The sequence below is a fragment of the Diceros bicornis genome, chromosome 14, assembly GCF_020826845.1.
Source record: "Diceros bicornis minor isolate mBicDic1 chromosome 14, mDicBic1.mat.cur, whole genome shotgun sequence".
Taxonomy (NCBI): domain Eukaryota; kingdom Metazoa; phylum Chordata; class Mammalia; order Perissodactyla; family Rhinocerotidae; genus Diceros; species Diceros bicornis.
Genome location: NC_080753.1, coordinates 21,980,516 through 22,050,824, shown reverse-complemented (window position 1 = coordinate 22,050,824; position 70,309 = coordinate 21,980,516). Strand labels below are relative to the sequence as shown.

At 53.5% G+C, this 70,309-nt stretch overlaps 1 protein-coding gene across 1 annotated transcript; it reads left to right on the top strand.

Moving 5' to 3' along the window:
* Positions 1-12,568: 12,568 nt before the first annotated feature.
* Positions 12,569-28,484, top strand: VEGFA (vascular endothelial growth factor A; the record flags this gene model as incomplete). The annotated part of the gene is made up of 8 exons (XM_058555464.1): positions 12,569-13,456; positions 16,465-16,513; positions 19,666-19,862; positions 20,662-20,738; positions 21,087-21,116; positions 23,010-23,081; positions 24,191-24,322; positions 26,562-28,484. Coding segments are annotated over 8 exons (1,467 nt in total), but the record flags the coding sequence as incomplete, so codon positions are not given.
* Between the last annotated feature and the right edge of the window lie 41,825 nt (positions 28,485-70,309).

Genomic DNA, 70,309 nt, shown 5'->3' with positions numbered 1-70,309 from the left:
AACGTAGGGCACAGGGCAGGAATGCAATCAAAGGCAGCATTTACCATTATTATCACCACCATTCACAGAGTCAACATGTGGATTTCTATACCTGCAGCCTGGGCTGGTCCTTAGGCTGGGGTGGAGGGGATACAGTTCACTGAAAATACAGTCCCTGCTATGGAAGTGTGCTTGGAGAGATCTCTCTCTCTCTCTCTCTCTGACACACACACACACACACACACACACACACACACACACACATACACACACAGCCTCACAAAGTTAAATGCATTGAATAGCAATTTGAGGCTGACATGAGAAGTATAGACAACTCATGCTGTAGGAGTTTTGGGGAGACCACTGAGCAGAAATGGTCCTGGAAGTCTTCTTGTTATAAGAAGTACATCTTCGTGGCTGTTGGGGCATAGGCCAGGATGAAGATATAAGCAATGTGTGTGTTCGGGGCTGTCGGAAGACCTGTCTGGCTGGAGTGGGATGTATGTGTAGGGAAGCAGTGAGAAACAAGGCTGCAGAACAAGCTGGGGCCACACACAATAATAATATTATTAACAATGGGAATAGCAGTCACCATTTATTCAGCTCTACCGTGTGCAGGCCAGGTGCTTATGCTACACCCTTTCTAGATATTCTTTCTTTCAATCCTCTCTAAAACCCTATGGTGGAGGCATTATTATCACAAGTTTTCAAGGAAACTGAGGCTCAGAGAGATTGGGTAACTTGCGCAAGGACACAGAGCTAGAAATTGGCAGACTTACAATTTTGACGCACAAATACACACACAGACACTGACACAGACAGACACACACAGGGTGTGTGACAGAGAGTTGTCTCAGGTGACAGAGAGTTGTCTCTCTCTTCATCCTTTGCTCCCATCCCCTCTAGCTGAGTTAGGGGCTGGTTCTTTCCTTTGAGGGGTCCAGTGGGAAAGAGGGACCCCTCTGCTCACCCACCCCACCTCGGCCTCAAACCTTCCTGTGGCCTCAGTCCCCGGGACAGGCAGCCCAGAGCGCAGGGCTGGAGCTAAGCTGAGGGGAGTGAGGGTTTGGGGTGCAGTATTTAAGGAGGCGCTGACTCTCAGGAACAACCCGGCACTTGAGAGTGGGTGCCTCCTTAAATTTTGTGCCCTAGCTGCCCCACTGGCCTCACCCTAGTTCTGACCCTGCATGGAGGTGGGAGGGCTTTGCAGCTTTGCTGTGTGGGTCAAGAAGCCCCTCCTTCTTCCAAGGTCCGACAGAAATTCCCAAGGCCCAGGCCACTGTTCTCCTTTCTGTCCCCAAATGAACGGTAGGATAATCTCTGATTGCTCTCAGATCATCTTTCTACTGTTCAAACCCACCACCCTTCTTCAGTGTCCTCCACAGCCCAAGTTGTTCCTGCATCCTCCAAGCAGCCCCCTCCCAGGCCTGGCCCATCTCTCCTGCCCCTAGAGCGGTGAGTCTGGCTGCACAGCCTCCAGCATGGTGCTTGGTCTCCCAGGGGCAGGAGCTGGGGGCAGCTGGTTGGTCCCAGGGGCCTGTGCAGAGAGCCACCTGCGTATGCCCCAGGGGCTGGGAAGTCCAGCGCTGCTCTCCCGCGCCCTCTAGAGGCCTGGGGTGGCACTGGGCGAGGCACCCAGGAGGGGTCCTGATTGAGGAGGGGGCACTGGGCTTCCAAAAATGTTCAGAGGGGTCCACAGTCAGACATCAGCTTCATCTGAAGCCCACTGCTGGAAAGTGCCCAGCAAGGTTGTGCTATTGGCTCAGGCAGAAGCGGGTTCAAGGCCCCCCACCTCTGTCTGGGTGTGGAGGGTCCTTCCTCCTGTGGGCCAGAGAAGGAGCTCCCTAGACTGCACCCAGCCAGTCTAGCAGGACAGCCCCTGTCCATGTCTCACCTTCCCCTTGGGCAGCTTTCAAGGAGGCTACAGGCTGCCCCTGCCAGCTATGGGGGGTGTGGGGACAACTGTGGCCCTGATTCCAGCCAGGAATCCCCAGAGGAGCTTTAGGCCAGGACAGGAGGAGGAGTGAGGAGTGTGTCCCAAGGTGACTTTGTGAGGACAGAACCTGGGAAGATGGTGGAGAAATCTTCAATTCCTGGTTGGGTAGGATGAACAGAGAGGGGGGAAAAGGTTGACATGGAGAGAGCCTGGGAGAATGGGGGCAGAGTGGGCAGAGGAGTGGAATGACTTAATAAATCTTTTCAGGCTGGAAGATTGAGTGCCGGGGACCTGGGATTCCAGAGGGCACTGGCAGGCCAACCCAGCTTCCTTGTAATACACATGCATAAATCATTTGCATATCACATCTGCTCACCTGGCCCCCACCAAGGTACCCCCGCCTTACCTCAAATGGTCCATTATTTGGCTGAGGTAGTGGGGGGCTTGGCCTCACTCTCTTGCTCATCCTTCTCCTTACCTGGTCCTCACCGCAGCCAAAAGAGAGGTGGGTAGAGGGAAAAAGGGATTTCCTTCCTGCGTGGTTTTTTAGCCTCAGTTCCCTTAGGAGACCTGGGTTTGGGACAGAGGAGAAGAGGAGACTACGGAATGAGTTACAGAATTGTCCCAGCTGTCCGAGTGCCAGGCCAGGAGTAGAGCAAAGGCAGACCCTCTCAGGCCTTTCCAGCTACCCCCAGGTGACCGGGGCAGGGGTGTGTGTGTGGAGAAAAAGCAGGACCCACCTGAGTGTCCTGGCAGTCTTAGGGGAAGGAAGGCCCCTTGTGCTCACAGTCTGCCCTGCAAATACCCCCAGCCCTCCCCTCCCCAGTGCCTGGGCCCAGGCTAGGTAGGTGTCATCTTTACTTCTCAAACAGTGGCTCCCCTGCCCAAGCTGATGTCACAGGGGAGGCGCAGGCCTTGCCCCAACAAGGTTGTGCCTGGAGTGGGGTTGGGGGTGCCCAGGGCAGGGAGCCCTGGCCTGAGGCTCCCTCTCGTCCCCTCCCACCAGGGAAGGGTCTTTCTCTCCATTTCCCACAAATACTTGCTTCACCACTTGACAGCCTTCTCATTCCATTCCCCCTGCTGCCCTGCTCTCGGCTCCACCACACCCCTGACAAATTCCTTCCCCCACTTCAGCTCCCTGATCCGAGGCCCAGGCACCGCACCCACCTCCTCTCTCAAAGGGGGGGGGGCTGGGAGCTGACACCCTGTCTTGCCCTCTCGTCCTTTCTCTCCCCTTCTCTCCCACTCCCTGACGTTTCATCCAAGCCAGGAATGGGCCTAGAAGTCTCTAGATAAACATCCCACTGCTATCATCCCATAAATACCCCAGAGAAGATGAGCATGGTAGGCCTCTACTTATCTAACTTAAACCCTTCTTGCTGCAATCCCAGCTGTTCTGGTTGATGGCAATAGGCAAACTCAGGCTGTTGGTCAGACAGGGACTGAAGAGTATGCTCAAGTAGCATACACCCTCGCCCACCTATACTTCAGTAATCTTTATAGCATCTCTGAAAAGTGGTCCCAGAGGGGTGTTCCCTGGTCCTTCCTCCATCTCTCAGTCTGCCAGGCCACAGACCAGAGTGTCCACAGCTCTTGTCTGTACTGCTTCCTCCTCATCCCCTATAGCCATGGACTAAGAGCCCTACCAGGGCTTTAGAAATCGGTCCACCCCTTCATTCTGTAGAGGGAACACTGAGGCCAGACATGGGCCGTGCCTTGCTCCAGGTCACACAGCAAGGCAGTGACAGTTCCTGGTTTTGAACTCAGGCGTTGTGACCTCCAGCCACGGCCCCATACGTGGACATCTGAGGAGCTGTGCAGGACACAGCAGTGCTTGCAGGCAGGGCTTTAGAGATGCTCTTGGTATGAGGGGCTTTCGAGGTAACTCCTGTGGTGGTATTGGGGGGGTTGCTTAGCAGACGCCCAGCCTCTCCGCAGCCCCGGTGGGGAGGGCACTGTGACCCAGGTCGGCTTGCCTGGAACAGCTGGATTTCTGGGAACGCTCTTCTCTGTGGGGCCCTGTCACGGGTGGCGGTGGCGGTGGTGGGGTGTGTGTGTGTGTGTGGTTTATTAGCCCCTGTGGCCTTCAGCCCGGAGACCTGCGGAGCGATGGGGAGGAGGAGATCTGTGGTGAGTGTGTGTGTGGAGGGGTCATGTGGTGGGCGGGGAGCAACTCTCCCTGGTGATGGCCAGCGGCTGGTGAAGGGCAGACTCGCTGTGCCTCCCTCTGTCCTCTTTAAAGCCTCAGGTCATGACAGGGGCTTGGGGAGGGGGTTTGGGACCCCTCACTGTACTTGTTGCCACCCCAATACCCCTGGCACCCGGGTGGACAGAATGGTGTCCCATCTCCTCAGAAATCTCCTTTCTGCAGCTTCTCCCTTAGTCCCCGGAGGGCCAAAGGGAATTGCGGAGATGTGAAGACCATCTTTTCCCCAGCTTGTTCCCCACTGCCCAGCCTGCCCCCCAACAGTGAATGTGGAGTGGGGAGCAGTTACCCCCCTGGGGGCTCTGAGAAGCTGAGGCTTCTGACTGGCACAGAGGAGCACTCAGCCCACAGGACTGGCCAGGTGGTCCCCCAGGACAACAGGGGCAGGCAGAAAGGAGGAAGAGAGAAGGAGGTGAGGAGGGATGGAGATACCCAAGGACAGAGAGAGGAGGGAAAGGAAAATGCTCTGATTACTCATAGCTGTCCGAGATCGGGGCACCTGGGGTTGGAATTCCAGCCCAGAGCTGGGGCTGGCCGTGCCCGCCATCTTTTCAACAGTGGCTGGAACTCATGAGCGGTGAGGTCCCTGCTATATTGGGTGTGGGCTACACATAGGTATGGAGAGTTGGGGAGTCCTGGCCTGGTCTTCCCAGAAATGGGGGAGATATGGAGGCATGTAGACCAGGGCCCCACATTGGCCTCATTCTCGGCTGGGAACTGCACATTCCAGCCTGGAGTTGAGAGTGGACTGGGGCAGGGCAGACATTCAGCTGGTACAGCCCGGCACGGCTACCTGATTGGTAAGTAGCTGCTGTTCCAGCCCCTGAGTCCCTGTATTCCTCTCTGGCCACCCCAGTCCCTTCCTGGGTCCCCTGGACCTCCCCACAATCCAGAAACTGAGGGGTTTATGCCTGGCTCAGCATATGCCCCCAGCTCTGTGTGAACTGTGCCTGAGCCATAAGGGGTGTTAAATATTTTGGCCATCATCCTCAGCTGGGGGGTCTTGTGCCCATAGCTAGAGCTGACCAGGGCCAGGTCTTGGGACTTGGGGAAGCTGGCAGCAGTCACGGCAGGCAGTGTGCCCTACCTCACTTCTCCGGATGCTTCCACCTGTGTGCTGATGGGTCTGAGTGAGCTAGCCTGTAGGGAGATGTAGGTAGGACCATCTCTCCAGGGATCCCATGGGGCATAAGCTGTGCCTCTGCAGGGCACTGCCTGGAATGAGGGAGTGCTGAGCCCTGCTACATGGGAAGGAGGGGCAAACAGTGGGGCCCTGGGCCCAGCAGCTGACCTGCTCCAGATGCACATGGCCCCTGGTGCAGCACCCTCCCCTGGCACTGTCTGGCTCCCCAGCTAGCTAGTCAGCCTTTAATGGCAGAAGTGCTATGTATCCTATGGTGCCTGACTCTGTGCTGGGCCCTGATGAAGTGGCCCGTGGAGAAGCAGCAATGGCACCACGCTGTGAGTCAGGAGATCTGGTCTAGGTCTTGCCTCTATGTGCTGGATGCTTCGGACAACTCTGGGCCTCATTCTGCTCATCTGGCCAGTGAAGGGATTTTCAAATTTCTTCAGCAGTGGAGCCTTTTCTTCAGATGAAATCCCCAGTGAAACTGCAATCAATGAGGCAGATAAGACCAGTGTGCCATGCCTGCCCACTCCCACACCCTCCCCCACCTGCCCCACGTCTGAGGACCCCCAAGGTGCCCAGGAACACGGTCTGATGCTCTCCTGACATGGACACCCCTTGACTAATTGCCTTATCTCAAGGATATTAGGCCAGGCTGCTCCTGGAAGCTGAGGGGAGGTCTCCCCGACTCCCCGAGGCCCACCCTGTACTTCTGGGTCTGGGAAGGCAGGCAGGAGGGTGGGAGCGACTCCTCTCAGGCGGCCAATCATTAACTGGCTTTATCTCTGTGAACTGTCCCGGGGGGCCTGGGTCAGGGGCCAGGCTTCCGGCCTAGGCCCAGGGGGTCCCTAGGGGAGGAGACAAGGACACTTCTTGCTAGGAGGTGGGGGCACTTTGGGTCCCTGCCTCTTTTTCTTCCTAGGATTTTCGTGAAGGAACTTACGTTGCAGCCAACTCAGTGATAACCTGGGGTCACAGTTGCTCTGAAGAAAGGCTAAAGCAGGAACCATGCCAGCATATCCTCACCCCTAGTCATCTTCGGCATGCACTGTGTGATTTCTTTCTTTTTTTTTTTTACAGGGGAATGGGATAAGCCCATTTCCCTATTCCTTTCTGTTTAACTTTAGCCAAATGATAGTGAGTTTGCATTCTCTGAGAGTTTGCTCACTTTTGGGGGTAGGGACAGGAGAAAGGGACGAGAAGTACCATTATGTGACACCGACTCCAGGCCAGGAGCTCTGCCTGTATTCGCTGTCTCCATGTATCTCCCTACAGCCCTGGGAGGCAAGCACCACGACTCCCATTTTTACAGATGAGGAAACCGGGGCTCAGACAGATGAAGTGACTTGTTCTAAGTCTCAGGCTTGGACGTGGGGAACAGTGATTGAGCCCAGCCGGTCTGGCTTTTTCTATTCCGCGCTGTGGATGAGGCAGTGGAGCTGATGGGGGCTTTTTCCCCTTGGAGATGTTCACCAAGCAGGTGTCTGCTCAAAAAGGACAGAGGTTCTGGCCTCCCAGGTAAGAGAGGATGCAGTTCCCTGCCTGCTGGCACTCCAGGGGTTCTTGGGAACCATATCTCCCCTCCACCACTTGGTGCTGCACCCCAGACTTCATCATTCACGGTGGATTTCTTTGAGTTAAGCATTGCCCTCTCCAGGAGCCTTTAAAAATACACAGACTGCTGGAAGATGTGACATTTTGTATCAGTGATCACAGTTGGAGTGTTTGATGGAGCTGTTACGGAGCCTTAAACCTTAGGGAGTGTAACCTCATGCTTTTACCTAGAAGGAGCCTGAGGTCCAGAAGTGGGGACTAACTTGGCCAAGGTTACACGACATGCAGCGGACTCGACTTTTTTTTGCTCAGTGCTGTTTCCAGGTCTCCACGTGTCTGTGGCAGGTAGACAGGAGGGCTCTGGGCACCCACCTGGTGGGAATAGGGAGGCGGCAAAGCTGGAGAAAAGTCTTTCCGCTTTGTGCCTAGCGCCAGCTGAGTGGCCTCGTGCTGGTCATAGGCTGGTGTCCCCTGTCCTCCTCTCACCCCTGGGCAAACAACAGCAGTGCTCGGTGTGCAAGCTGGACCTACCTCTAGTGTCTGCTTGTTTGTTTAAATTCTCTGGCAGAGACATGCTGTCCAGGAGGGCGGGGAAACCAGTGTGGGGCTCACCCCCTGAGGGAGCGTCATTATCCCCGTGGGCTTTAGCTGGGAATGTTTCTGAAGAAGCCCTAATCCCCTGCCCTGCCCAGCCTCAAAGTCTCTATCACTCAGAAGAGGAGAGGAGGGCTGTGGGAGCCAACAGAATCCTCCAGACCTTACTGCCCCAGCCTGTTCTCCATGCCCGCTCCACTCAGCTGGCTAAACTCCTGCTCTTCCCTCAAGACTCAAGTATCACCTCCTCCAGGAAGCCTTCCCATACTCCCAGCAATTATGTGCCCCTCGGGGAGAGTTTCTGTTTTCAGTTTACACTGGTTCATCTCCACAGGAAGCTCATTCCACGTTGTTGTAGCCACAGGGCCCAGCCCCAAACAGGGCTCATGAGCTGTTTAACACTTGCTTGCGGAATAAATGTCCCGTGCTACCTCCTGCAGAAAGCCATTCATGGTGCCCGATCTAGCCACTTGGACTGCTCAGCCTCAGTGACTTCATGACACTGTGCGTCTCTCAGGGCCTCTTTCCCGTCTTACCTTCTGGGATAGCTGGGTGCACAACTGTCTGTGTGCAGCAACACTCCAAGGCAGGTATTTTTGCTCCTGTTTTACAGATGAGGGGAATTGTAGGTCAGAGAGGTGGAGGAACTTGCCTAAGGTCACACAGTTAAAGAGTGGTGGAGCCAGGAGTGCCACTTGGGTCCATTTGAGTCCAAAGCCCCTGCACTTTCCACCGCACTACTGAGGTGTCCCTGTGTCTCCTATAACATCAGCACAGTGCCTGGTGCCTGGTAGGCCTTGGAAAAGATCCACAAATTGGAATGAAGCTCGGCTCCTAGGCAGAGCCCAGGTTGGGAGGGAGAATGCAGCTTTAGGATCTTAGCTGCCACCTCATGCCACCATCTTCTTCCCAGCGGAAGGACTCCCTCCAAGACTGGGCGGGGCTGCGGAAAAGGGCAGCAATGGGCAGGATGGGGGTCAGACTTTGAGGGGTAGCAAAGACTGGGGTGTCAGGACATGGACATGCCTGGGGCTGTCGGGGAGAAGCAATGCAGGGAGACAGCCTGGTGTTAGGGGATTACACCGAGGCCCATGAAGGAGAGCAGAGACTTGGCTGACGGGGCCTGGGGGTGGCATGGGTAGGTACGCTCCCCAGACAGTGACCCTGCCCTGCCCCTTCTGCCCGCTCTCCTGCTTGCTCCTCACCCCTCTTCCCTCCCCCTTTCCTAACTGGCTCCTCTGGGGAAGGGAACCTCTCGGGCTTCCTCTGCTCCAGTTTTGTTACCATTCGGCATCATTCCCTAGCATTACCCCATGTCAAACCTCCAGATCCAGATGGCAATGGGAGGCTGGCACTGGAAAGAGAGGCCCTTCTTCCTTGCTTTCACCTTGTCTTTCTACTGCTTTGTTGCAAAGACCTGGTGATAGAGAGAGGAGAGAGAGAGGAGAGAGAGAAAGAAGGAGAGAGAGAGAGGGATCAACCCACAGCCAGACAGAGAATTGAGGGCTTTCTGCAGATTAGATCTGTATCCTGCTAGGCCCCTATGGTTCAGGGGATGGAGCGAGGGAGAAGACCTTCCTTCCTTCACGGAGAAACCACTTGGAGAAACGTTTAGACAACAGCAAGACCCAGCAACTCTCTCCTCACCCTCTTTTCCCACTTCGGAGGGGCTCTGTCTCTTCATCCACGGGCTTGGAGGCTAACTGCCCACCCCCACACAGGCGAGAGCTTCCCTGAACATCAGAGGTGACAGGACGTCAGGACAAAGGACAACTATGTGCCTTGGGCCCATCACTACTTCCTTTGTCTAGGGCCATTGCTGGCTCCTGGCCACCTTTCACGCTCTTCTCCACCCACCCCTGCCCCTCTCTCCCCTTCCCCCTCACCTGAAACACCTTCCCCTTCCTCCTTGGCTCCTTCTGAACTGCTTCAGGGCCACAGGTCGAGGCCGCTTGGCCCTGAGGTGGGGCCCTCTGAGTGGGGCTGAAGTTGCCCCTCAAGGGGACTCAGCATGACCTCTGTCTGGGCTGCTCTCTGCTCCATCCCCCCACCATGTTGCTGGGTGACCTTGGGTCCCTCTGTGCCCTTGGGATTCTCTGGGGGGATAGTCTGCCCTGATAGTCCCTTCCCTGAAGCGACCTGTGGAGGGAGGATAAGTGGAATCAAGTTTGTTCAAGAGGGATTAAGCCTGCGGGAAGAGAAGGTGCTGTAAAGACACGATGTGGTCATATGAGTGTTGATTTGTGCTCCTTCTTCTGTGTGTTTCTTGTTCCCGTTTTTGAAGACCCAGGTGCACTGGGCTCTCAATTCGATGATAATGTGGGCATTGGCTGGGTCCATGATAGTGTACTGTTGTGAAAGCTGGTGACACCACCTTGGCGGACGGGATGCAGTGTGAAACCCCCTTCTCCGAGTCACCACCAGGTTGTGTCTCTAAAATGAAGAGTGGAGATGGGAGGCCCCTCCTCGCCCTAGTGAAGGGTGCTCAAAACCCCTCAGGCCAGGCTGCAGTTCTGCTCCCCTCATCCCCCTGGTTCCCTGGGCAGGGTCACAGAGGAAACCTCAAATAGGTCATTGTAATACACCTTGCTGAATACCACTATGAGGGATGGTTGGCTCAGGTGGGAGAGAGCCCTGGGGCTATTAAGTGACAATTGATGGCCACCCCTCCTTAGAACCCCTCCATCCTCCTCCCAACTCTAGGGTCCTTTACTAAGACCTCCTCTTCAAGCCTCTCCAGGGGCTGAGGATGGCTGAGATGGGAAGGATGCAGAGAAGGGGGCCAGAGTGAGCCCCTCATGGTGCCACCGGGAGCCTCTATCCTGGGTTCTGCCGGCCCCAGGGTAGGGATGAGGGAGGGGGACTCTGCCAAGGCGCCCACATCTTGTGCTCCGGGGGTGCTAGAGGCAGACCAGGTTGGGCTAGGAGGAAGTTTAGTGGCTTTCCTTCCATATCCCACACAGCAGCTTGGAGCATGGAGCCTAGGTGAGCAGGCCTGCCTGGGAGGGGGGCCCTGAGCCAGCAAATAAACATTTACTAACTGTAAAAAGACCTTGTGCCTGCTGCTGGGGAGCCTGCCAGGTGGTGGAGACAGGACTGGAGGCATGAATGATGGAAAGGGTAGAATGAGGTCGGGGGGAGCCAGCCTCTCTGCTCATAGGGGCCTCAGGACACCATTCCTGTGGAATTGGGGTCCTAAAGGGGTAACCTAGCACTCCCACCAAACTAGAGCACTACAAGCAGAGGCAGGGGGCTGGCTGAGTAACCTCCCTGGATCATTTTGGTCAACTTAGGGGAAGCTGCTGTGTTCCCATTCTCAGCCCAGGCCTACAGGGAGGCTGCATCAGCCCCAGGCCAGGTCCTGGCCAGATCTGGATGAATAATGAGACCGGTTGGTCCCTCTCTTCCCACAGGTATCAGAGGTCCCGCTTTGTTCCCTGGGGGAGCCTGGGAGCTGCTGGGTGAAAGCCCAACCAGGAATTTTCCCAGGTTGGTTCCTATATGCAAGGGTGGGGTGGGGGGCCTTGGGGAGCACTTAGGGAAGATATGGGGAGTTGCGGGAGAGGGAGGCTTTGAAGGAAGGGAAGGGACTGGGAGAAAGAGAGGAGAGAGGCTGCCAGCTGGGAGAAGTAGGCAAGGGATCCTGGGGGTCTGGGGGGTGCTGAGGAGAATGCCCCCCATTTTGTTCAGAAGATGAGCTGTGAGCCTGGCTGGGGCTGATAGAAGCCTTGGCCCCCAGCCTGGTGGGAGCTCTGGGCAGCTGGCCTACAGACGTTCCTTAGTGCTGGTGAGTAGGTTTGAATCATCACTCGGGGCCTGGCCTTCAGCCGCCCCCACCAGCCCCCTGGCCTCAGTTCCTTGGCAACATCTGGGGTGGGGGGGAAGCAGGAACAAGGGCCTCTGTCTGCCCAGCTGCCTCTCCCTTTGGGCTCTGCCAGACTCCACAGTGCATACGTGGGCTCCAACAGGTCCTCTTGCCTGTGGGCCACTGACTAACCCCAGAACCACACAGCTTCCCGTTCTCAGCCCCACAAACTCAGTGCCAAATACTTCTTCCCAAGGAAGCCTCCCTGGACACTTCCCAAAGGACCCCAGTCACCCCAGCCTGTTGGCTGCAGTTCGCTCTGATGTCAGCAGGCCAGATGAGGGCTCCAGACGGGCACGTTGTCCAGATGGATACATCGTGCCTCCTGTGCCCAGCACTGGGCTCTCTGCACATGGGGCCACTCAAGTCCCAAATATGCTGCTGTTTGGGAGGTCAGAAATGGGGGCATCAGGGGTAATCTGCCTCCACCCTCTTCCTGAGGCCCATTCCCTCTTCAGCCAGAGCTGGGGTGTGCAGACAGTGGTCACTAGGGGGCGCTCGGCCACCACAGGGAAGCTGGGTGAACTTGGGAGAGCAGTGTCTGCGTGAGAGTGAGGACGCGTGTATGTCAGTGTGAGTGTGTGTATGTGTATGTGCGTGTGTGTGTGTGTGGCTGGGAGTGTTGGAAGGAGAGAAGGCCAGGGGTCACCCCAGGATTCCAATAGATCTGTGTGTCCCCCTCCCCTCCCCACCCCTTCCAATATTCCCAGCAAAGAGGGAATAGCTCTGGAGCCCTGTCCGCACATAACCTCACTTTCCTGTTTCCTGCCCCCAAACCGCGCGGGCGTGTGTGTCTCCAGGCAAAGGGGGGGTGGATGGGTAATTTTTAGGGTGTGAACCTTGGTGGGGGTCGAACTTTCCCTTCACTGGGGTGAGTTAGGGGGTGGGGGCAGGCTTCGCTGGGCGTCCCCAGGGGAACGCAGCGCCAAGGACTCGAGCCGCGCGCCGAGAGGTTGGAGAGGAGGGGCTGAGGCTGGGCCTGTCCCCGCCCCCGGGGCGTGCAGGGGCGGGGTCCGGGCGGGGCGGGGCGGGGCCAGGCCTTTTTCTAGTCGGCTGGTAGCGGTGAGGAGCGCAGAGGCTTGGGGCAGCCGGGCTGCGACGAGGCCGCGGCTCACCGAGCGAGTGGAGCCGGCGGCGGCGGCGGCGGCGGCGGCGCTAAGTCGGCAGACGCAGCGGCGAGGTGGACGAACCGGCGGGGTCACCAGCCAGGGGACTCCGCACTGGAATTTGATATTCATTTATCCAGGGTTTACCCTGTTTCTTTTTTCTTAAACATTTTTAAAACCGTATTCTTTCCCATTTTAATTTATTTTTGCTTCCCATTCCCCGCTTAAATCGGGCCGACCGTTTGGGGAGATTGCTCCTTTACTCTCCCAAATCACTTCGGATTTTGCAAACCAGCAGAGAGAAGAAAGAGGTGGCAAGAGCTCCAGAGTGAAGTCGAGGAAGAGAGAGACGGGGTCAGAGAGCGCGCGCGGGCGAGCGAGCAACGAAAGGGACAGGGGCAAAGTGAGTGACCTGCTTTTGGGGGTGACCGCCAGAGTGCGGCGTGAGCCCTCCATCTCGGGATCCCGCATCGGACCAGCAGCGCTGACGGACAGACAGACAGACACCGCCCCCCGCCCCAGCGCCCACCTCCTCTCCGGCCAGCGACCGACGGTGGACGCGGCGGCGAGCCGCGGGCAGGAGCCGGAGCCCGCGCCCGGAGGCGGGGTGGAGGGGATCGGGGCTCGCGGCATTGCAGTGAAACTTTTCGTCCAACTTCTGGGCTGTTCTCGCTCCGGAGGAGCCGTGGTCCGCGCCGGGGCAGCCGAGCAGAGCGGAACCGGGAGAAGTGCTACCTCGGGCCGGGAGGAGCCGCAGTCCGAGCAGGCGGAGGAGGAAGAAGAGAAGGAAGAGGAGAGGGGGCCGCGGTGGCGACTCGGCGCTCGGAAGCCGGGCTCATGGACGGGTGAGGCGGCTGTGTGCGCAGACAGTGCTCCAGCCGCGCGCGCACCCCAGGCCCTGGCCCGGGCCTCGGCTCCGGGAGGAAGAGGAGCCCGCCTAGGCGCCGAGGAGAGCGGGCCGCCCCGCACCCTGAGTCGCAGAGGGAGCGCGAGCCGCGCCGGTCCCGGCCGGGCCTCCGAAACCATGAACTTTCTGCTCTCTTGGGTGCATTGGAGCCTTGCCTTGCTGCTCTACCTCCACCATGCCAAGGTAAGCGGCCGTGCCCGCCTGGCGCCGCGGGCCGCTGCGAGCGTCTCTCCCGGCTGGGGACGTGCGTGCGAGCGCGCGCGTGGGGCTCCACGCGGGTCCTTGGGCACCGGGCGCGCGTCTTCCCTCTCTATCCGTGTAGGGGGAGGGGGCGCGCGCTAGGTGGGAGGGCACCAGCATAGAGTCTCACCGCCCACGCGGGCCCTGCCCACCCACCACAGTCGCCGCACGTACGATCTGGGCCGACCAGCGGAGGGCGGGAGCCGGAGGAGGAGGCTGAGGGGGCTGGGCTTGCGCTGCCGCTGGCGGCTGAAGTTTGCTCCCGGCCGCGGGTCCCCGACGAACTGGAAGTCCAGGCAGCGGGGGCGGGAGCCGGAGCCCAGTGGGCAGGGGGGTGCTCGGACCTTGGACCGAGGGAGGGCAGAAAGCGTGGAGGGGGCAGGGCGCAGGCGCGAGAGGGAGCTTGCTGTCACTGCAGTTCGGTCTCTTCGGCTCTCCCCGCGAGTTTCGGAAAAGTTTTGGGGTAGATTGCTGCGGGGACCCCCCTCTTAGCCGGGCCACCTGCGCCGCGCTACCCCCGCCCGTCCCCGCTCGCGTCCCGCTCGGTGCCCGCCCTCCCCCGCCCGGCCGGGCGCGCGCGGCGCGGAGCCGATTACATCAGCCCGGGCCTGGCCGGCCGCGTGTTCCCGGAGCCGCGGCGGCCCGAGCCGGGAGACCCGGGCGGCGAGCGGCGCCCCTCCCCCCGCCGGCCCTCCGCGGGAAGGTGACCTCTCGAGGTAGCCCCAGCTGGAGGACCCGGCTAACCAGCCCTATCCCTTCCCGCCGTCCCCAGCCCCTAACCCCCTCGTGTGCTAGGAGGAATTTCCTGACGCCCCTTCCCCGTTTCCTCCCTAGTATGGAGAGAAGCCTTTGCCACCTCTTTTTTACTCCCTTCTGCTGAGAAGACCCATCTAACCCCTTTCTGGCCCCAGAGTCCAGAGAAAGGATGATCAGTGTCAGAGGTCAGGGTGCCGGGGGCCACCCGTGTGCTTTGTCGAGACTCTACCTAAAGTCCCGACTTGGTGACAGTCAGTTTGCCTCCCCTCCCCCACACTTCCGAGTGGGCTGCGCTTTAGCTTTTATGGGGGTGGACCAAGGGAGGTTTTAAAGAGTGTCATTACCCCACCAAACACTTTTAGGAGAAATGGTTTGAAATTTGCTGTGACATGGGCAGGGTGGGACTAGCCGTCCCCGAACCTTTGGAAGGAACTCCTGCCAGCCTTGCAAACAAACTGTGTCCTGGGGAAATGGGGCGTTGGAGCAGGAGCAGGTGGTTTTTTGGAACTGGAAACTTGCCCACCCAACTTGCTTCTCAAAGTCGCCTAAGAGGTCCATTGCCACCCTCCCTTACACCTTCCCCCACCACAGAGTCCCCTTGGAGAGAGGCACAAGGAAGGAAGTGGGCTGGGGTCCCTGCTGCCACCCTGAGTTCCTTAGACCCTGGCACAAAGGCCTTGGCTCCAGGCCTCGAGGGAGGGGGGAGGGGGAGGAGTGGCTGCCTGGCCACAGTGTGACCTTCAGAGGCCCCCAGAGAAGGGCACCTGGCCCCTCCCCGCCCAGAACCGCCCCTCCCAGTGCCCCCTGGCCTTGGAGGGGGTATGAAGTTTCTGTCCCCTTTCGTTATTGGGGCCCAGAAGCAGTGGAAGGCATAGGGAGAATGTTGGCAGAGGGAAGCTGGGGGTCTCCTGAGGATGGGTGAAGGGCTCAGGTGGAGACTCCTGAGGGAGCTGCAGTGGGAGGGCTATCCCTAGAAACTGTTATCTGACCTTGGCCCTGGGGGCAAGGCTGGGGTATCTGGGGTGTGCTGGGGGTGTGTGGGGAGGAGAGAGAGACACGGACAGACTAGGAGCTTCCCTCTCAGTGAGGTCTGCAGCTCTGTGGGTTAGAGTGCAGCTCTGCTGCTCAGGATCTGCCCTGCAAGAGGGCAGGTGGGGTGGCAGTGGGTAAGAACTGGAGACCCTCTGGAAGGGCTGGGAGAAGCTTTTGCCTGCCCGGTGCTGTCAAGTCCACATGGTTGGGCTTGTTGACCTTCACAGCTTCTGGGGAGGGGAGGAATGATCTGGTGGGGGTGGGGAGGGATGGAGGACGCCTCCACCTAGGTAGTGCAGGGGGCCCCCTAGAGGCTGGGCAGTGCTAAGGCATAAAAAGCTTCCCTGGTTGCATTTGAGGAAGGTGCTCAGGTGAGAGGGACTTGGAAGCCCCTCAGTCTGGAGAGAGAAGAAACCAGGGACCCAGGTGGGAGTGGGAGGCTCGAGGCTTTGGAAATACATTCAGGCTCTGGGGAGATTTGTGCAGGGGGAAAAATGGGGCTCTCCCCTCCCCCAGAGTTTCCTCCCAGGTTTTATGCTTTAGGCAACCTGTGGGTTTGCTGAATATTCCTGAGGACTGGAGAGTTTGAATGGGGGAGGGTGGTTGGTGCCCTTCGGTCCTCTGCACCTCCCCCGTCCCCAACACCAGCTCACCCTGGTATTTGTCATGTCAGCAGGAGAAGGTCACCATGTTGTTTTTCTTGCCCCCAGTCCTTCCTTCTTGCTCCAGTCCAAATTTGTCCTCCTATTTGACCTTAATGCTTACCCGTGGCTTTGGACCAGGGAGTCAGGGGGGCTGAGAAGATTCACTTCTCTTAGCTCAGCAGTGGGCCAGTGAGAGCAGGGAAGGGAAGGGAAATGTGGGAAGGGGTGAGGACCTGGACAGTGCAGCATTCTGGGGCTCTCCCCTGTATTTTGTAACTCCCTACCCCTCAATATCAGTCTTTATCTTCCTTGGCTTCAGAATTGGAGCAGTCCGGGGGTGGTGGGCATGCTCTGTGCAGTGGGGAGCCCCCCGGCGGTGCCCTGTTCCACTCAGAAGCCTTGGAGGAGCCAGAGGCTGTGGACTGGGAGGGACGTGAGGAGGGAGCAGGGCCGGGTGGCTGGGCCTCTTCATCCTCTCCCGTGCCCATGGCCATGCTTCGTTCTTTGTTTTGTCTTCAGTGGTCCCAGGCTGCACCCATGGCAGGAGGAGAGCACAAAACCCACGAAGGTGAGTCTCCTGGCTCTTGGGTGGGGTCCCCTGACCCCCTTGGGGATGGGTGGGGAGGCCCGATTCCTTCTTTTTAGGTCTGGGGTGGGGGTAAGGGGAAGGGGCACAGAAATATGAGAATTAAGAAAGGAAGCAGTGAGCACTGGGAAATTAACCTTCTGTTCTAGAGGACTCTCTTACTCAGGCCTCTGCTAGAAATAGGACTTGTGGCCTTTTTCTTCTGCTCTTTCCAGTCAGATTTTATTTGGGGAGGGAGCCGTGAGCACAGACCAGGCAGACAAACAGTGTTCAGGAGTCCCAGATGTCAAGGGAGGTGTCCCTTGTCCCCTCTGCTCCCAGAGGAAGATGAGTATTCCATGTCACTTCCAGCCCAGCCGTGTCCCACCTGTAGGGTCTTTGTGGAGGGGGCTGTGACCCTTGCTATCCAGAAAGCTGGCTGTGCCTTAGCTGGAGGCTCAGAGGGCCCAGCCTCATGGGGCCCCCTCCCCCCAAGTCTGCATTCCTTTTTGGGTGGAGAGGAAAAGCTACAGCTTCTCCCTGCTCTCCGGGTGGAGTAGGATTAGGTGCTGTGAACTTCCCTCTTGGGCCAGCAGAGGGCTGGCTGTAGCTCCCAGGCACCCCCCCCACCCTTGCCCAACCCGAGTCCGCCTGCCTTTTGCTGCCTTTTGTTCTGGTGGCCGGCAGCCGTGGTTTGGAGTACGGGATCCTCCCATTTCTCTAGGGACGCCCTGGCTCTCCCCCCACACTGAATGTGGCCTCTGCTCCAGCCTGGGGGAGGAGTGCCCAATGCCACTCCCCCAAGCTCCCCACCTCTGAGGAGGGCCACCCAAATCCAGGATGGCCCAGGGTAGTGGCCAGGCACGGTGTTTGCACTGCCCGGCCCATGGTGATGCCCAGCCGATTCTACCTCCTTCCCCACCCCAGAGCCCTTTCCTTGGCTGAGGCCTGGCTTCCCAGCCACCCCACAGCCTGTGTCACTGACAGGCCCCACTCCCAGTGCACCCACCCCTTCAGCCTCCAAGTGGCCTCTGTGGTCTGGGAGAGGCAAGACAAATGATCTTTGTTTGCTGGGGAAAAGGTTGTCTTCAAGAAATGAGGAAAACCACGAAAGCCTGATGTTAGAGTGTATGTGTGTCCACACCCCGTGCAAAAGCAGGAGGGATAGCTTTCTGGAGGCAGTGGCTAGAGTGCGAAGGGTGCAGGTGAGATTGCCCCCTCCACCTCCCACGGGCCTTGAGGCCTCCAGGGAGCTTTTCCAAGGAATTCTCAGTCTGGGTCTTTTTACCTTCAGCTACCAACTGCCATAGCCCAGGCCAGACCTTTCTGCTATCCTGTCCTGGGGTGGGGCTTGTGGCCCCAAAGCCTGGGCCACCTCTGTCCCCAAACACAACGAAGTGTCAGGTGAAGAATTCTTGATTAGTCATCTTCTTCAATATAGCTTTGGTTAAGAAAGGACTTCTTCACATCCGTGGTCTTGTTTTTCCTCTTTTTGACAAGGCTTTACCTTAACCCTTTTGTGAGTGGAGAAGAATTCCATGCCCGCTGTCTGGATAGGGGAAGTAGAGACCTCAGGCAAGGCCGGGGACTGGCTTGGGGACCCCCACTGTTCTCCTTTCTGTTTTCACACCTGTGGCCCCAACTTCCCCTCAACCCACCTGTTGTATATATACCCCCAGGGCTCATCTTCCTTTACCCTTCTGGAGGGAGAAGTGAGGGAGGGCTCAGCTACAGTCTCTGGGGAGAGGCAGGCTAGGGGGTATGAGCTTCAGATGCCTTGGTGAGGCTCCAAACCTTGTGTCACCTGGGCTGAGAAAGGGATGCTTATTCTCAGGGCTGGAAATGGAAGACAAAACCCCACGTTTCAGCCTCTGTTTCAGTGTCTTTTGAGATCAGCCCAACCCACTTACACAGATGTGCAGAGTCTGAGGCCCAGAGAGGGAGGGACTGGCCCAAGGTCATACCAAGTCATGGCCAGAGCCTCTTTGCTGGCTGGGTGCTGCTTCTTCTGTCCTGTCTAGAGGAAACTCATTTCAGGGACAGGATTGCTGTGGGGTGTTGGGGAGTGGCAGGCTGGGCCACAATTTAGAGTAATCACTCTGGGGTCCTGAGTTCATTTATTCTCAGAATGGCCCAGAATAACCCCTTCATGCTTCCATGCACCCCAGACTCTGCGGCCAGCCTGAGAAGCTGTCTTTACCCTGGTCTCCCTCCAGATTAGCTTCTAGAAATGCTCGTGGCTGCAGTGGCAGCACCGCTTTTTCCATGATGCAAGCAGTTTGCCCTCTTGGGCGGGGTTATCGGTGGCTGGCAGGGCCCGCACAGCGTGCCCGCCCACTGCCACCTGCTGATTCCAGGCAGGCCCAGCCCCTGTGCTGATGCCCACCACCTCCTTAGCCCATGTTCGGGGAGAGGGTCTGGCAGTGCCAAGGTGCCCTCTTGATGCTTCCCCTCTGTTTACACATGACATCAGCGTGGGATGGCTTTGATGTCAGAGCTGATTTTAACTCTACCACTTACTGGCAATGTGGCCTTGGGGCAAGTTACTCAACCTCCCTGAGCCTCCAGTCCCCCATTTGTAAAATGGGGGTGCTACTAGAACCTCATGGTACCATGTGGGGAGAGTTGTTTGAGATGACAACTGTGGACGACTGTACACTGTGCCCCACATATACTAAGTGCTCATTAAATGGTTGTTGGTGTGGTTGATGGGCTGGCAGTGGCCATGGGGAGGTTGTGGGGAAGCGGGGGGTGGGTTTGCCAAGCTGGCTGTTCTTCCTTTCATGGGAAGCTTAGAGCACCCCCAACGCGGATACTCACACTCAAACTTGTCCTCTGGTGTCAAGGTTGACCCACGAATTGGCTTGGCTGTCATGGTGAGGCAGGGGGATCAGATGTGGCAGGCCGTCTCCCTTGGAATCTGATAGCATCATATGATCTTTGGAATAAAAACAGGCCTCCTGATGGTGGAACGCTTAGGGAAGGACTTCAACCACAGCTGGAGGGACTTAAGTTAGATTTTTGGAAGGACTTGCTTGATAGTGGGTACCTCTCACAGAAACCTGGAGGAGTGGCCTTACAAAGCTGGGTGGAGATAGGGGTCGGCCATCTCTTGTGTGACCTGCTGGGCTCATGCGTCACCCCCTCCCATGCAGTGGTGAAGTTCATGGACGTCTACCAGCGCAGCTACTGCCGTCCAATCGAGACCCTGGTGGACATCTTCCAGGAGTACCCCGATGAGATTGAGTACATCTTCAAGCCGTCCTGTGTGCCCCTGATGCGGTGTGGGGGCTGCTGCAACGATGAGGGCCTGGAGTGCGTGCCCACCGAGGAGTTCAACATCACCATGCAGGTGGGCACCTGCAGGGCTGGGGCATGGGGTGGGCATGTTAGACTTGGAAGACATGTGGCCCTTTCCTGGGCAGCTCTTGTGAGGAGGAGCCACACCTGCCTGCCCAGCTCCTGACTCTGAGTCAGTCAGGGTGGGTGTGGGAGGTCTTGCCCTCTTTGGAGGAAAAGATGCTTGCATTTCCCAGTCCAGGTTCCCAGCAAGCCCTGACTACCTCCTCCTCCTCCCTGATCTGTGGCCTCTGGGCTCAGGAGGGGGCTGATGCCTGTGACAGGAGCCCTTCTGATCCTCTCTTGGAGGAAGAGGGCGCTCCCTCCTTGGGGCTCTGTCTGGGAAGCTGGATGCGCCTTGCCTGTGGAGAGTTTACAAAGCCAGTCGTTTGATGCTGCCTGGTGACAGGGCACATCTCAGCCTGGGGGACGGGGCAGGAGGGAGCTCTGAGACCCCAGAGACGAGTGGCTCTTGGGTAGCTACTAGGGGTCAGGGTGAGGCCTAGAAGGGATGAAAGGAGGGAAGGGATGGGGAGTGGCAAGAACCCAGGACCTGAATTCCCAGCCTGGCCAACCCTTGCAGCCATGTCTGCCCTCAAGAGGAGCAGGGGCTCCTTGAGGTCAGCAGGGTTGGGGGAGTTGGGGTGGGCCTGAGGCTCTTTCTGGTAGAGCCCCTGGTCCCCCCTACCTCCACCACCCATCCCGGCTCTGTCGAACCCCTGGGTGCTGAGTGGCAGGAGCCACGGGGGTGTCCCATTTGGGTATGGCTGGCTGGGTCACTAACCTCTGTGATCTGCTTCCTTTCCCTCCAGATTATGCGGATCAAACCTCACCAAAGCCAGCACATAGGAGAGATGAGCTTCCTACAGCACAACAAATGTGAATGCAGGTGAGGATGGAGTCCCAGATTCATTTGCCCATCGAATGGCTGCAGGGTGCCTGCTCTGTGCCAGGGTTAAGCACGTTCCACTTGTTAGCCCATTTCCCCCTTCCAGCTGTGTAACCTTGGGCATTTTAACTTCATTTTAATGTGCCTTGGTTTCCACATCTGTAAAATGGGCACAATAATAGTATATACCTCATAGCATTGTTATAACGATTGAGTTATTATATGTAAATAGACTAAAACTGTGTTGGTATATCATAAATACTATGTTAAGTTTTTATTATTATTATCATTATCATCACCATCTGAACCCCTCTGTTTTGTTGTTTTCTCTTTCTCTACCCACTACAGACCAAAGAAAGATAAAGGAAAGCAAGAAAAGTAAGTGGCCATGACTCCAGCTCTTCTCCCTCTTCTTGGCCAGTTGTCTTGATCTGGGGCTCTTCGCTTCCTCTGTCAGGGGGTCTGATGGCTTCACTGGGTCACGGAGTTGATCTCATGGAAACTTGTGGTGGCAGCAGTGGGATGGAGCAAACCTCAAGAATTATGACTCTAGAATTAGTGACAGCACCCACTCTGGAGCCTGGAGCTTCCTTTGGAAGAGATGATGTGTTCCAGGTCTCCAGGTCATTCCTGGCCAGGACTTGCCGTTTCAGTGTGTCGGGGGGCAGTGTGGACACTGGCTTGTTCTAGCCTCTCATCACTCTCAGCAGGGAGAGAAAGTGGGTGGCAGAGAGGCCGGCTTTGGTGTGTCAGAGGAAACGGCCTCTGAAGGTGACTGCTGTGGTGGTACAGTTGGATTTGGGACTGGCTGGCGTGTTTTCTTGGTGCATGCCCTCCTGTAGGAGCGAGGCAGGCCAGAGACACTCAGCCCTCTTGGCCAGGGAGAAAGAGTTGAATGTTTGTCATTTTCTGAGGCTTCCAGTTGCTCAGTGTGGAGGGTCGGGTCAGGATGGAGTGGTGGGCGGAGGGGCAAGATCTGGGGGCAGTGAGCCTTCAAGACAGAGTGAGCAGCTGGCATGGGGGATGAGCCTGCAGGGAAAGAGACTGAGAGAGAGCACCTATACCCTTCCCTCCTCCCCTCCCCCACCATCCTGTCTGCCCCCAACACTCTGGGGACATTGAAGCCCCCTAGGCCTCAACCCCTTGCCTCTTCCCTAAGTCCCCAACTTCCAGGATTGCTGTGGCTACCGGAGCAGTAATTTGGGAGAGTAGGCTCAGAGAGAGAGAGAGAGAGTGTGTGTGCACGTGTATGTGTGTATGTGCACATGTGTGTGCATAAAGACCTTCCTCCTTTCAGTGCTTTCTCCTGAGAGGGAACAGACTTGCCCTCTCCTCGGTCCTTCCCGCCTTGTTTCTTCCCCTGTGGCAGACACTCTGAGGGGCATTCTCTCAGGCCTGGCAGGTGTGGAGAGCGCTGGTTCCCTTGAGGTGTACAGGCTTCAGCCTGCCCCCCTAGCCTGGTTCCCAAACACCTGCTTTGCCCACAGGGAGAGTGGGGGGCTCGCCTGGGCTCGGAAGAGAGTATGGTGAGATGGTGCAGCAGGCTTTGACAGGCTGGGGAGAGAGCTCCCTGCCAAGGGAACCCAGGCCACTCCTCCCCATGCCTCCCTCACTCCGACCCCACCCTGCTGCTTGCCTGGGGCTCTGAGGACCCAGGTGATGGCTGGGCGGGCTGGCGCCTCTCATGTGCCGCCCTTGGTTTGGTGCCAGCTCCCAGTGTAGCTGCTCCCCCACCCTGGGATTCACAGAGGCAGGGCCCCTGGAGGGACCCTCTTGCTATTGCACTTGGAAATGAAGGCAGAAGGCCCTGAAGCACAGCCTGTCCCCCCTCCCCCCATCAAGTCAGGTCTCTGACCTTCTCCCCAAACTGGCCTACCTTTCATAGCTCCCTGACCTTCAGGGTCAGACTTGTACAGTTGCTGGGCAAAGAGCCTGCCCTCTGGGCTTTGCCCCCTGCCTGGGACCAAGAGCCTCTGTGAGCATGGAGGCCTCTGGGTCCTGTGCCCTCCATCCAGCCTCTGCTCCCCATCCAGAGCCTCGCCGGGGGCTGGGTTTGCCAGTGTAGGGTGGCCAAAGTGAGACGAGGGAGCCATTGAGTGTGTGCTGCCCCAGCCCACGTGTGTGTGCGCGTGTGCAAGCTCTCTCCTGGAGCCCGCCTGCCTCCCACCGCCTCGTTCCAGGGACCGTGGCCTGTACCCTGCCCCCTCACTGCTTCTTTTCCTTTCCCCTTCCCCCTCGCTCTCTCTCTGTCTCTGTGTTTTTATTTTCCAGAAAATCAGTTCCAGGAAAGGGAAAGGGGCAAAAAAGAAAGCGCAAGAAATCCCGGTATAAACTCTGGAGCGTGTACGTGGTGCCGCTGCTTTCTCAGTTCCCGGAGCTTCCCTGGCCCCCAATCCATCTCCCGCCTGCAGGACCCCGTAACCCCGCCTCCCTCCCTCCCCGTCGCTCAGCCTCCCCTCCAGCAGCGGCCCTAGTGTCTCTCTCTCACTCTCACTGCACTAATTGGCACCAGTGGGTAGACTTGGTGGTGGCGTTGCTGCTCCAGGGTTGGGGGTGGCTGGGGGCCGAGTGGACCTGGAGGATTCAGGGAGGGGACTCTGGCTTGGCTGGGCACCGCCTTTCTCTCACCCACTGGGCACTGGTGGCAGGCCCATGTTGGCACGGGTGCTGGGAACTGGTGTCCACTCACCCAACTGGTTTCCACTGCTCTAGGCTTCTGCACTTGTCTGGAAGCTGAGGGTGGTGGGAGGGCAGACGTGGTGTGAGGAAGGGGTGTGAATGATGTGAGGCAGCTTGTTGTTGGAGGAGGTTGGGTGGGGTGAAGCACCATATGGCAGCCCCTCTTCGTGGACTTGGGGCCTCTGGAGGGGAGCCCCTAGTCCAGCCCAACCCATGGCACCGACTGGAAGTCTCCCTGTGGGGAGCCTTCTTCCTCTGGGTTGGAGGCTGTGGTGGGTCCTGCCGTGGGCCCTTTGGCCACCCCTGGCTTCGCCTGTGGACACTGCCTCTGGGCTTAGCTGCCATCACACCCTACTTCTGCCTACCTTTGGTGGAAGGGCCTGGGCATGAGCCCTCACAGGGGGAGAAGGTGGTCCCCGATTGCCGTTCCCAGCAGGTGAAGAGTCAAGGTGTGCTCTTTTGGGGGCGGTAGCCGTTGGGGCCCTGTGGCCTGAGACTTGCACTTGTCTCTCTTATGGCAGCCCTCTCCTTGCACTCTCTGCCCATCTGTGCCTGCCTCTTCCTACGGGCAGGCTTCCTAGCCAGTGCTGCCTCTTTCCGCCGCCGCTCTATCTTCTGCTATAGTGCTCGGACTTTTCCAGGGTGTGGAAGGGTGTGGGGCCGATGAGCTGGGTGGGGGTGCCGCTGCGGACGTGTTAGGGGGTTGCATGGGTGTTTTTCTCTCTCTCTGCTGACGCTCTAGCTTAGATGTCTTTCCTTTTGCCTTTTTGCAGTCCCTGTGGGCCTTGCTCAGAGCGGAGAAAGCATTTGTTTGTACAAGATCCACAGACGTGTAAATGTTCCTGCAAAAACACAGACTCGCGTTGCAAGGCGAGGCAGCTTGAGTTAAACGAACGTACTTGCAGGTTGGTTCCCAGAGGGCGAGGAGTCAGAGAGCGGCTTCACACAGAGATGGGGAGAGGGAGAGAGAGAGAGAGAGAGAGAGAGAGAGAGAGCACCTGAGAGGGGCCAGCTGCTTGCTTGGCTTCTAGCTGCCTGCCTGGGGACTGCTGCCTTCTCTGCTCGCGAGGCCCCTGCAGTGGGCGGCGGGGGCTGGCCCGGCCTCACAGGGCCAGTTCCGAGGTCACCCTGGTCCCCTGAGTGGGTAGGCTGGTGTGGCTTAATGTGGTGTTGTGGACGCAAGCTGAGTGTTGTGTCCTGTGGTCCTGCTCGTAGTGGCTGTTGGTCCTGATGTTGTTATTTTTACCTTCGCTACTAATACTGGGGGCCCTGTCCAGTGTGGGGGACACTGCCGTCTACAAAGCGTACTCTCTTGGGGGCCTCGCACCACCCTCTGAAGTCTGCACAGCTGGACTTCTCATCCCCTCACAGTCTCTCCATGAGGACAGAGGTTGAGTCCCTCCTCAGTCTGGGGTCCCAGAGGGCTGGGCTCTGGCTGTTGGTTTAGGGTGGGTATGAGATTTAACATCTGGGACACTGGATACCTTTAATACTCCAGTAGTCTCTGCGACAACCCCAAATAGCTTACATATGTCCAAACGCCCCCAGGATGGGTGGAAGGAGGGGGCCATGCCCACTCTCCTAACATTAGATGGTGAACTCCTCATGCCCTGGCCTGGTTTTAATTCACCTGTGTGACCCCCCTGCCCCCACGCATCTTGTCCACAATGGGGGACTGAGGAAGTGTCAAGTCTGTGAGTGCCTACCTGACTGAGTTCAGGAGCACAGGGCCGGGACAGGTGGCTGGCAATCTTTTGATGCCTCGCCTGGTGTTTATACTAGCCTGGCCTGTGCTTAAAGGCAGGGAGCCCTCCGGGCCAGCGGCAGCTTCACCCAGGGAGGAGGGGCTTTTATGGGGCTTCCCCAGGCAGGCTGGGGTGCTCCCAGTCAGTCCAGATGCTCCATTAACAAAGTCCTTGGAGTGTGGCTGCCTCCCCCTCTACCCCATGTTCCTGTGGCTTGTGGGTGTTCAGGGCATGCTGTGGACCAGGCCCTGGGGTGTTGTTGTGGGGTTCTGTCTGTCTTGGTGCTATGTGAAGACACGTCGTGTGTACTAGTGCTGGGGATGGGGGCTCTGCCTAACTCGAGGGCTGGATGAATGGGCTCCATATCCCCCAGGGGCCTTGGGAAAGATAAGGGACTTGCCATTTTAGAGTTTCTGTGGTGATTCAGAGAGACTGTTTAGGATGGGGGATGTCTGAAGTGACCTAGGAGCTAACTGAAGTTATCCCAACCTCCAGAGACCTCCCCCAACACCTAACCCGGCTGTATGGGAGAATTTCAGTACCCCAAATTGGAGGCTTAGGATCCCTATTTCCAGGCTCTCAGAAGGGCAGGGCCTGCTCTGACCCCTCCTCACAGTGGGCAGGGTAAAGACCATCAGTCCCAGAGGAGGGGCATGATGAGAAAGTTCCTGGAGTCCCCTCTGCTTCGACGGGAGTAGCACAGCCACCAACCATCTCCCCCACCCTGAGTTAAATAGCATGTTGGAAAGATGAGGCAGCCTAGTACCTGGGGCCTGCCGCTGTGAGCGAGCTCAAGAAAGATGAGGCCTGCAGCCAGGCCGGGAGGGAGGACATAGAGAGGGGAGATGTGTCCTTCACCTTCCTGAGGCCCCAGGCCCCACTGGCTCCGCCTCCCTTGGGAGCCCCACTTCCCTGGGAGCCCCCCCACCTGGCTCTGCATGGGCCCTTTGTGCTGCTCAGGGTGCTCTCCCCATTCCCTTTCCCAAAGCAGCCCCACAGGGAGCGAGCTGAAACCCCTCCCCTGCAGGGCCCCTTTCCGGATTAACGTGGTCCAACTCTGGTCACCCGTCAGCTCTCTATGTCGAGTAGGGCCTGTCCTTTGAACTGTGCGTGTTCATTTGTTACTTGTGATGAGTTGTCCCCATGTCCTTGTCTTGTCTCAGCTGGATTGTCAGCTCTAGAGGGCATACTGGGAGCCTGGGTATAGCTACGCCTCGGACTGGGGCCCCCCAGGCTGGGCCTGGCTCTCTCCCTCGCACGGGGGCTCTGAGGCAGGGCCCCGCTTTCGTTCTCTTCTCTGCTACAGGGACTCGGGCTCCCAGAAGGCGAGGCTGCCTGCCTCACCACCAGCCCTCCTCACTTGCCACTAACCCCAGCCTCTATCTCCCGTTCCCTGCAGATGTGACAAGCCGAGGCGGTGAGCCGGGCTGGAAGAAGGAGCCTCCCTCAGGGTTTCGGGAACCAGACCTCTCAAGGAAAGGCTGATACAGAACGACCGATAACGGAAACCACGCCGCTGCCGCCACCACACCACCATGGACAGAACAATCCTTAATCCAGAAACCTGAAATGAAGGAAGAGGAGACTCTGCGCAGAGCACTTTGGGTCCGGAGGATGAGACTCCGGCAGAAGCATTCCCGGGCGGGTGACCAAGCATGGTCCCTCTTGGAATTGGATCGCCATTTTATTTTTCTTGCTGCTAAATCACCGAGCCCGGAAGATTGGAGAGTTTTATTTCTGGGATTTCTGTAGACACACCCACCCACATACATACATTTATATATATATATATATATATATATATATATTATATATATAAGAATAAATATATATATTTTATATATATATAAAATATATATATTCTTTTTTTAAATTAACATTGCTAATGTTATTGGTGTCTTCACTGGATGTATTTGACTGCTGTGGACTTGAGTTGGGAGGAGAATGTCCCCACCCAGATCCCGACAGGGAAGAGGACGGGAGGAGAGACTCTGGCGTGATCTTTTTGTCCCTCTTAGGGAGGCCAGGGTCCCCTCCCCTGCCTAGGAAGGTGCAAGGCCAGGGCACGGGGGCAAATTTGGCCTGCTTTTGGGAACACTGACAAACCCAGCCCTGGTCCCGAGCTTCTACCCCAAGTCAAATGGACAGAAAGACAGACGACGGGACAAGGATGCTGGCTCTGACCAGGAGTTTGGGGAGCCTCAGGACACTGCTGTGCTTTGGGGATCCCCTTTGCGTGCTGCACGGGCATCTTGCCCCCAGGGGCACTGCCTGGAAGATTCAGGAGCCTGGGAAGCCTTCCCCTACTCTCACCTACTTCCGAGATGCCCAGGAGGCCACTGACAGATGTACTGGCAAAGAGAAGAAGAGCAGCCCGGTGACAGCTCATCCTCTGAGGAAAGGGCCTCTGCCTTGGCCTTTTCCTGCTCCCCTCCCTGGGTGCAGCCCAGGAAGGCCTGATGTCCTCAGACCATTGAAACCACTAGTTCTGTCCCCCAGGAGACCTGGCTGTGTGTGTGTGAGTGGTTACCCCTCCTCCGTCCCCCGCCCCGACCCTCCCCGCGGCACAGAGAGACAGGGCAGGCTCCACGGGCCCACCATGGAGGCAGAGAAAAGAGAAAGTGTTTTATATACGGTACTTATTTAATATCCCTTTTTAATTAGAAATTAAAACAGTTAATTTAATTAAAGAGTAGGGTTTTTTTCAGTATTCTTGGTTAATATTTAATTTCAACTATTTATGAGATGTATCTCTTGCTCTCTCTTATTTGTACTGGTCTTTGTGTATAAGATTCATGTTTCCAATCTCTCTCTCCCTGATCGGTGACAGTCACTAGCTTGTCCTGAACAGATATTTAATTTTGCTAACACTCAGCTCTGCCCTACCCTTTCCCCTGGCTCCCCACCACACATTCCTTTGAAATAAGGTTTCAATATACATCTACATACTATATATATATTTGGCAACTTGTGTTTGTATATATATATATATATATATGTTTATGTATATATGTGATTCTGATAAAATAGACATTGCTATTCTGTTTTTTATATGTAAAAACAAAACAAGAAAAAATAGAGAATTCTACATACTAAATCTCTCTCCTTTTTTAATTGTAATATTTGTTATCATTTATTTATTGGTGCTACTGTTTATCCGTAATAATTGTGGGGGAAAAAGATATTAACATCACATCTTTGTCTCTAGTGCAGTTTTTCGAGATATTCCGTAGTACATATTTATTTTTAAACAACAACAAAGAAATACAGATATATCTTAAAAAAAGCATTTTGTATTAAAGAATTTAATTCTGATCTCAAAGCTCCTCCTGGTTTCTCCTTCTCCATTGAATCCTTGTTCCAGACTTCCTCCTGCCCACTTTCCCTCCTCCCTCGGGGAACATGGCATTTGTGTTAGGTCTGGGGAAGGGGTCCCACGTGTGTAAGTTACAGGGTGACCCCACCTCATTGTGCTGGGGGCCACAGTCAGTCCTTCCATTCTGACTGGGCTGGTGCTAGGGGGACTGGTCTATCTTTTGCCACTATCTAGCGGGGTGCTCTGGAAATGGGAGAGGGAGAGACAGCTCTTTAGGGGCCTGTAGTGAGTAGTGATCTAGGCTCTAGCCCTTGGTCAAGGAAGGAACTGGCCATGTGTATGAGCTTGCTGTCCAGGGGACAGGGGAGGGCTGGGTTTGGCTATGGGGCCTTGTTGGCTGCAACAGGCTGGGAATGGGAAGGGGGTGCTCATGGGCGCCTGTGACCCCAGGGAGTAATTTAGTCTTACATGGTGGACTTCCTTGAGCCTCATAGACCCACAGCTCTGGTTACCCTTGAGGGGACTCCCTGCCCCACCTTGCTGCATAGGCCCTTCTCTCCTGCGGTCCTGGGGAAGGTAGAAGCTGGGGTCTTTGGCATTTATGAGCAATGCTTCCAAATCCACTTCCTCTAGCCTCTCTTATTTCTTGAATCAGCCATCACGCTAGGGCAAGGGATGCTGTTATGACTAAGACACAATTCCACCCCTCAAGGATCTGATGAGGGAGGATGGATGAAGAGACACAGAACTGTAACTCCACAAATAGAAAAATACATAAAATATGATGGGGGCGTCTGATCCATCTTGGGGGCAGGGGATGTACTGGGGGTGGCAGAGTCTGGGGTCTTCTCATGACATTACCTCTGGGCTGCCCCCTTAAAGAATGGACAGGAGAACTCCGATAGAACAGGGAGGGGAAGGTGGAAGTGTTGAAGCAGACATCCCAGGCAGAAGGGGAGTGTGAGCCAAGGCACGGAGGGCGCACTCTCCCCCGGGGGCTGGAGAGAGAGGTTAGCTCCATGGGGAGCCTGCAGCACCACTGCTCATGCCAAGAACCTACAATCTGTCGACCTGTGGGGGATGAGCAGCAGCTGAGGGGTTTTAGACAGGGAGCGTCCCAGCGGTGTGGCAGGCAGGCCAAGAGGAGACGCCCAGGGGGTGGTGGGGACTTCCATGACTGATTGGGGAGGGTGCCCTCAGCCTCCCCCTGAGGAAGAGAGGAGGCAAGGTCCCCGCCATCATGGAGCTTTTGGTCCAGTGAGTGCTGTTTTCCAAGCGCTTTTCACCTGCCGCCACTTACGTTGGTTAACACTGAACCCACGCACGGCCCTGTGAGGGGTTCCCGGGTCACGCAGGGATATTTGCCTGAGCCCCTCAACTGGCCTTCTGGACTCTCCTCTCGCCTCTCTTTAGTTGATTCTCACACGACAGCCAGAGTGAGCCTGTTAAAATGTGAGCTGAATCATGTCGCCTTTTGGCTCAAAACCCTGCAGAGACTGTTTTACTCAGAGGAAAAGCCAAAGTCCATACAACGGCCTTAAAAGACCCTGCACCATCCAGGCTGCCTCTACCTCCCTGACAATGACTTCTGACTGCCTTGGTCACTCGGTCCTAGCCACACTGGCTTCTCTGTCCCTGAAACACTGGGCACGCTCCTCCTCAGGGCCTTTGTGCTGGCTGTCCCCTCCTCCTGGAACACTCTTCCCCCCAGAAGAGTCATGTATGGCTCTCTTAGCAAGTCTTGCTACCTTCTTAAGCGAAGCCACCTTGACCACTGCGTTTATAATCGACCACCCGTCCTCACTCTGCACTCAGGACCCTCCTTCTCACTATCCCTTCTTTTTTCCCATAGCACATGCTACCTTCTAGCATACTCTAGAACAGCGCTGTCCAATAGAACGATAACGTGAACCGCATGTGTAACTTAAAATTTTCCTAGGAGCCAGATTCAAAAAGGTAAAAAGAAATAGGTGAAATTAATTTTAATAATATATTTTGCTTAACCCCAACATATCTAAAATATCCATTCCATTCAATATAAAAATTATGAAGGAGAGGTTTTACATTTTTTTGGTACTGAATCTTCAAATCTGACGTGTATTTTGTTCTTATCACATGTCTCAGTTGGGAATAGCCACATTTCAAGTGCTCCGTATACACATGGGGCTAGTGGCTACCATTTTGGACAGTGTGGCTCTAAAATTTACTCCCCCTTTTGTCTGTCTGCCCTTGTATTAGGATGCAAGCAATGTAAAGGCAGAGATTTTTGGTCTGTTTTGTTCAATGTTGTACTCTAGCTCCTAGAACACCGCTTGGAACATAGTGCATGATCAATCAACATTTGTTAAATGACTGACATTGTTGCAACTGAGGCCTGGTGACTGAGGGTTTCATCCCGAGACTGCAGAAGTGGGTGATGGCTAGCCCTGGCAGGAGTGGTTGGTGGAGCTTGCTAAGAGGTGGGATCTGAGCAGATCTGGGCGAGGAGTAGGGAACTCAGAGCCGGCTGTAGGGATTGGTGACAGAGGCTGCTTCGTCAGTGCCAGGCACTTCTAGCCACCCTGGAGAGGAGGCTCATTATTTCTGCTCGGCAGATGAGACGCAGGAGGCCCAGAGAGGGTAAAGAATTTGCCCGAATGTACCCACAGTCAGCAAATGGCCAAGCCAGAATTTAAACCAGCTTTTCTGACTCCAATTCCAGTGCTCTTGCCACCACACCACGGTCGCCCCAGGCTAGGGCAGAACATCAACAAATAAAAATGAATCGTCTAGACTGAATACAAACAGGCAGGAGAAAAGTGGGACAGGGGGAGGATGTGGTGGTGGCCAAACCCAGGGCTGAGATCCAAACTTCCCAAGTGTGGTAAGGCAAGGCAAGAGATGTCCCCAGAGGCTGGGGCTGGTCAGTGGAAGATCCGAAACCTAAGCACGAAAGAGATTGCAACATGCAACCTTGGAAGAGAGAAACTGTCTTTAAATAGACTATGGAGGAAAGACGGATAGAAGGAACATGCTGCATCCCCCAACTGCATAAGATCTGCTCATGCACCCCTGCAGCCTTCCCAAAGGACCTCTCGAGGCCCGGGGAAGACCCAATCAAGACCCAATGCCAAGCTGTCCCAGCTCATCTCCCCTCTGTGGGACTCACACTCTCCCCTCTGGCCTGGCTACTGTTTCCCCTGGAGATACGCAGTGCTCCTTCTCAACTCTGCACAGCCGGAGTCCCTTTCCCCTTTCCCTAAAGAGCAACCTACCCTGGCCACAGCCCCAAAGGCCTTTGAAGTAGTTTCTTCTCCAAGAAACCTGCCAGGCTACTCGCTCCTGCAAGAAGGCTGCATACATCCTTACAGAACTCGGTGATTCCAGATCAGTTTCATGTGTTGGGATCATTGTGGTGGCCTGTGTGCAAATGTAGCTGCCAACGGTTCTTCCCACCCCTGTGACTGCGTGCTGCTCCTCCCATGAAGAAGCAGAGTCTACTTTTCCTCCTCTGAATCTGGGCTGGCCTTAGGACTTACTTTGACTAAGAGGATGTGGCAGAAGAGATGTTCTGGGACCTTCAGGCATAGGCCTTGCAGTTTCCGTTTTTGACCTCCTGGAAGGCAGCCGCCATGCTCTAAGGAAGTCCAACCACCCTGCTGGAGAGAGAGGCCATGTGGAGAGAAAGAGAGCAGCTCTGGCAGCCCCTAGCTGTTCCAACCATCTCAAGCTGAGGCACCAGACAGGTGAGTGAGATCATTTTGGATTCTCCAGCACCAGGTGAGCCACTCTAGCTAACAACACATAAAGGAGAGAGACGCCATCTCCTGCCCAAATGCACAGAGTTGTGAACAAATATATGGGCTGTTGTTGCTTCAAGCTATGAAGTTTTGGGATGGTTGTTATCCAGCAACCATAACTGAACCATCCAACTAAATCGTCACTTCCTTGGGGCTAGTACCTTTGTCCCTTCCCATCCATAAGGTTTTACTGGTGTGCCGGATGGTCTCACGGAGTGGAGGGAGGTTCAAGGAAGGAAGGACATAATTATAAAAGAATCAGAGACTCCCCTGGTGGGCAGTCTGGTGGGAAGCCTCAGGGCAAGGGCTGCCTGGGCAGGACAAAGTATTGTCCAAATTTCTAGAGTGAAGAGAATGACTCAGCTCTATGGAAGTCCCACCAAGAGAAAGTGGGCCTCACCTACAGAATGAGGGAGAGAGGTTAGAGGATGAAAAGAACTGTCAGAGAGAGAAGCACTAGGAATTCGGAGGAAAAGCCTATGGAATCTTTTCCTTCTCTCCCTTCCTTTCTCCCTCCCATCCTCCAGCATTTATGGAATACCAGCCATCGTGCAATGCCCTGGGATAGAATGGTCTGTCATGTATGAGGAGTGGCTTTAGCATACACCAGTCTAGAGAAGAGGGGGTGGATGAGATGACCCTTGGGAGGCCCCGCCAGATTGGCCTCAGAGTTGTCGGGAGGGAGACAATCCAGCTGCATCCACAGGACATTATCCATCAGGACGTGGGGAATGGGAGAGGGCAGGGAAGGAATCAGTAAATATTTATAATCTGCCTGGAAAGGGAAAATGCAAGGCAAAGATAGGGCCTGGCTGAGCATCCGCAGAGGAGGAGATAGAAGTGACTCAGAAGGGGGAAGAGCTAGAACCTGAGGAGAGTGATTCAGAGGGAAAGGACCCATCAGGCATAGGAGCCTTTGGGAGGAAGGCTGGGCATGGGTCTCCTCAGGACGAGGGCCTAGATCTGAAACAGATTTTAAAGGGTTCCATTTGCCTTTGAGGGGGCTAGCCTGTTTTTTTTTTTTTTTAAAGGCTGTTCTTCGTTTTTTTTTTTTTAATTTTATTTATTTATTTATTTCCCCCAAAGCCCCAGTAGATAGTTGTATGTCATAGCTGCACATCCTTCTAGTTGCTGTATGTGGGATGTGGCCTCAGCATGGCCGGAGAAGTGGTGCGTTGGTGCGCGCCCGGGATCCGAACCCGGGCCACCAGCAGCAGAGCGTGCTCACTTAACCGCTAGGCCATGGGGCCGGCCCAAGGGGGCTAGCCTGTTAATGAGGGAAGTACAAGTACCGCCCTCAGGGAGCCACAGTCTGAGGTGGGGACGTGGCCCTTGGCCTCAGGATGCTCCCTGTCCTCACAGAGTCTCTAGTCTGAAGGAGAAGAGAGAACTCCTGCCATCAGACATTTCTTTATCGATTAAGATGGAAACCACTCTCGGGAAGGCACCCCCTTGCCTTCAATTGGCTGGAGTAGACATTTGGAATCACCGGGTGTTGGTGCCTGGTGAGGCCTTTCAGGGCCTGCAAACCTACCCTTCCCTCTTCTCCCAGCACACATGTACAGTCCTCACAGCGCTTCTCTCTCCGCGTGTCAAGAGCTGAGCATGGCTCACCAGTCTGGGCTCTGATGTTTCCCCACACCCCCTGACAGTCCCTGGATCTGGCTCCAAGTGGGACAGATGCCAACATGTGCCCGCTCCCGGTGCCCTCCCTGCCGGGGAGTCTGAGAACCCCATTTGTCACCTCCTCAGGCTCCCTGCAGGGAGACTGTGTCCCCACTTCCCACACTGTTTGCAGCTGATCCAGCCATCCTGGGGCTGGAAGTCTCCCAGGAGGTGGGGTGATGGCCTGTGAGGCCCGGCCTGGAGGAACCTCTCCTCAAACGCCCTGCCTGGTGCCTCTGCAGAGCCAATCTGGGCCGCCCTAAGCCACACCAAGACTTCTGACAGATCTCAGTTAGAATCCTGGGTCTGTTACTGGCCAGCTACTTCTTTGGGCCCCAACTTTCTCATCTCTCAAATGGGGACAATCAGACCTGCATTGTGAGCTTGAGGGGATGTGAAAATACCTAGTACAGTGCCTGGTATGTAGGGTGTGCTCAGAAACAGTCATTATAATTATGTTGTTATTGCTAGTCCCCACGTCAATGCCTGTTTCTTCTGTGAGTTTCTACTTTAGTACAACGTGGCTGGATTTTTTCCTCCTCACTTTTTAATTTTTAAACTGAAATACCATGACTGGGTTTTACATCCATCTTGCAAGTACTTACTCTCCCGCTGAGGAGTGAGGCAAGCCAGGGCAGGTTCAGCCCTGGAGCCCGGGAGCGGGGAAGGCAGGTTGCACCGAAGGGGAAGCAGGATGTGGAGAGAGCCCCTCCTGGTCAAGGATGACGCCCTATGGTTCGGAACCCAGAGCCAGGCACAAGGCTGGCTTGCGATGAGTATTTGTGGAAGTAATGAACAAACGCACAGGAACAGAACACAAGGCCAGTCTTCTCTCCCTGCCCCGCAAAACACACTGGGAGTCTCCAGTCTGAAAGAGGCCTGCGTCCACCCTTAGACACACAGCTGGGCTCTGGGCAGCAAACCTTGAGGCCTGGGGTAGGGCCGCCTGGGCCAGCTGCTCTCAGACTGTTCCCAGCTTACATCTGAGAGGCCTATAGTGGAGGCCCTCGGGGGTGTCCATTTCAGACGCCCCTCCAAGACTAAAGTCCTGGTATTCTGGGATCTCTGCGGGGGAAGGTTTGTGGCACAGGTGTGAGGAGGGACCTCTGGGACTGGGGCAGGGGATAAGGCGGCTTTCCCTGGGACATGGAGAGCTGGGAGCTGCCATCTCCCAGGGACACAGCAGGAGGGAGTCTCCTGGGGAAACAGTCAGGGAGAGTGATTGCATATCTGTGTGCTTTTGGCTTCCAGAGGAATCTCCACCCCAACCCCAGGTCTCCCTGCTTTACTTTCCAGGCCTTCCCTCCCAGCTGCTCCACCCTCGCTCCTCTCCATCTAGCGTGAGAAGGAGAAAAGGTGGCTGGGCCTGGATTTAGGGCCTACTGAGCCCCAAAGGCTGGGCACTGTGGGGAAGGCCTGCCCCCGGCAGACACCCTTGAGGCATCCTCCCCACCCGGAGCAAGGTGCCGGGTCACAGGTCTTCTTCCACACGAGCACATCCACATGGGCTCGCACACACACAAGTGTGACAGGGGTCACCACTCCCAGTCACGGGGCGGCCGCCTGGTTGGGTAAGGATTCCCTGGGGCAGGGGGGCGGTGGCTGTGAGGCCCAACTGAGGGATCTGGCTTCTCAGGAGGAGCCCCCATGGGGGTGGGGGGTGGGCAGCTGACCTGGCTGGAGTCCCATGACCCCAAGCTGCCCTCTGGGAGCTGCTGACTGTGCAGCAATAAACACCTCATGGCTATTAATAGCCCTCTATCTGGCAATCACAGAACTGATAACACTGGGTCACTCTGGTCTGAGTGCCTGGGTTCAAATCCCGCCTGCTAATTCTGGGTCCCTGTTGTCCAAAACCCAAACCCAGAGCACAGCTCCAACTTGGACAGCTTCTAAACCATGTCTTAGGATAAAATTACTTTTTTGAGCCTCAATTGTCATCTATAAAACAGGCTCTATGATACCTGAGGCTCAGAGAAATGTGGACAGGCCTAGGGTGGTGACTGGCATGTAGTAAGTCCCCAAAAAGAGTCAGCGATTGTTGTTGTTGTGACTGGGCACAAGGTAGTGAGAAGAGAGGATTTGGAATCAGACAGAGCTGGGCTCTACTTTAGACCCTAGTAAAGTTTTCTGGCTCTGTGACCAGGGCAAGTTGCTTGACCTCTCTGGGCCTCTGTGTCTTGATCTATAATATGGGCTCGATAACACCTACCACCCAGGTATTATTGTGGCTTTAATTAGATAATGAATATAAAGTGATTGTCACTTAAGAGGGGCTCTACTGGAATGACTGAATGAATGAATGAATGAATGAACAAGAGAACATTGACCACATCCCTCTGTCAGGGTCCCCAAGGGCAGGGTCAGATTCTCCCTCATCAGCCTGGGTGCTGCTCCCTGAGGATGGGGTGCAACCTGGGCTTGCTCCCTTGAGGCTGATCTACAGAAACCAAAACAGACTCAGCATTTTAGATGCTTTATTCCCTTGGTTGGTGTGGAAACAGCCAGTGTAGAAACCCACAAGGGAACATGGAAATGACTTTTCCTTTCCTCTTAGTGATGAGGGGCGGGCAGGACCCGGGACCCAGCACTTAGCCCCCTTCTTGGGCCTGGGGAAGGGGACATTTTTGACCACAAAGGCCGTGAGAGCTCAGGGAATGCCTTCCTGGTGAGGCCAGTGGGCTCACCCCTTTCCTTCTGGCTGCGGCCACCCCAGCCACACCCTTGGCGCTGCCTGACTCCAGCAGCTATGCTAAAAGCCAAAACTGCGGGTGTGTGTGTTGTGGGGTGCAGAGAGGCAGGAGGGCAGAAGAGCCATGAGGGTGGAGGAAGAGCTGGGCTCAATGCTGGGAAAACCCTCCCTTGGGCCCCATGACTTCAGAGAAACTGCCCCCAGATGCCGGTGGTGTGCCAGGCCCGGTCGTTGGCGTTTGCCTCACAGGAAGTTTCCCTGAAGACTGTCTTATCTCCACTGGCCTGATGTGGCTGCCGAGAAGGGGCAAAGGAAGCCACCCGCTCCCTTGGCCACCACCGCATGCCCGCTCCAAAGGCTAGTCCTCGCCTTCCTCGTCCCAGCCATACTTCCTGGGGTGGGGGAGGCGGCTGCTCAAGCTGGGGGTGTCTGTGGGTCTGAGACTGCCTCCTGGAGGCTGGGGGGGGGTCCCAGGGATTCTCATTTCTCCCCCACCCCCCAGATCAGTACCGGGGTACCTGAACACCTGAGATACTCCTGCTGCCTGTTAGTCCTACGTTGGCCTCAGGGCCCCTGGTCAGCCTGACACTTTTGGGTCTGAGGAGGCAATGTCCTGGAGGTATGGTTGTCAGATACAGCAAACAAAAATACAGGATGCCCAGTTAAATTTTCATTTTTTATCTGAAACTCAAATTTAACTAGACAGCCTATACTTAGCCTGGCAACCCAACCTGGGAGGAATGGCTGGACCTTTCTCTCAGGTGATTCCTTCAAGGTTTTGGTGCTTCCCTCTTCCCTCCCCCGACCTCATGCTTTGCCAGTGAGGTTCCCAGTGTAGACATTGCACGGGCTCCTGTTCTGGAAATGTCTTCAATTTCTGCCTGCAGCAGGGCTATGAAGCAAATTAGGAAGGAGCTCTCTGAGGGCAGAGGCAGGGGCTCCTCTCTCAGACCAGGGTATCCCTGAGGGTAGGGGCTTTGTGTCTCTCTGCTCCTACTGGGAGCTCCCTGTCTCCTCTCCCTCGTCACTGGGAGCATTCTCTGGAGGAACTGGATTCTGACCCCTGAGCCTGACCTTTTCCATAGACTCAATATGGCCTCGAGGGCTGTGACCTAAGGGAGCCCTAGGACAGCCTACTGATCAGCAAACATCCCATCTCATCTTTTCTGAGGGCCCGCCAGTGGCCATCCTCTCCCTCAGCCTTGTTTTTGCAAGCAGCTATCTCAAGAAGTCCCCCAGGCTCTCTAAACTTACACTGGAAAGTCTTCTGTGGAAGCCACCTGAGCTCTGCCTGGGGCTCTGTCACTGACCAGCCTTGTGGCCTTGTCAGGCTCTGGTTCCTCTCTGGGCCTCAGTGTCCCCATCTGTACAATGGCAATGTATCTAGCCTGCTGACCTTGGAGCAGTGTTTTCCAGACTGCGCATTGTGATCCGTCAGTGGGTCATGATGTCAGTTTAGTGGTTTGCAATGAACATTATGCTTTTTCTTAAATATGAAAGAGAATAGAGTGGAAAATATTCAGAGAGGCTTGCCCATAGTAAGCGTAAGTGTTGTTTCTTGAAACTGTTATGTGTGTGTGCATATGTGTTCCAGGGTCGCAGTGTAGGGTGTATTTTTTCACATGGGTTATGGTAAAACAAAAATGTCAGCAAGACAGTTTCTTAGAGTCTGTGACAGAAGGGTGGCAGGGGCAACTGGACGCCCGGAAGTTGGGGTCTGCTACTTGTCCACCTCCTGGACGTCAGGCGCACTGGCAGCTCCATCTCTGGGGCCCTTCTTCACTCTCCTAGGGGTAGCCTTGTCTTCGTGTCCTGCCTCTGTGGGCCTGGGCCCCGCTTCCCAGAAGCCAGCTCCCTCCCAGCTGAGGGCCCTCAGGGACCAGTCTGGTTCCCTGGCCACTCCAACAGAAGGTGTGGGGATCCTCAGCCTGGTGATGCCCAGCCTGCCTGCCTGCCTGTCTCTGCCTCACAGTAACACTGCATTGGGCAACTGAAGCCCTGCCAAGTGGAGAAACGCTGCTCCCTCCCTAGCTTTCCCAAATGCCCTTCACCTAATGCACATTAACCCCTTCCTGGGGGTGGGGGAGGTGGCCCTCTCCAGAAGTTGTGGGGTCTGAGTGGGTGGACATAGCAGGTAGAGGGTCACGGGGTGGGGACCCTCTGCTGTGTGACCTGACAAATCTTGGGCTTTCTGAAACTCACTGCTCTGTCTTGCCTCTGGGGAGTAAGATCCAGGTGTGACCCACATTCCTGGGAGGATTTGAGGATAAAACAGATAGAAGATGGGAAAGACCTGATAGATGCTGTTTAGACTCTTACATCGCTGCCTACCTCTATCTCTGTGAGTGCCGTCATCCTGGGGGCCAACTCACATTTGGTAAAACAGGCAGAAAGGGGAACTGGCCCTGGGGTTGGGGCAGGCTCACTCAGGGAGGGGAAGATTTGGTTTGGAAAAAAAATGGTGGAACCAAAAGCTCTTGACCCTATGGGGCTCTTGACCCTGTGGGGCTCTCAGTCTGAGAGGAGACGCAGCCCTGCCCTCAGGGAGCCCCAATCTGAGGGGGACCCTTGTGGAAGTCCACCTCTGTGGCCCTTGCCCTGGAGGTGGGGGCTGCAGTGGGGCCCTGGAGGCCCTGAACCGCCTGGTTTGAGGAAGAGTCTGCCAGGGAATGACTACCCCTTTCCCTGCAGTGCATACCTGTAGCCTTCGGTGTGGTGTGATCTGGAGGGCACCAGGAAGGAGTCCTTCCCCTCAGCCATGCCCACCACCACCCTCCTAGCTCTCCTTCACTGGCTGACCACAGGTCTGAAATCACTTCATTAACGCCCCTCCTTAGATCTGTGTGTCCCGGATTAGAGAAGGAAATTGAGGCCTAGAAAGGGGAGGCATCTTTCCTGAGGTCACACAGGGAGTAACAGCAGAGCCCAACTCCTGGGCTAGATGGAGACTCTAGGGGATGTGGGTCCACCAGCACATGTGTGAGTGGGAAGGCACCAGGAGGGAGTGTGTGTGTGTGTGTGTGTGTGTGTGTTTGTGTGAAGGTGGGAGGGATCTGGTACAAGCAGCTCTGGGTCCTCTGTGAGCAGATGTGTGTTCACATGGGTGTCCTCTGCGAGGGATCTGGCTATTCCTGTGTCTCAGTGCAGGGTGGAGGAGGAGGGACAGGCCTCTACCAGGCACACCAGACAGGTCTTATTCGATCCCCATGCCAAGTCCACCCGACCCAGCCCTCTTGGGACCAAGGGCAGAGGGCGATGAGTCACAGATGACTCAGGTGCTGGAGGCCACAGCTACGCGTGGCACGTGACAACCAAGAAGAGCTGGGCCTGTTCCTGGACAGACTGGTGACCCAGGAGGCTGACACTGCGAGTCTCCTTTCCTAGAGGGCAGGAGGGCTCCCATTCACAGCCTTGGAGCCTGGGCCTGCGGTGGGGCTGACAAGGCGGCCTGTGGGCTTTCCTCTTCTCCCGCGCCTTCCATCACTGGCTGGCTGAGTGTTCTCCAGTGGGGTGGGGGCAGAGCTGTGCTGAGCCATCCCCACTCCCCCAGAGGTGCTGGGTTAGGGTCACTCTCAATGGGAAAGAGTTTTTCCTGGCCCTTCGGAGCCGGCATCCAGGAGCATCCTGCCCTGCCTTGGATCTCAGAGCACAGTGTCTGACCATGGACAGCCCTGTCTTCTTTGTCTGAGACAGGGAGGGCCAAAGCCTTGACCTGCTGCTCGACCCCAAGGCCTGGGCCGCAGGACAAGACAGTTGGGGCTGTGGAGAGCATCCTGGGCTTGAATCTACGTGACTTGAAGCTGCACTGTTGCCTCTCAGGGCCTCCGTCCCAACCTCTGCGCCACCAGGGTTGTGCTTGAAAGCTGGGAGATTCCTTTTAGCTTCTCCACCATCAAGGCTTGAAGGCCCCGCTGAGGGCAAGGCTGAGAAGATGTCCCCTCCCTCTCCCCTGTGCTTGAGGCGGGGACTGGGGAGGAGTCGGCTGAGGATAGGAAGTCCTGGCCTGGCAGGGCACGCTCCAGGGTCCCGTCCACCTGAAACAGCCTGCTGATTACAGGGTGAGCAGCCGGGACCAGACACTGTAATCTGCTGCCCTCTCTCCTGCCGAGGGCCTCCTGCAGCCTCTCCTTCTGCTTTTTACAACTGTTTTCTAAGAACCCTGGGAAGGGTGAGACCCTCATGTCCATGGGGTGAGGCTAAAGACGAAAAGAGGCGAGGGGAAGGAGGAGATGAGGAGAGAGGGAGGGTCAGTAAGGGGGTGGGAGAAGAGAGAGGTGCAGTGCGCCAGCAGAAGGCTTGTCCCTGGTTGACAGATGGAAGAGGAGAAGGGGAAGGGAGGGTGGGCATCCATCGTCTGCCCCTCAGACGCCAGCTTAGATGCTCCTCCTCAGAACGGCCTCCCTGACCTCATTACCTAAAGTAGCAACCTCCTCCGCCCATCACTTTCTATCAATTACACCCTTTAATGAGGAAAGGGTGGGTCAGAGCATGTCACTTTTTGGCTCAAATCCCTGCAAGGGCTCCTCACTTTCTTCAGAGTAAAAGCCAATGTCCTCACAATGGCCTTTAAGATCCCACATGACCCCTTTCCAATCCAGTTGCCGGCCTGACTTCATCTTCAGCTCCTTCCTTCTCTCTGCTTTAGCCTCGTTGGCCTCCTTGCTGTTCTTCAAACATGCCAGGCATGCTCCTACCCCAGGGCCTTTTCATAGCCTTTCTTCTTTGCCTGGATATTCTTTCTTCAGATATCTGCAGGACTTACTCCCTTACCTCTTCAAATTTTTGCTCAAACATCACCTTCTCAATGAGGCCCACCCTGAGCTATTTAAAACGGCAACATTCCTCCCCCACTCTTATCTCTCTTATCCCATGCTATCTTTTTTCTGAACGCTGACCACTTCCTAACATTCTCACGTTATGAAATGCATGTATTCATTATGTGCGTTGTGTATTGTCTGTCTCCCCCACTAGAACTGAAGTTCTACAAGGGCAGGTGTCTTTGTCTGTTTAGTTCACTAATATGTCTTAAGTCCCTGGAACAGCACCCTTCGCATAGCAGGTGCTCTGTTTGTTGAGTGAGTGACTAGCCCCTACTACTGTTGGGGAGATCTGTTCTCTCTCTCCGCCTTTGCTACTTACCTACTCCTCACTCCTCATCAACCTCCCCTTTTATCATCTGACTCCCCACGCGGAATAGTGGTTCCACGAGAGCTGGGCCTTGTCTGTCTTGTTCACGGCGTGCTCTCAGCACCTGTCTGGCACAGAGGAGGACCTCAGGAAATATTTGTCTGCTGGATGGAAGGGACCTGAGGCAGAGACCAGGGAGAGTAGGAAGGCAGGACAGTGACCAGGAAGAGGCCTGTAAAGGGGGGACTCCTGAGGAAGAGGATGGGAGGGTGTCCACTGGTCACTCCGAGGCCCCTTAAGATTCCTCAATCTGAGCAGGAGATGTGCTCTTCCAGGCCTGTTACACACATACACACACACACACACACACACACACACACACACACACAATTGAGGATGATCACATATCAGCGTACAGAGCAGAGAGGGAAGGAAGACAGGAAACTGTACTGCCAGGTTGATGATGGCATCAGATTTAACCACTGGGGGCTTTCTGGAGGAGGTGGCCTAGTGCTAGGCCAACACAGGAGGAAAAACGTCTGACATCTCCAGTCAGATGTAAAGAAGGACCGTGTGGAGGGACTGGGATGGGGGAGAAAGAGGAAGGATGTGGCACAGGTCAGCAGAGGCCCAGGAGAAACGCTGGGCTGAGACTAGGCCTGAGACTGGGACTAGTCAAAGCCTCAGGCTTGGGTTTGGGGTCCAGTGGGGCCTCACAGGATACAGGGTTGGAGGAAAAGGCTGGGTTTCCCAACAAGAATCCCTGGAAGAAGGAATCTGCCGGGTCTTCCTCGGGGGTGTGCCCTGGCCGGCACAGGGGCCGTGCAGTGTCGCCCTGTAGTCCGGGAGGCTCCCAGTGGGAGCTCTGGCTGCCGGGTCTCATGCCCATGTATCCCTCAGAATGAGGCAACGAGAGTGTGGTTGTGTGTATGATTCCAGCTGATACTTTTTTCCAATAAAAAGGAACTCTTGACTTATAAAAAGAAAATCATGGCAAAATCCAGTGATCACCGTTTGCATGATGTGAAAATGGGATGAGCGAGTGAGCCAGAAATAAGGAACCACAAACCCTGGGCAGGAGGCCCCTCTGCCAGCCCTGCTGTCCCTGAGCACACAGCCCTCACCTTTGGCCCTAGGGAGAGACCTGGCTGCATGCCGCCCGGTGTTGAAAACCCAGAAGGAAAGCAATTTTGAAATCTACTTGTAATCGATACACTTCTGGACGTTTTGGCCACTTTCAGAGCCTGGCCTCTGCTCCCCTCATCCTCTGCCACAGCCTCCTTTGAATTCTTTAAAAGGTTCTATCTTTTGTTGTCATATGGACATACTGTTAACTAGCACTTTCAAACAGAACAGGTTTTGTGACCAAAGAACATTGAGCTTTTTTCCTGATGTACAACTTGCAACCGTTGGTCCTCTCGCAACCTGTTAGTTTCCTATACCTGGAAATGGTCCCAACATCCCCACGGTTGCTCAGGCCCCAAGGCTGGCATTTGTATTTGATCAGCACTTTTGCTTTATGCCCCGCATCCAAATCCACCAGCAGTCTCAGGGCCTGTTCTACTCCCAATATATTTCCATCCCTTGTTCTCCTCTTCCCACCATCTGGCCTGGGCTCTGTGGCTTGCTTGCTCCCCTCTAACCCCTCCAATTCTTGCCCCTCCCAGCAGCCAGGATGAGATTTGACACCACACGTGGGATCACGCTGCCTCTCTGCTTAAACCCTCCCTGCACACAACATAAAGTCTGCCCTCCTCACCTGCTTCCTGCCCACCTCTCCTGCCTCCTTGGGGGCCCCTTCACCTCCTGCACACACTGATCTCTCTGTTCCTGAACATATCAGTTTCATTGTCCGCCTTAGGGACTTTGCACTTGCTGTCCCCTCCTTCTGGAACATTCGGGTTCCACATCTTGGCATGACTGCCTCCTCCTCACTTTTCAGGACTCAGCTCAAATGTCACCTCCTCTGAGAAGCCTTCCTTGATTACCTCCCCCTACAATATAAATTACATCAAAGAGCTGTTCAAGTATCACTCTATTTTCTTTATAGTATTTATCTCTAGCTAAATTGACTTCATTTGTTTCCTTGTTTGCAGGAACCTTGTCTGGGTGACTTACCACTGCATGCCCAGGTCTAGTGCTTGGGGTTCAAGCCTTATTTGTTGAATGAATGAATGAATGAATACTCCAACTCCACCTTTGCTAAATTTCTAGAGATTTTGCAATCTCTCCTACACAATCAGGAGCTTGGTAACCTGTTTGCACTCTCATTCCAAGGATTTTAGGCCTGCTTGGCCAATCAAGTTATGGCTCATCAATTCTTGGTGGCCCCACCTCTGCCAGCAGGGCACAGAACACACAGTGGGTCCTCGGTGCACGCTTGTGGGACTGAGTTGATTAATGCAGCCTGGCTCCTGTTCTGATTATCTGGATGACTTCCAGCAAGTCAGTATACCTTTTGTTGTTTGTATTCCTCATCTGGAAAGATAAAGAGGTTTGTACAGATAGTCTCTAAGATTCTGTCTGACTTTCAAGGCCCAGAACGGAATTAACCAATTCAGGGGGTTTTAGTGGACAGAGAGGGAATGGGTAGGAGTGAGGGAGAGGGTGGTGAGTGGTTTGGAGTGGGGATCAGATAGGACTTTCTTCCCAGGGTCTTCAGGATCAGCTTTGGGTACCCTTTGAGTGAGGGGCACTCCTCAAAGTTCAGGATTTGCCCCTTGTCATTTCCTGCATCCCTGGGGCTGTGACCATGGTGAGCAGGATCTGAGGACCGGCACAGCCTCTCTCTTTTTCTGCTCTGTCGTAGAGCACGGTCTCCAACCTGGGGCAAATGAACCTCCTGAAATTGCCCGCACAGACTTGGGGGTATGCAGGTGAATGTATTTTGGGGAGAGAAAGTCTTTGCTTTCATCACTTTCTCCAAGGGACCTGTCCCCCCTAAAGCTTAGGAACCCCTATTTAGAAGGCCTGGATGAACCAAGAAGATGATAAGAGGAAAGGGAAGAGGGGAGGGTACCCAATCCCCTAATATTTTCTGGACGTGTTTCCTCATCACTAAAATTAGGAATTTGAGTGCTCTCTAGTAACATCTAGCAGTTAGAATAATAATGTCTAATTTTATTTCAGATACATTATCTCGTTTACTCTTTCCAAAAGCCCTGTGAAAGTGTTCCCTGTCAGCATCCCTGTTTTCTAGATGACAAAACCAAGGTTTGGTGAGGTTTGGTGACTTGCCCAAGGTCACACAGCCTGCAAGTAGCAGAGTGGGCCCCAAACCTGTACTGTCCAGCGGGGTCACACACAGCGAGGCCTCGAGGGTTCTCCCACCAGCCAGTCTGGGCCAAGGGGAGTGAAGAGAGGGGACAAGAGGAGGAGGTGGCAGGAGGAAGAGGTCATGCCCAGGTAGAAGTCCTCAGCTCCTTCCAGCAAATCCAGAAGGCCTCTTGGAGAAAGCGGCATTGGAGAGCTGGGGAGCTGGGCTGTGGATGGGGGAGGGGAGAAAGTCCCAGGCAGCCGAAAGCATCCTTTCTGGTGGGTTCTCAGGTATTTATGGCCTCTTTGGATGGCTGGAATGCAGGTGTAGGTTCGCTATCGGACTTTGGGCTCTGCTGCAGGCCTCAGGCTCAGGAGACTTTTTGGAATGTGCCCCTTGCCTTCCAGGCCACCTTTGGCCTCACCTGCTATTTACCCTCCTCTTCCTCCCCCTCTGTCCTCCTTGGCAGCCTGAGCTAGTGCCAGGAAATTGTTGGTCAAAGGTGAGGTCACCAAGAACCTGGAGAAATAACAGGTCCTCGTTAACCTTGTTTACCTGCCAGGTACCTGCTGGCTCATCCCTCTTGTTACCTGCGTCTCCTGCTCCCTTAGAAGCCCGGATCCACTGGGCAGATTTTGGTGGGGATTTTTTTCAAGACTGACTCTCCCAAGAGGCTCTCCCCTCCTCCAGTTTCTGGTAAATGGTCTATATATCTGTCAGGTCACATCTCAGACCATGTGGTCGCCTGGGTTTAGATGCAGGCTTCCCAGTGAGGCTGTAAACTCCTGGAGGGAAGGACTGTGTTCAGTTACCATTGTATCCTCAGGGCCTGGCTTTTAACAATGTCTGTTTCGATGGATGGATGAATGATGAATGAGACTAATATCCTGGGACTCTAGTTCAGAACTCACCTCCTCTAGGAAGCCTCCAGGGATTACTTCTACTCTGTTCTTATCATCCTTCCATTCCTACCTTTGGTCTATCTGTCTATCCTGTCCTGATTCTCTTTGTTGTTGTTCTCAGATTATTTCAGATGGGTGCTTTCAACCAAAAGTGAACTCTGCGAAGGCAGAGACTGTGTCTTCTAATTCTTTCCTGTGGCCCCCTGACCCCTGACCCCAGTGCCCTGCACACAGCAGGCCCCTACTTGACGCTCACCAACTAACTGACCTGTAGGATCTGGGCCAAAGGGGGGCCAGGAAGGTCAGATTATTTCTTAAATTCACCTAGCTTTTTGGGGAAAGAGCTTGGCCCTGTCTTGGCCCAACCTGCACATCATCACTCAGACCTGAGGCTTCTTCTGTGTGCAATGCTGATATTTTAAAACTATCTACGTTCATTCCTTTATTCACTCAAAAGACTTTTGCCCAGGGCCTTGGATGTGCCGGGCACTGTGGTTGCTCTGGCTCTGAGTCGGAAATGATACGGTTCCTGGCCTCAAGGAGGTACAAACCATTCAGGGAGATGAGATACTTACCAGAGCAGTCCTCAGTGCTGGAGCCCAACATTGGGGCAGTCAGAGAAAGCTTCTCAGAGGAGCTGGCACCTGAGGCCCTTGAAAGATTCTAACACAGCTATTCACGTGGTGTAAGCCGTTTAAGAGAGCTTTGCCCATCTCAGCTAGCCCGAGATGTGACTGTGGCCCGCCTGTGGTTCTGGCTTATGGGGAGGAGAATGGAGGCCACCCCTGTGCCAGCACCCCTGCTCCATCATCACCACCCGAGGGCTGTAGAGCCACAGATGCCGGCTGGCAATGAGAGGTAGATGTCTACCTCTGTCTACCTCTGAGCCCTCAGGTAGACAGACGCTGGGCTCAGAGATGGGCAGAGACACTCCCGAGGCCCTGTGGTGACTCAGGGCAGAGCTGGGTCCAGAACCCAGGTGTCCTGACTCCCAGCCCTGGGCTCTCTCCCGTAGATGCCCCACCTCCCCTTCGCCTCTACTAGGCCAGTGTCTTTGCTGGGTCAGCACCTCGGGCCCCGGGCTAGGTGCTGGGCATAGAGGGGTTGGTCCTTACCAGGGTCCCCCTTCTTTCACAGTGACAGATGGGCATTGAAAGGATGGCCCAGGCTAAGACACCTGTTGAAAGGAGGTGGGTATGAATGAAGCCTAACAATTCAGGCAGAAGGATGCCCATCTGAGAGAGTATGAGTTCCGTTATTCGCGGGCAGGGCAAGCCTATCAGAGGGATAGAGAGGGAAAGGGGCCAGTAGAAGATGCTCTCTGGGCTGGACTTCCCGGCTGCGGGACGGCCTGGGCAGGCTTGCACATAGCTCCCAGGCCTTGTTTTCCCCAGCAGCCTTGGGGCACAAAGTCCAGTGGGGTGATTTTGACATCTCTTCCCAGGGCAGCCTTAAAGGGCCAGCACCTACTACTTGGGTTAATAATTACCTGTTGGGTCACCAGTAGACCCAGATGTCAGTGTGTGTGAGGATGGGTGGGAGGTAGTGACAGAGGAGTGGCCTGGGGGAGATCTGGGAAGAGACCTGATGAGGCAGATGGTGGCTCCTTGGAATACATCCTCTCAGGGGCTGCCTCCTCTACTGGCTGGCCTTGGGCCATGAGGAGGGCTCTGTGTCTTTAAGGGCAAACAGCCCAGGGAACTTGAGAGCCCAAAAGGGAGGGTAAAGTCCAGGGTGCTACCCCCTACCTCTGACATGAGAGCAATTTGGGAGAGGAAAAAACATGCCAGGTTTAGGGTTCCCACAGTAGGGGTGGGGGCTCTCCCAGCCAGACGAGAGAGAGGGGCATGTCTGGGGACCTCAGGAGGCCAGGCCTTGGCTAGGCAGGCCCCTGGGGCCCCTACCCCCACCCCTCAGTCGCACTTATGTCCCACAGACTTGGAAGGTGCCCCAGCATCACCCTATCCCCACCCGGCAACAGTCCCAGTCCTTCCTCCGTTCTCCATCTCTGTCCCACCCTCCAGCCTTGGGAAGCAGAGTAATAAGAAATAATAAAGAAAACAAGAGCCACTCTTTGTTGGGTCCTGGGAATAGGATGTGGACTCACACATACTCCTTACAACAGCCCTGTGAGAAGGGTACAAATTTCACCCCCATTTTACCAGAGTGGCAAAGGAACCCCGGAGAGCTTATGTAATGGCTCAAGACCACACGGAGAGCAAGGGGCAGAGCGGACCAGTCCCTGGTCTGTGTTGTGTCAAAGTTCTGTGCTTTTTGCCACTGTGGGTGATGGGCTGTGGCCCTGCCATTTCCCCACCAGACTGGCTCAGTCAGGCCTCCAGAAAGCTTTCCAGATTTACCCATCCGGCCCGTGTCACCCCTCCTCTTCCTGCCCCGTGAGAATCTAGTGGCCCTGAGCTCACCAGGCTGGATTCGTCTGTCACTGCCTTGGGCTCGGTGGCTGCAAGTGGCTGGCCTTCCTGTAGCTCCGGGGGCCCGCTGGAGGCAGGGGCAGGGTCTCTGAGGGGCTGGTTAAGAAGGACGGGCCGAGGAGGCAGAGGGATGGACAAGATGACCCTCACAGGGAAGCCTGCTGTGGAAAGGGCTGTCCCTACTTCTGGGAAGGCTCTATCTCAAGCTCGCTCTCCCTTCCTACTTCTGATTCACAAAGCTCTTCAAGAACCCTTTTCTTTTTTCCGGGTGTTTAAATCTAACAACTTCCGCCAGACTCCTGACTGTGGCTTTTAATTGTTATCATCTGTCTCGAATACTGCATGCTCACGGTTTATCCTTTCCCAAGCCCTTTGCACACACAATTTCCTATGGGTTTGGAAGAACAGGTTTTGTTAATCCCACCAGACAGATGAGGAAACTGAGCCCTCGAGGGAGGAAGCGACACATCCAGAACGTAGCAAGGCTTGGTGGCAGAGGCCAGCTCTGCCCTCACCCACACTCAGCTTTCCCCGAGCCGCTTTCTTTGTTGCCTCTGTCCTGTCCCTGCCCCCAGGGAAAGTTTCTCACCTTAGCCTGGCTGGCTTTGGAGTTACACTTTGCCCCTAGATCTTTACTTAATTTTTGTTTATTGCGGTAAAACACACATTACATAAAATTTACCGTCCTAACCATTTTAAAGTGCACAGTTCAGTGGTATTAAGGACATTCATATTGTTGTGCAACCATCACCACCATCCATCTCTACAACTTTTTTGTCTCTTCCAACTGAAACTCTGTACCAATTAAATAACAAATCTCCATTAGCCCTCCCCTCAACCCTTGACAACCACCATTCTACTTCCTGTCTCCATGAATCTGACCACTCGAAATACCTCACACAAGTGGAATCGTCCAGTATTTGTCTTTTAGTGACTGACTTATTTCACTTAGCACAACGTCTTCAAGGTGCAACCATGCTGTAACATATGTTAGAATTTCCTTCCTTTTTAAGGCTGAATAATATTCCATTGTATGTATATACCACATTTTGCTCGTCTATTCATCCATCCATGGACGCTTGGGTTGCTTCCATGGTTTAGCTATGGTGAATAATGCTGCTGTGAACATGGGCGTACAAATATCTTTTCAAGACCCTGCTTTCAGCTCTTTTGGGTATATACCCAGAAGTGGGATTGCTGGATCATATGGTAATTCTATTTTTAATTTTTAGGAACCGCAAAATTGTTTTTCACAGTGGCTGCACCATTTTACTTTCCTACCAACAGTGTCCAAGGGTTCCGGTTTCTCCACATCCTCACCAACACTTGTGATTTTGGTTTTTTGATAGCAGCCATCTTAACGAGTGTGAGGCGGTATCTTATGGTAGTTTTGGTTTGCATTTCCCTAATGATTAGTGATGTTGAGCATCTTTTCATGTGCTTATTGGCCATCTGTATATCTTCTTTGGAGAAATATCTGTCCAAGTCCTTTACCCATTTTTGAGTTGGTTTTTTGTTTTTTGCTGTGAGCATTAGGAGTTCTCTATATATTCTGGATGTTAATCCCTTATCGGATATATGACTGACAAATATTTTCTCCCACTCTGTGAGTTGCCTTTTTACTCTGTTGGAGTATCTTTTGATGCACAAAGGATTTTAAATTTTTGTGAATGCCCCTAGTTCTTGGTGCTGTCAGTGTGGCTCCTTCACCTGGAGTTCCAGAATGTCTGGTACCTATGCCGCCTCTAGACCTGTCTCCTTGCGTTGATGACCTGTTTACCTGGTGACCTCACCCATAACACAGAGCTTGCCAGGGGCAGGCCCCGGCCTGTTGGGGTCTGCGTTCCCAGTGCCAGCGCAGGGACCGGCACGTGGCAGATGCTCGGTGTGGGTTTGGTGGATGGGCGAAGACCACCTAAGTGTGATGACAGATGATTCAGGCCGGGGTGGGGTGGTGGGAGAGAGGAGGGGCTCCCAGTGCTATGGAGCATGGGTGCGAAGCAGCCTGCCACTACCGTGCAGAAGAGGGAGAGCAAGATGCAGAGGAGCACAGACTCTGGAGCCAGAGGGTCCAATTCGAATCATCTCTTACTGGCTGTGCAGCCTTGGGCAAGTTACTTTACCCTTCTGTGCCTCAATTTCTTTGCCATCTTTGAAATGAGAGTAATAATAGCATTTGGTTTAGGAGGTTGGCTGTGAGAATCAAATGACTCATAAAATACTCAGAGCAGGGCTTAGCATATCATAAATATTATACAGGCGCTGGCTGTTTTTATTATTACTTCATTATGGTCTCAGCTCTTTGAGGGCCGAGAACACATTCCCCATGTCTTGGTGGCCCCAGCACCTAGCACAGTGCCTGATGCAGAGCTGGCAATCAGTTGGTATTTGTTAATTGAATTAACTTGTCTTTTGTCAGCCAGCCAGTCTTTCCTTACTCTGCCCTTAGTTTCTTTTTTTTTTTTTTGTGAGGAAGATCAGCCCTGAGCTAACATCCATGCTAATCCTCCTCTTTTTGCTGAGGAAGACTGGCTCTGAGCTAACATCTATTGCCAATCCTCTTCCTTATTTTTTTCCCCCATTAGATAGCTGTATGTCATAGTTGCACATCCTTCTAGTTGCTGTATGTGGGACGCGGCCTCAGCATGGCCGGAGAAGCGGTGCGTAGGTGCGCATCCAGGATCCGAACCCGGACCACCAGTAGCGGAGTGCACGCACTTAACTGCTAAGCCATGGGGCCAGCCCTGCCCTTAGCTTCTCCTGCTGTAGCTCCCTGACACTTTTAGTCCTGTTCTCCATCGTCTTGCTGCATAGTTGGGTCTTGGTCTCCACTCATCCTGCAAAGAGCCTCTAGGAAGGTACACTGCTGGGTTCTCTGCCCTTCATAAAGGGATCCCGAGGCTGGGCTGGGACAGGGGCTGGGCAGGCTAGGGTGGCAGGTCATGAGAGTGGGGCCTGGAGGAGGGCTGCCACTCTCCATTTTCTTTCCCCTCTGTATCCCCAACTCCAAGTCATAGAATCATGGAATCCCAGGGTTGTTCTTCTAAGGAAGTCCCTGGACCATTCTGTGCCTGTTCTCCTTACAGCTTGCCAGCTGCCTGGTTCTCTCTTGGAACCAGGGGCTCAGAGAGAAGAGAAGACCCTTAGGTGTTCTGAAAGGATGCTGGGCTTGTTTCCTGCCGGAGACTCTCTGATATGACTCTTTTGATCATCTCCTTGGCATTGTTGTTACTCCTAGAGGCACCCAGAAGCCAAGCCCTGGATCAAGGGTGGAAGGATGCCCCTGATCCTTCCCTGGGTCCAGCGGCAATGGGGCAGGCTCCTCTAGGGGCTGCCCCACTGCCCTCCGTTCACTGGACACTGCTGCCATGGCCAGCTGTGCCTCAGGGGTGCCAGGCCCACTGGAACCTGGGCAGTCAGCTGTGCCCTCTGCTCAGGGGTCAACCCTCCCTGGGTTCCTGATGTCCCTAGTCCCCTGACATCATCTCAGATCCTGTGACTTGCCCCGCCTGACTCAGGAGGGACCTTGTCCCTGAAGACTTTGTCCTCTTCTTGAATGCTCATGGGCAGTGTGGCAAGTAGGTCAGGTGCCAGTGGCCGTGGGGGAGGCCTGGAGGCTGGCTTGTGGCCGGGGGTGGGGGTACCACTTTGCCCTGCAGGGCTGGCTCTGGGCGTAAGAGAAGTGAGTCACACCTTTCAGGCAGTCGTGAGGAGAGAGAGCAGGGCCTGGACACTAGGTATGTGTGGGTGTGGAGGGGTGGGGAGCTCGGGTTTACACCCGAGATGTTCCCATCTGCTGAGAAGCCCGGTAGCTGACCTGCATCTCCATGTGTAGGAGTGTGTGGTTTGTGGGTGTGAGCGTGGGGACGTGTGGATGGGGATTATGTGGGGTGTGGGTAGAGTGTGTGCTCGGGCGTGCGCGCGTGCAGTGAGTGGGGTGGTCTGGGTTGGTGATGGGGGAGTATTGAGGGTGATGCTGGGCTTGGGGGCTGAGTAGAGGTCAGAGTAGAGAGTGGCCACAAAATTATAATGTATCTTGATCTCTCTTTATTTTAATTTAACCTCAGCCTCTGCCAGGGGTCAGGTTGCTGGGTAACTTTTGGGAGTGGAGGGAGAATTTAGGGCTCCGTGTTGCCACCCCAGACGCTGACTATGATCTGAACAAGGTTGTCTTAGGAGGAGAGAGACCTGCCACCCTCTGCAACCATACCTCTGGTGGGCAGGGCCTTTGGGGGGCGGGGGGAGATGCTCACACCCCGCCCCTGGTCTCTGTGTGTTTATGACTGTCTGAGTGTGTGTGTGTGAATGTGTGATGTTTTGAGTCTGGTGTATCTTTGTGTATGTACATGTGTGAACCTGTGACCTGTGATGGGCTCTGCATGTCAGGGGTTTTTAAAAATTGTTTTATTGAGGTCATATTGGCTTATACGCATGTCAGTTTTGAGGTATGTTTGTTCATGTGTGTATATCCATGAGCAACACCATTGTATTTTATTTTATTTTTTGATTGAGGGAACATGCCAGAGTCACATTTTCAAAATTACACAAACAAACAACATTCTAGAACTAAGTTTTAACTGTCATTGTTATATAATTCTATGCATACGTATGTATATCATATAGTTGATATGTATCAACATAAATGCCCTTGATATATTCTTGAAACTTAATTTTCTTAAACAATTAAAAAATATAATCATTTCTTCTAATAATTTGTTTCTTTTAATAATAAAACGAGTCATATTTTGATCAGATGCTCTTATTACCACCACCTGAAAATAGTATTTATGTAATTGTTTATTATCTTTCTTTCCCACTAGAATATAATCTTTGTGAGGACAGGGATTTTGTCTGTCTTGCTCACTGTTGTATTCTCGGCACCTAGAACAGCGCCTGGCATGTCAAAGGTGCCGAATAGATATTTCTTGTATGAGTGAAAGGGCAAGCATTCCTGAGAAAATGACATTTAAGTAGAGGCCTGAAGGATGTGGAGGCATTTACCTGGTCAAGAAAGGTAAGGACTGTTCTAGGTGACAGGTAGTATGTACAAAGGTCCTGAGGCAGGAGGGGGCAGAATGCATTCTGAGGAGCTGACAGGTGACTGGTGCAGCTGGTGTGCTCTGCATGTGTGCGTGTGTGTGTGTGTGTGTGTGTGTATGTGTGTGTGTAGGGCTTTCTCGGCCATTTGAAGGAGTTTGGAAAGTCGTTGAAGAGTTTTAAGCAGAGGAGTGACATAATCGGATTTGTGTTTTTGAAACGTCCCTCTTACTGCTGGAGGAGGCTGGACTCTGGGCTGGGAGGGAGAATGAAAGAGGCAGGACTAGCAGGGACCTGGTGCCATCCTCTAGGCCAGCTGGTGGCTTGGCCCTGTGGTCGCCATGGCGACAGAGCTCCTAGGCCAGAGTCAGGAGGTTTTTCGGCAGTGGACTTGGCAGGATTGCAATGATAGGCTGGCTAGAAGGAGATGGGAGATGAGCGAGAGGGAGGTCCTGGGAGTGGTTCCGAGATTTCTGGCTTGCTTAATTTGTTGGCTAGTGAATTGAGTGCTTACTATGCGCTGGGTGCTCTGCTAACCACTTCACTCTCCCTATTAATCTTCTTGGCCGTCTGAGGCAAGGCGGATGATAATCCCCGAGGAAACGGAGGCTCAGGGTGATAAGGCCTCTGCTGTTGGGTTTACACTTGGCGCAGTGAAGGCCTCCTATCTAACACCATCAGGGCTGTAGTTGGCTAGTTAGAACGGGGATCATAAAAAAATGAGACGTTTACAGTGTAAATATTTCATTTTAACTGGAGACTTATGGATGTGCTAACATTTGCCAGCCTTTTGATGGATGGCCAAGGGCTCCTCCCGGGCACAGACCCTCCCAAGCCCTGAATGGTCTTTCTTGCATAAACCACCCCGTGACCCTCTGTCTTCCCTGGGTTCTAGTTTTGTTTTATTTAAAGTGGAGCAAGAACTTCATACCTCTTAAGAATCAGTCAAGACCAGGATCCTTCCAGACTTTTCGACGCCCCTGCCCCAAACCCAGCCTGCCAGCACCTCTCTGTACAGTCTGTCTCTTTCACATCTAACTCAATGGCAATTTTTCTCAGTGCCTTGCTATTACCAAACTCTTCCAAAGTATTCAACTTGGATTTTTTAAAAAAAAAAAGAAAACTCTTGCTTTTCACAGTCATATTTCATTGTTTTGTGTCGTATTTAATTAAATTACATAATTACAATAACAAGCACAACTGGCAAGCAGGTTTGGGACAAACCCAGCGGCTCTTGGGACTCACATGGTTTGGCTGGTGGGAGCAGAAATGGGTGAGCACGTTGGAGACCCCCCAGGGGGGTTGGCCTGAGCCCTCATGCAGGGCCATGGGCTGCAGGCTTCATGGAGAGAGTGCAGGGTTATTGCATGAGGCCCTAGGCGAGGTTGGTCACCAGAAGAGAATGTGGGCTTGTAGAGAGCTGTCCCTGGGTGACACTCTCTGCTATATTTTACCAGAAGACTAATTCTATGTTCAGTATTTAATACACCTCTTTGGTCATCAATATGGAAAACTATCAGTAGTTTAGGTGCTCGGCATTGATTAGATTTAGAAAGTATACTGTGTACCTTAAGTAATTAGGTCTATTAATAATGAGTCAGACTAGAGCACAGGGCTGGCAGTTCATTCTGGAACTTCACATTATCCCAAGCCGAGCACTGGGGAAGGCAGCGGGTAGCATAGTTGGGACTGGCTGACGCAGTACCCTCTTTGTTACTTAGGTGTCTGCACTTGGCTAGGCTGGGGTCCATCCTGAAGGCCAAGTTTCTGCTTTTAAGGAACTTCTGTTGCTGAAGAGAGTGAAGATGAGATTCCCGGGAGCAACAGGAATCTGGATGCAGGCACCAAGAAGGAGTGATCCTCTAGTCAGGGCTGATAGGCTGTGGCCTGCCCTCTAGCCACAGGGGCAGCAGGAGGACAGGGATAGTTTGCTTTCTTGATGCACAGTGCCTATCTGGCCCAGGGCGGGGCACAGAGGGTGGGGACCTCATCTGCGAGGACTTGCTGGGGCAGAGCATCCAACTAGCTCTCGACTGGTGTTGGGAACCATTTCATCTCTCAGACGATCGGGGGAAGTGAATAGAGGAAGGAGGTTTTGTTGGTAGAGTGGAATGGCAGAATGGCAGTGATGGGGGCAAGCTGGGATAGAAGTGAACCTGTCCCTTATTCATAATCCTCAGGGAAGGGAAGTCGGTTCGGTTCAGTTCAGTTGAACCATCATTTACTGAGTTGTTGTGTTAGGCTCTGGGAACACAAAGAGGAATCAGACACCATTCCTGCCCTCAAGAACGTATCATCTAGTCATAGACGAAGACTCCAACAAGAGCATTTTCATATATCATGCTCTGGCAGTTTGGAATGCATTTGGTATCAAGTAACAGAATACCCAGTGGGCAGTGGCTTGAGCAATAAAGACATTTATCAATCTCACAAAGCAGGAAGTTGAGGCAGGTGGTTCCAGGTTTGGTGCAAGGACTCAAAGATGTTATCAAAAACTCAGGCTTTTTCTATCTTGCTGCTGTGCATGCTTTCTTCCTCAACATGTTAATTTTTGTCCACATGCTTCTTGCCCCATGGTTGCAAGCTGGCAGCTATGGTGCCTCCTACAATTATATTCAAAGTGGAAAAGAAAATGGCCAAGGAGAAAGGGGCTGTGTTTTTATCAGGGAAGAAATGTGTTTCCCAGAAGCCCCTTCAGAAAACTACCTCTCATGTCTCATTGGCCAGAACTAAGAGGGAATGCAGCAAGTGAGGTGGGGGAAGTGAGGGTCAAGTGGCTGGGAATATGACGCTCATGGGAGCTTAGATGAGCCTTGATTCATCCCCTGGCCCTAGATATATTGCCACCTGAAAAGTGGGGGTTCTGGTGGCAAGGAGGAAAGGGCGGAGTGGAATGCTCTTGGGTAGAAAGAGCAGTGTCTGCCATGTGTGGTAAGAGCAAAGATTGGACCCAGGATGCAAGGAGAAACCAGAGGAGCAGAGTTAGCCCTACCTGGGGGGTCAGGGAAGGTTTCCTGGAAAAGGTGACACCTGAGCGAGGTCTTGAGCACTCCCATCAAGGACATTTGGAAGGTCATCCTTGGTGGAAGGAACAGCAGGAGCAGAAGCGTAGAGATGTGAAATAACATAGTGTGTCCAGGGAAGTTTGCACAATTAGATATTTAGTTAAAGGATGAAGATAGAGAGATAGAGAGGTGCGAAGTACAGGTGGAAAGGTGACAAGAAACCAGACCATGGTGGGCTTTGCAAGTCATGCTGCATCCTTGGAATTTGTCCTGTAGGGTCTTGAATGGCTTTCAGCAGTGGAGGGGCATGGTTAGCTGTGCATTTGAGAATGATCACTCACTCCTGGTGCAGAGAATGGATGGGAGAGGCCGGGAGAAGCTCAGACTGAAGCAGGGAGGTTCTTGCAACCATCCAGACGAGAGCTGCTGAGGGCCTGTAGTAAGGCTTCCCAAGCCAGTCTGCCAATATTTCAGCGACAAGATAGGCAGGATTCCATGGCATGAATCTCTGGGAGGGACAGATGTCTCTAGAGGGTTGAGAAGCTCCCAAAAATGTACATCAGACTGTGCAATCACACACAGGGAATTTGTGTCCCAGTGATGAAGAAAGTGGGGAGGTGGCCAAGGAAATCAGTGGGCGGCACAGGAGCTCTTTGCCAGATTGCTGTTTTAAGAAACTTCAATAGAGAAGGGAAGGGCAAATACGAGGCAGGGCCACGGGCCTGTAAAGACGGTGACTGGAAGACAAAAATAGGCAGAACTTTGTGAAAGATGCTAGGGGCAACCCAAGCTTGTTTAGCCAGGATCAGAGCCAGTTAAGACCAAGGGAGGAGGAGGCTGTGGCTGGGCCTGACGGCATAACGTGGGTGGGGAGTGGAGCAAGGCTGGTGCTCCTGGGGTGGTATTGTTGCTTCCCCTCTGCCAGAGACCGGGAGACGCCAGGGCCACATCAGGAGAGGAAAGAGAAGCCCAGGGGGCCCTGGAGGCAGGACGAGCCCCTCCCCACCAGCTGTAGCTGGGGTGTGCAGGGTTCTCTCCCCATAAAACGACATTTCAGGCACAAAGGAAGCTTAACAAGACTGCTGGGTCCACTTGGTCCCCTCTGAGGAATCTTGGAGCACGGCACCTGGTGAAGGGAAAATGTGGTTCTGAGTTTCAAAAAGAAGAGGAGGTTGGAATCTGCAACTACACAGCTAAGGGCAGTCAGGGCAGGATCCTTGTAGATTGTGAAAGGAATGGTTCGTGAGCACTTAACAAAGGAATGAGCCAGCATGGACGCACCATGGCTACTTGTGTCAGGCCAATAAAACCAAGAGTATTGAGAAATAGATAAGAAACACCCATGGAATATAGTTCAAAACTTTCCAAAGGGTTACAGTGAAAAGTCTCCCTCTCACCCCTGACTCCTAGTCTCCCAGTGCCCCTCAAAGGCAACCAGTGTTACCATTGCTTATGCATATCATCTATCTGCCCTTTTAAAAAGGCAAACTGTAGCATATTTCACTTGCCATTTTTAAATCTCACTTTCTTTTCCTCTAACAATATATCTTGGAGATTTTTACACAGTAGTGCACGTGGAGCTGCCTCTTTCTTTTAACCCCCTTGGAGTATGGTGGTACGGATGCCTCGTCATTTATTCAACCAGCCCCCCAGTCTCCAGCCTTTCTCTCTTATCAGCATTTCCACAATGAATAACTTTGCATATGTATCACTTCCTGCATGTTTGATATATGCGATATGTACGTGTTTCTATAGAATAAATACTCAGAGGTGGAATCGTTGAGCCAAAGAATATGCGCATGTTTGATTTTGATAGATATTGTCAAATTGTCACATTCTGTAGAAGTTGTGCCGATTTCTGTCCCCATCTTGAATATATGAGATGGTCTGTTTCCCTATATTTTGGCTCACAATGTGTTTTCAAACTTGCAGGTCTCACTGGTGCTGGACGAACTGGTAGAAGAAAACTCTAGTTTTAATTTGCATTTCTGTTATTAAGATGTCTGACTAATGGATTTTCTGACTCTCAGGAGGATTGGAGGCTGGAAGATGTGGAAATTGTGGGAAGTGTGGGAATTCCACAAAGTTCTTGATAAAGTGTCTCCGGTATTTTGATGGTCAAGATGGAGAAATTTAGCTGGGATCCTGAAGTGGCTTTATGGACCAGTAGGTGGATAAATGGTCATCCATTCACTCATCAAATATTCATGGAGGGCCTACTGTTTGCTGGGCATTCCTCCAGACACTGGGATACATCAATGAACAAAAGAGACCAAAAAAATTTTTTTCTTCGTGGAGCTTACATGCTACAGTAAAAGACAGACCATAAATAAAACCAGAATAAATATGTAAATTATTTAGTACATTAGAAGGCCATACCCCAAGGGTATTGCTTAATGAATCCACATTGGTCTAGAAGAAGACAGTTTCCTGTTTCCAACGGATGCCTCAGGGGCCAGGGCTCTGTCATTAGTCCTGTCTTGTTCATTCAACAAATGTTGATTGAACAGCTACTGTGCGTCAGGTGCTCTTTTAGGAGCTCAGGACACAGCTGTGAACAAAACAGCCAAAAATCCCTGCCCTCCTGGAGCTTATGTTCTAGAGGGAGGAGACTGACAATAACAAAATAAGTCAGAAAAGTATAGTCTATTAAAGGTGCTATGGAGACACATTAAGTGGAAAAGGATGATAAAGAGTGCCAGAGAGGGGGGCTGCAGTTCCCAATGGGGTGGTCAGGGAAGGCCTCACTCGGGCGGCGTCTGAGCAAAGGCCTGAAGGAGAGAGGGAGCCGTGAGGCTCTCTGGAGAAAGATGGGCAGTTGCAAAGCCCCGAGGGAGGCTGAAGCACGCTTGGGGGCTTGGGGTGGTGGAGAAGCAGCAAGGAGCCTGGGATGGTTGGAGCAGAGAGAGAGAGTGGGAGTGTGGAGGAGATGGAGCAGAGAGGGAAAAGAGAGCTGGATCATGCAGGACCTGGGGGCCCCTGGGAAGCCTTCAGCTTTTACTCTGAGGGAGGCGGGAGCCGCGGAGGGTCTGCGCAGAGGAAGGTTAGGATCTGAATTAGGTTTAACAGGATGATTCCGGCTGCCGTGTTGAGACTAGACTGTAGGCAGGGAGGGCAGAGCAGGGAAACTGTAGTGATCCCAAGAGCAAGGGCAAAAGTCACGTGGCTCCTGCAAAAATCTAAGTGAGAAATGATAGTGGCTTGAACCAGATTGGGAGCGACAGGGAAATGGTTGGATTCTGATATGTTTTGAAGATAGCCCCAACAGGATTTGTTGACAAATTGGATGTGGGATGTGAGAGAAAAAGAGGAGTTAAATATGACTGCAAGGTTTTTGGTCTGAGCAATGGGAAGGATGGAGTTGACATAACCAGAGATCCTGAGATGGTGTGGCCTGTGGGTGGCCCTGTGGCTGGGAGTGGGGAGACCAGAAGATCAGGTTTGGAACGCTAAATTTGTGATGCCCGTTAGACATCCGGGCAGAGATGAGAGTGTACAGTTGGACCTGTGAGTCTGGGATTCAGAGGAGAGGTCTGGGCTGGAGATTTCAATTTGGGAGTCATTAATTTATAAATAATATTTAAAGCCTCTAATCTGGATGAGATCACCAAAGGAGTGAGTGAAGATAAGGATGAGAAGGGGTCCAAGGACAAGCCATGGGGCATTCCAACATTATGGAGTTGGGGAACTGAGCAAGAACCAGCCAGGAGGCTGCGAAAGAGTGGCCAGGGAGGTAGCAGGAAAACCAGGAGAGTGTGACGGCTTCAAAATCAAGCGAAAAAAAATGTTTCAAGAAGAGGAGTGACCGACTATGCCAAATGGTGCTGAGAGGCCAACCGGGAGGAGGACTGAGGATTGACCATAGGACTGTCCAGAGCGCTATGCAGCAGTGTGGGGGTGAAATACGACCCACCACCACTAGGACGTGGAGGAGGGCCTAGATATGATGCTGATCCCACCGGGAGGAAGAGTGAACGCCCAGTGAAAGAATCAGGACCAGAAAGGCCATGATAGGTGGCCATTTGGGATACAGTGATACAAGATGGCATTTGCCAGGCCCTGCATTGGGGTCCCAAATGCCAACTGTTTAAGTGGGGGGGGGGCAGAGGGACTTAGTGCAAAAGACTTGGAGGCTTGTTGACAACTCCCTGTGTGTCAGCAGTGACATATAGTAATCCGAAGAGCAAGGCAATTATAGGCTAGGTTAATGGACATATCATATCCAGAATAAGGGCGGTGACTGACCTGCTGGGCTAAGCAGCGCAGGCACACAAGGGGAACTGGGTTCAGCTGGAGGAGGAGAGGTGGGAGAGAGACATAGTGAGTATGTTCAGGGAGCGCACAGGGACCTGGAAGGGAGCGTAAGGACCTGGAAAGGAGGCTTTGTGAGAAATGGGTAAAGAGCTAGAATGTTGAGCTTGGAAAAGAGTGGACTTAGGGGTCTTCCATCCCAAGAAGAGCTCTCCTAGGAAGGGTCTGTGTGTCTAAAAATGCTGGAATGAGGCCAAGTGAGTGGAAGCTGAAAGGAGATAGATTTTGTGCCATGACTTTTCCTGCATTTGTGGATTCTCCATGAAATTTTGTAATTTGTGAGCATTCCAAGCCATTTCCAGCCCAGGTGTGTTCCACAACTTGCTGAATGCCTGAATCTCAAGTTTTCGGAAGCGAGGCCTCCTCTTAAGACCAACTGAGTGAAATGAGCAACTTCAATCTGATCATCAGTCAAGGCAGAGGAGGTTTATAACGGCGGGCCGCTGGGCTAGGGGCTTGGCCTTTCCTGGGCCATGCTGTCACCGACTTGGCAGAGGGCATGGATGGCCAGCTCCCACATTGCCATCTCTCTCCCCTCCCAACTCTCTGGGCACTCGGGAAATTAGGAGAGAGGGGAGAGCTGGATCCTGTCCTCAGCCTCTAGAGGCTGGAGGAGGTGGTGTGGTCGTATCCCGGGTCTGGCAGGAGGGAAAGGGTACAGCCTGTAAGATCTGTGTCCCATAACTCTCCCGGTCAGTGTTGTCCAGTAGAACTATAACGTGAGCCACATCTGTATTTTAAACTTCTCTAGTAGCCACATTAAAAAAGTAAAACGAACAGGTGAAATTAATTTTAATAATATATTTATATATTTATGTAACCTAATATATCCAAAAATATTATCATTTCAACAGGTATTCAATATATGAAATCTTATTGAGATAATTTTCATCTTTTTTTGTGCTAAGTCTTCACAATCTGTGTGCATTCTACATGTACTTACAGCATATCTTGATTTGGACTGGCCACGTGAGTGCTGGACAGTGAGGTCTCGGTCATCTGTCTCCCTGTTCCTCCCTGTGCTCAGAGGAGCCAGGGCTGCCAGTGGGTGTGTGGGGACTTGATGCTGGTGCCCGCCTGGCTGTGGAAGACCCTCGGGGACCCTCGGAGGCGATCTGTGGTTTGTGGTGTTCGCATCCCTCATGTGTGTTTCTGCGTGGGAAGATGGCCCATGTTATGTGTGCCTGCTGTTTTCCAGCTATGGTAAATATTAACGAAGCAGTGGGAGCCAGGTCCTCTGGGAGGCCTGGGATCCCTGAGCGGGGAGGAACAGAGATAATGCTGTGTACCTTAGATAGGGCTTTAAACCTGGCCTCCGAAGCTGCTGTGGCCTGAGCTGCCAGGGAAACAATAGGCACGACTTCTCTTCCCAGGACGCCTGGCTGGGAGAGTCTCAGAACCCGCAGACCTCAGAAGTGCCACTTGCCCCTACATTTGCATCAGCCTCACTCCACTTCTCAGTGTCCTCCCCACAACCCACCCTCTTCATGTTAAGAGCTCTTCTCTCCAAATCCACTTGCCAACAAGCCCAGCTAAGCCCAATTTAAGGGCATGAGGAACAGACTGAGTTCAAATAGTTTCTTCTTTAAAAGAATGCCAAACCCATAAGCAGTTATTGAGCACCTGCTGTATGCTGGGCCATTACATAGGCTGCCTCCTTCCTCACAGTGAGCAGGGCCGCAGGCTGTCACCTCCACCCAGGGCAGGAGTGTGCAAGTCAAACAGGTCAGCGTCACAACTGGGATATAAACCTGGACTTTTGATTAGACTAGTTCTAGCTACCAGAAATTTCCCTATGGGGAGAGGAAAGCAAGAATGTTTACTTATATTTACATAAACAAACACTGGAAGGATACAGAAGTGAATGTAAGTGATTACATATGGCAGAGGGGATGGGGAGGATGGGGAGGTATTCATGAGAATTCTCAAGGTATATCCTTGTGTCTTTACCTTGATATTAGAACCATCTGGATATATTGTCTAATTTTCAAAACAAGTCAGATAAAATTTTAACTATTCATTTTTTTCCTCGTGGTAGATGAAGATATGTTTCTCAGAGTAGATGAGCTTGATGACAAAACTGAAATTTTTTCAATATCCAGAATGTGTATGGGCTTTAGTTTCCGTAAAGATAATAAATTTAAAGGACAAAAAAAAAAAAAAAAGAAAAGAAAAGTGAGTTCTTTCTGGTCATGGCTTGGAATTGGTCTTCTTTAACTTCAATCCTTGGCTCCTAGTCTCTGTTCTAGAAACTTCCAATCTGATGAGGAAAACAACCTACTTCTATTCCTCAGACAACTGCCAGTCTGAGGAGAGACACAGCCCTGCCTCAGGGAGCCCCAGTCTGAGGGGGAGACACAGCCCTGTCCTCAGGGAGCCCCAGTCCGAGGGGAGACACAGCCCTGCCCTCAGGGAGCCCCAGTCTGAGAGGAGACAGAGTCCTGTCCTCAGGCAGCCTCAGTCTGAGGGGGGAGACGTAGCCCTGGCCCCAGGAAGCCCCAGTCTGAGGGGGAGACAGCCCTGCCTCAGGGAGTTCCCTTGCCAAGCTCCTCTGGACCAGGTGAAAGAAACTCAAGGATTCCTCTGTGTTCTGAAGGACCCACTTCTGCCGTGGGCCTGGTTCCCTCTTCCCATCCCAGGAAACCTCCTTAGTTCTCAGCCTGCTCAGTATGTCAACACTTGAGTCATTTCCTCTGAGTGCTTGCCTGGTCCCTGGGAGGTGTCTATGTGTCTTTCCTTGCCTCCAGTCTCTTCCAGAGCCAGGGAATGCATGTCCTGAGGGCATGCGGGAGATGGGTGCCTTCTTAAGAACCGCCCCCCCAGAAGACACAGACTCTTACCCGTCACTCAGAGTGAGGCCTAGGCTGGGCTGGGGTGAGGGTGGGCCAATGTGCCAGTCTGTGTGGGCTCCAGGGGCCTGCCCTGCCCTTTGCCCAAGTGTGGGCAGTGAGAGCTGAAGGGAGGGCCCAGGAGGCTTCTCTCAGCTTGGAGATCCCATTCAGCATGTCTGATCTGGACATAGGCAGAATGAAGGGAGGCCCCAAGTGTTCTCAGAAATCCAGAGGTCATTGACCTGGGAAGGCAAGGGTGAGCCCAGGCGGGGTAGGCTGGGGCGCGCACACACACACACACACACACACACACACACACACACACGCTGTGTTTCCTTCTGAGTAGAAGCCACTGCCCTTTGTAGAACTGGAGAGGCCCATCCCCATCCCCAGCAAGTGCTCCTCAGCATCCTTGAGGGGAGGCCAGGCTGAGAGGCCAGTGAGCTGTAGGCACGGCCCCTTCCAGGGAAGGTGCTCACCCCAACCTATTTAGCTCACATTCCATTTTCTTCCTCTGCTGGCAGAGGAGTCCTAGGGGTGTGGACCAGGCCTCGGGGGCTGGAGTAGTGTGTGGGAATGAAGTGATGAAATCTGGTTGGGAGACTGGGGGGGTGACAATGCAGTGAACCCCTTCTTGAATACCCCTCTCTGAGCTCCCCCACCCTTCCTGTCTCCATTCCTGACCTCCTCCCAACCTGGCTGTGAAACTGAGAGGGAGACCCCAGCTGCCTGCAGGGTCAGAGCAGGGTCCAGGTGGAGAGAGCAGCCACTCTATGTTGAGTACAGAAATAGAGTTTGAGATTCCCAGCACCACACAGCTAGAGAGGGGGGGGGTCTGGGGGATCATCCAGTCTGATGCCTTCATTGGGCAAGTAGGGTAACTGAGGCCCGTAGAGGTTTTTCCAGAACATACTGGAGAAGCCACAGAAGAGAGGGCCCAGTTACTGGGACCTGGAAAGCAATTTGCTGGGGCGATGTGGGAAAATGTCAGGGTTAGAGTGAATGAGTTGGGAAAGGAGAAAGATATCCAATGGGGAGAGGGGCTGGTGGTGTTTGCCCAGAGTATCAGGGCTGCAGGAAAAGAAAACAAAGCACTTGGAATTCTTGGAAGACGAGACCGACCTCAGGTAACCCCAAGGGTTGGTGGTCAGCTCCCTAGGAATGTCTGCCAATCATCAGCACCTTTGACTTGGTGCCCTTGCACTGTGGCCCAGGGTGACCTTGTGCAAGTCATTCCCCAACAGGGTCTTAGTCTCCCCATCTGTAAAAGGAGGTGGACACTCAGCCTTCTCAAAGAACGTCCCATCTCCACGTTTCTACATCCACCAACTGAATGACACGATATCTTTGAGATACTTTTCTCTATTTGGCATTTCTCACTCTCTCTATGCCTCAGTTTCTACATCTGCAAAATGGGACTAAAAAATAATACTCATAAGGTTGTTGTGAGGATTCAGTGAGTTAATACATGTAAAGCATTTAGTGTCATGCCTGGCGCACAGAAAGCTCTTAACAGATGTTACTTATCATTATCATTATCAATAATTAGGAGGGAGGTGACTGCTAGGCAGTTGTCCATGGCCTACAGTGGGTTAGTATGATAACGAAAGAGCTGGGACAAGGGCCTCGCTGGGGCATTTTAAGGGCAGCCTGGCTCCATGTCCTATTCCAGAGGCCACCCACATCTAGGCAGGAAAGCCCCGAGGAAAGTGAGACCCAGGCCTGGAAGAGGTGGAACCCCACTCCAGGAGCATAGAAGCCAACACAGTGTTTGCTGCCCAGGGTCTCTGGGCCTGGATTTCAGCCTGGGGCCCCAGAGGGAGAGTCAGCACCCCTCCTCCCCCAAGCTGGAGGTACCCTGCCATGAAGGTGGCTGGAGATAGGCGAACAGCGAGAGGCATCCCGTAGAGAGCTTTCAAGAGGCCGCCTTGCTTAGGGTCAATATTTGTTCAGCTCTTGGGCTGGCGCGGTCCATCACTGCCTCTGGCCCCTCACATTCCGGCCATCGCACCCCTATCTCAGGAACGTGCTCCCATTGACTCGGGGGAGCACACCCAACCTTGGCAGTGATCTGCCCTGCCAATGCCGCCACTGCCACCCTTATTTCCAGGCAGGAAATGGGAGGCCCCAGGTGGGAAGAGGGTGTGCACCCAGACAGGTGCATGGAGGATGTGGGCCAGGTGCAGGTGCTGGGCCTGCCCCTCTGCTTCCCCATGTTGAAGCCCTGGCCTCCTTGCCAGCTGCAGTCAATGAGGGAGGGGGAAAGACCTCCCCAGCTTCCCTCCAAGATTCCTACTTAGATAATTATTTCAGCACACATTTCCTAAGCACCTACTGTGTTCCCAAGAGGATACCGCCCCGGGGGCAGGGGGAAGAAGAAGAAAACACTTCTCCCAGGTCCTTGAGAGTTGGTAATCAGATTTTTCTACTCCATGAATATCGTCTTGGATCTCATTTCAAGGGGGAAATACCCTCAGGGGACCCCAGTATTAACTTAAATCAAGTTTGCTTAGCTATATGCAAACAACTAGATATAAAACCTCTTTCACTTTCAGCTTATACACAACTCAAAACCCCAAATCAATTTGCAGTTTAAATGCAAAGAAAACAACACAAGCAATCAATTTCAAATACGGGGCATACACTTTAGTGTAACAGCTCTTGCTGAAACCCGATCACCACTTGCAGTGTGAACAGTGCACGGACCACCTGAGTACAGGGGAACCTGGGAATAGCTTGCTCTTACAAGACCCAAGGCCTCGTTTACATATTAAGCCCCGCCTCGCTCTTTCCTCATTGGCCCAGGACAATCGGCCTTAATGAGAGCAGGGCAGTGTGCTTAAACTTACTTCCTGAGGTTAGCTTGTAAGTGAGAAGGTCCTGGGGGTGAGGAGGAGGCCTGGGGACCAGGATTAATTCCAGGCGGGCACTAGCCATGCCTTCCCCTGGTCCGTGACACTGTCCAGAGCTCTTGACTTGCGCCCATTACCTCATTTGCTCCTCATTCCAAGGTGGAGAAGTGGGCAGGGCAAGTTCTTTCCAAGGCTCTTGAATTTTTACCCTGTCTCCACAAGGGAAGGCATGAATTTTTAAATTTCTATTCTTATTTCCCCCCTTTCCTCCACAAAAGGTTGCATACTTTACACGTGGTTCTGTACCTTGCCTCCTCAGTTTACTCCATCTTGGAGGACTTTGGATAATGGTACGTAAACAATGCCTTGTTTTTTTTTTTTTTTTTTTTTAATGGCTGCATGGTATTCCATCATATGGCTGATCTGTCATTTATTCAACCAGTTCTTTGTTGAGTTAGGTCATTTCCCTCTTTAGCATTTATGAACAATGCTGCAGTGAATAATCTCGTACATGCGTCATTTCGCACGTACTAGGTCTATCTGTAGCATCAGTTCCCAGACCTGGAATTGTTGGTCAAAGGGTGTGTGTATTTGTAATCTTGATAAATATTGCCAATTATTCTCCACAGAGATTGTAACAAACTTCTACCAGCAATGGAAGAGTGTGACAATTTCCCCACAGCCCGGCCAACAAAGTGTACGATCAATTGTTGTTGTTGTTTTGATTTTTGCCAATCTGATAGGTGAAAAATTGTATCTTACTATAGTTCTAATGTGGATCTGCTTTTATTTACAAGGCGTCTGGCTAGGGTGCGATGGATGCAGTGTTCTGTTGAGGAGTAAAGGATTTCCCTGGGCCACGCTGTCTGGGCAGGGCCCATGCTCCTGAACTTATTTGCTTTAACCTGTGGACAGCTGGCCCAGGGAGAGACTCTAACTGTGGTAGGACCCGCTCAAGTCATCTCCAAATCTGAAGATGCCTGGAAAAGCCATATTGGCTTATCTTTGCCTGTGGATGGGTGTGGTGGGTCCTTGGGTGTATCAGTTTAGAGCACTCTCCCAGGACATGGCCAGGACCCTGGGACCTCACACCAATGGGGAAGTTTCCCTGAGGTTTAACTTCCTCCATCAAAGATCATATCATTCTGCAGGCTGGTCCTTTGTGGCATGGAGGAATCACAAGATGGGAGGCTCCAATGAATGACTAGCTCCTTTTGGTCTTGCTGGACTCACAGTATCCGTGGTGTCCTTCAGGACCAGAGACCCTGTAGAAGGAGACAACAAGGTTAACTTCATGATTTGTTCTATGTGAACCCATTCTTGCTAAAGGCCAGAGGCAACCTGACTCTGAATAGGTGGCCTGGCATTGCTGAGGCCTGGGAGGCTCAGGGAAGGGCCAGTGTAGGGTCCTCTCCCCCGGAACCTGCCTGAGTCTTCAAATACTGGGCCTCCTTCCTTCCAAATTGTCACAGTCTTTACAACAGCCTGAAACCCCAGAGCAGCTTAGTTTGAGATTTGTGAGTCAGCACCCCAGAATCTCTGGGCTGAAGAATCTTGGGCAGAAAGCAGCTCAGACTTAAAACATAGAACACCAGAACTGAAGGGACCTTAGACAGTATCCAGTTCCTTCATCATACAGCTGGGGAAACTGAGTCATGGGTAGGGTAAAGGACTCAGCCACAGTCCTCCAACTAGCAGGTGGCATGGCCAGGCTGGGTACAAGGTATCTGGACTCCGAGGCCAGCTCTCTCTGAGGTCAGTTCTAAGAGGTGAGGGCTTAGCCTGCTGCCTCAGAACAAGCCCGTATGTACCCTTTCTGGCTGAGTGTGAGTGCCCAGGATGGATGTCACTGCTGCTGCTGCCACCACTGCCTGGATGGCTGCCAGCTCAGGCAGGACCCCCAGAGGACAGGGTGGATGAGGGGATGTACAGGGCCCACTCTCGACGTGCCCGGATTTGTTTTCTGCTTTTAATTGCACCTAATGATCGGCAGAGGAACCGAGAGAATCCCTGGCCTGGCTCCTTCCTTCTCCTCACTCTGTTCTCCAGACTTGGGGAGAGAGGGCAGGTGGAGGCATTGGCCTTCCCAGAAGTCAGCCTAATCTCTTTGCCTGTCTTAGAAAAGCTATTAATGAGGATTGTTCCAAAGGGCTGGGGCAGGGAGGGGGCCTGCTTCTCTCCCAGTGCATGGAATGTTGAGAAGCCCCTCCCGCAAGATGCCAAGCCCCAGGTCTAGTGCCAAGGCTCTGGACTCAGGGAAAGAGGAACTGGGAACTAGGCATGGAAAAGGGAAACCCCTTGGGGCAGGGATAAGATGTGTCACTCAGCGCTTCCTCATTGCCCTCTGGATTGGTCGCCTTCTTCCCCCTGCCTTTGCTCATGCCCTTCCTTCTCCCAGGAATTCCATCTCCACTGCTGCCTGCCTATTCCATCCTGCCCATCCCGAATGGCCCAGCTCAATCTACCTCCTCAGGAACCTTCTGCTACTGCTCCAGCCCAGTGAGCTTCCCCCACTTTGAACCCTCCATGGCTGGGACATAGAAGTTGCTCAATAGACCCTCATTAATTAGAATTTGTCGAGCACCTAATATACGTCAGTGTCCTGGGCTGGTTCCCCCCAAGATAAGGATTGGCGTGCTAGTGGCTGATTTTGGAGGTGATCCCATGAAACACTGGTCAAGGAGCGAGGAAAAGATGCAGGGAAAGGAAGGAAGCCAGTAAAATGTGTGTTATTGAATAGGTGATTGCTGTGGGCAAGTAGGGTTGGGTCACACTGGGGACCCCCGGGAGACAGTGTGGAACACTCACCTCAAAGTTACCACCCATGGGCAGGGAACTGGGGTATTATCCCCCCATCCTGTAGCCATTAGTTGAGGGATCCTGGGGAAGGGGTGGGGTGGTGTCCACTCCCTGGCACCCCTGGCCTGGCCTGCGCATGAACCCAAGAGGGCTCAAATGTCAGAATGGTGAGTGCTGAGGGGATATGGGTGGGTATGTCCCTGTCTGTGTCTGCTGGTAGCTGGGGATACGAAGATGAAAAGAGCAACCCCTTCCCTGTAGGAGTTCACAATCAAGTGAGGGAGCTGAGGGTTAAATATCCTTCCAGTGCAGCAGAATAAATATCAGAATGGAATTATCCATATTGGGCTGTGGGAGCTTCGAGGTGGGACACTTGACCAGCCTGAGATTCAGGGAAGACATCCTGGAGAAGAGCAGAGATTTGGATTTGGAAGAATGAGTAGTTGTCATGGTCGAGAAAGGTGGCAGGGCATTCCACGTAGAGGGAAGAATATGGGCAAATCATGATGTGGGAGTGGGGGCACTGTGGGCCTGTTGTCAGCTGACATCGCCAGCTCTGCCACCATCTCTATCCCCGCATAAGGGTTAGCTCAAGTTCAAACTAATTTTGAGATAGCAAGTAATCTTAACACCAACCTAAGGGGACTGGCTGATGTTGCATTTGCAAACATAAGAAGATTTGCTTGTTTAATAAGCTTAGTTAGAAATCTGTCACCTGCACTCTTTAAGTAAATCAGTGTCTTCAAAACGGAGCGGACAAGACTGGTCCATCAATATTTGGGAAGGCATTGGAATCTTCTACTTATTTTTTCTTTCATCCTTGTAAAATGTCTATTTTTTTGTGTATTTTTCAATAATGTACATAATTTATTAGTATGGTAGTACATGTAAATTATAAATAAATAAATATACATATGTTGGGGCACACATCACAGACTGTTTATTAATAGAGGTATGTGATCAAAAGAATCAGGAGCCTCCGGAAGTGGATGATGGCTGGGGACCTGCTCGGGGTGTGCCACAGGAAGAGGGTTCTAAGAACCCACTCTTCCCACCACCCTTTCCACCCATCAGCAGGAGGTTCAGGCTGGGCTCTCCAGTGGCATCCTCAGCCTCTTGTCAATATCTCTGTGAACATGGGCC